Source organism: Vanellus vanellus (assembly GCF_965231255.1).
Source record: "Vanellus vanellus genome assembly, contig: HAP1_SCAFFOLD_224, whole genome shotgun sequence".
Lineage (NCBI taxonomy): Eukaryota > Metazoa > Chordata > Aves > Charadriiformes > Charadriidae > Vanellus > Vanellus vanellus.
In genome coordinates, this window is record NW_028127493.1 from 187805 (window position 1) to 258885 (window position 71081).

A 71081-nucleotide genomic window follows, 5' to 3' on the forward strand; every position below is an offset into this window, starting at 1 on the left:
GACTAGCTAGAGATTAAAGGTCTGCAGTAAGAGGAAGTGTTGAACTTGAGAGGAGGCTGAGGACACAATTGACACCGTATCTTCAAGGCAGTTGTTGTGATTTTCACTTTTACTTCTCTCTACTTCCCCATTAGCCAGTTGAAGACAGCAGGTCTTCATCTGAAAGTCATGAACATCTCGTGTCTGTCTCCATCGTCATCGGTGTACGTGCTTGACAAAGTAGTTGGTGGTGGAGGTGCATATTTAAATGTTCTCTGGATACGATTTCTTTTGCCATTGATGTTTTCAGCACAAGCCGGAATGGCAAACAGAGCATCAAAGCTGCTCCAGACAGCTTCTTACCACTGAGGCCGCCCACTAAGGAGCGCGCTGCGCCAGAATCCGCCACTTCAGATGAAAATCCATACCATGAAAATGATACAGAAAACATTTTCTCATGTAATTTTGGGTGCACTGAGTTTAAGTGCACCGCATTTGAGAGCGGGTCAAGACTCTGCTTTCGGCATCTAATCTCCCAGTCGTTGCTTATTGTGGTTTGGCTCATATTTTGGAGCAGATCTGGAGCATGAGAAAGAGATTCCTTTCAGAGGAAGCTAAACTAGAGAAGGTTCCTGGGGAACGGGTCTAATGCACTCCAACTGCTACAGAGCATATAGTCCCTGAGGTCAGAGCAGGGCGGGTCTGAAGTAAAATGTCCCAGCAGTATGGATGTTGTGGACATTGCCATTCTCACTGTCAGCATGATCTTTAACAAATAGATTGAGCAGAGTTGGTCAAGGCTGGTTGAAATGAACTCTGTCTTGTCCCACAGAGTAAAGTGGCCTCCTCAGGTTGATGCAGATATTTGTCAGATGTGCAAAGAATATTTTTTTCTTTCTAAAGAAAAACCCAAAAAGCCACTGTGAATTGGTACGCACTGATAACAAATGCCCCACATATAAAAATTGTGATTCTCCTCTGTTGTTTTTTTCCCGCCCCAAAGCGTTCAAGCCTCCTCCAAGGAACCAGTGATGACTGTGAGTCACGTAGAAGAACCAAAACACAGAGGAGATGTCTGTCCACGTCCAACACTAAGGACCGGTGAGTATCCCCATGGTTCCAATCCGTTCCACTTTGTAGGTAGACTTCAAATCGGAACAGGGCATTTCCTATACACTGGCAGATGATGTTCAAAGTGCTTGCCAGAATTCAAACCTCCTGACCATACAGTCATCATTAAAAGTTTTGGGGTTTTTTATTTATCACCCAGAAATTGAGAGCTGTGTCTATCTGATGGTGATTGAAAGTCGTCTTCTTGTTTTCTTACTACTGCTTTTCTGTGCAGGTGTTGAATGTATAGATGTTTGCTGCCCGCAGTGGTCGCAGAGAGGTGATACGATCAGGTAGAGTCTCTTTTAATGATGGTTCTTGTTTCTTTTGGCTCTGCGTGAGTGTGTCTCTCAGCCGCTGGTAGAGTCCCGAAGATGACAAATGGTATTTGATCGTCTCAGTGCTGTGAAAGAGGAGTAGCTAGCTTGCGGCTCCGGAATTGCTCGCAAGCCAGGTGCATCTCCAACACAGCTCCCATGCGAGAGCCGTGCTGCGTGACAAAGAGGGTTGTGCTGGTGTGGTGTTTGCTGTGGGAAGAAAGCCAGTAAGGGTGCGAGTGGTGGCCGTACCAAGTTGTCCTTGGATTTGCAGAATCCGTTTTGGTTTGTGAGTCGTTCTGCCGAGCCATCAACGAGCTGACATTTCATTTCTTTCACTTGGAAACTCGCATCCTGAGCATAAGGATGGGAGAGCTTGTAAAGCCTGGTGGGACTTGAGGCAGTTTTTGGGACTTAGAGGATGCGTGGGGTTTGACTGGGAGGGGGAAAAAGGCAGCATGCAGTTGGGTTTGAGAGGCCAGTGGCCTCATTGGTGTTGGCTGTCTGAGCTGGCAGGACTGTGAGTTCTGAGGGCTTTGTGGTGTTGAGGGAAACGGGTTTTGGGGGCAGTAGGTGCAGCTAGAGGGAGAGATTTTGTACGGCAGTAAGATGCACGCATCTTTCTGCAGTGACCTGCCCTTACATGAGAGAGGAGAAAGCGTAGATGGGAGCAGAGAGAGGTTCAGTTGCGGCAGTCCTGTTTTGTAGCTAATTCTGTCCCTGTTCTTCTCCCCGCTTTAAACACTAGCGCTATATTTAGCTGTGCGGCACTGTTGTGTGCTTAAAGTGTCAGTGGTTCCCCTAAGCTGGAGGGGAGAGATGGAGAAAAAATAACTCATGCGTTCAAGTAAAAGGGACATTTTCTTGCCTTTTTTTTTTTCGGATTTAGCTACTAACTGAAATGATTTGACAAAGCTTGTGATATCTCCTCTTACCATGCTGGACTGAAAGCCGTTAAAGCACAATGAGTGTAGAATACCATGAGAGTCTGGTGTAGGTCTCCCTCCTGAAAAAAAGGGGTCTTTTGGTGACAATGCGAATTTGTGTTTTTGAAGCAGGGACATATATCTGGACAACTTCAATGTCTGTGTATTTGTTTGCTCTTCAGAGTCTGCGTGGTTTGAATGACAATCCTCTCCAAATGGGGATAATCACTCTCTTGACTGGCCTGTAGAAGGCAAGTAAACATCCTGTCGCTGTCCCATTTGGAATTCAGTGTGCTGGTCTTAGTTTCCCGAAGCTCACTCTGCTTGGATGCAAGTCTAGTTGCAGATGTTCCTGTTGCACCTTGCAGTAGAACACCCAGCGTGCAGTGTTTATCAGCAGTAGATCACAAAGCACTCGATAGAGGAAGTGCTGGTTGCTTCCCTGTTTTCCAAATAATGCAACTGATAAAGAGAAAGAAAAGGAGTCTTGTACAAGTAGATGAAAAAAAAAATAATTCCAGAGCTCCCAGCTCTTCATTCTATCCCAGTCTTGCTGCTAAGAAAGAACAGTGCTGGAAGTTGAGGCGATATTGTCACATGTTGATGTGCGCAACCGGGGCTGTAGTCAGAATAAGCCTTGAAAAAGCCTTTCTTGTCCAGAAGGTGAATTCCTGAGAATTCCATGGGACAGGATGGATACACAGCTCACTTCTCTCTCTCCCTCTCCTGGCAGGTACTGCACACCAGAAGAAAACTCTCAGGAAGAGGAAGGAGCAGTGAAACAAACCATCGCAGGAGTAAGCTTGTGTTACTCACAAGGAAAATAGAGCTATTTGTGATCAGAAACTTCAGCACTCTCCACTTCACATGACTTACTCAACAATATCTGTATTTGCCCAGGTTGTTTTTCCCCAGGAAAGCGGGAGCATTATTTGATGAGTCGCAAAGTGTTTACGCTGCCGTTAATTTTGTTTCTGGACTATTAGGAGCACGCTACACTATACCGTTTTGATTCTTCCCCTTTAATGTGTTGGGTAGAGCCTCAAAATCTTTAGCGCACAGCCTTAGTTGACCTGCAAAGCTGGACTGGGGTGTCTTTAGTCTTATCTTGTTTGCTGGGATGGGAAGTACATCTCTTTGACTTTCACCTCTGGTCAGGATTGAGGTCAAAAATAAAATTTTAATAATGGAAATCAGAAATAGTAATCTCGCTCTCAACTTGATACCTACACGTGGAGGCTTTGCTGGGGTTCTTAACGCTAGCCCAAGCCAAACGAGCTTTCTGCCTCTCTTGCCTCTGAGTGCAGCACTCCATGGGTGCACAGTTGGAATGCAGTCGTCAATAAAAAGTAACTCTGGGGTTTGCTGGTTGGATGTGTATACAAAAACCCTTCCAGTTCCCTATATAAGCAAGATTTTCTGTCCTATCCCCAAGCAAACAAATCTGTGCTTGATTGCTAGCTTAACGTCCGTTTGTCTAACAGAGGCAGCGTGGCACTGAAATCTCAGAACATGCGTTATTCCGAGGACACCCAACACGTGTGCAGTCCAAAAAGTCAGCCAGCCTCAATGTGGAAGGAAAGAAAGTGCCAAGCTTGAGAAAAACAGCGGAACGCTTTCCTCCGCTCACGGAGGTACCATAGCCAACAGTTTGTTACACAAAACAGAAGGTTTTGACAGAGCCGCAGGGAACTCCTCTTATTCTAGGTGGTTCTTGAGGCTTTTTGAAATCTGAAGAACTTGCATTGAACCTGTTAGCGAGTGTCTGCGGCTGTGACTTCACAGTGCGAGGGTCAGCACTAAAGCTGGTTTGAAGGATTTCGTGTGCTCCAGCGCTCCTTCAGTTGTGCTGACCTGAGGGTTTGTGGGCCTTCTGTTACCAGGACAAAAAATGAGTCCAGGTTGAACACCAGTCTCCAGAGCAGTGCTTACTCGACTCATCCAGTTATATTGGATGTGCCTCTTGTCCTACCATGGTGATAGAACCTGAAAGATCAGCTTGCTGATCCATGGTGCCGACCACCAGGGAGTGGGAGTTCAGTTTCCCCTGCTTGTATGAATTTCGGCTGCTTTTATTCTTCAGAGTTGCAGTCTAATTGAGCTCCCCCCGCCTTTTCCTGCCTGTTGAGGATGGACTTGGAAAGGGCGAGCAAATGCAGAGTTTACAAAGTCTGCGGAGTTGATGCTGGGTACAAGGGAAACCGGGTGTTTTTCTTATTTTGCTCACCCAGATTCAAGCAAGAAGATGCTATTGCAGATCAGAGTATTTTATACTACCAGACATACTGATTTATTTGCATTCCTTAAGCAGACTTAGATGGGAACGTGCAAATTGCGACCAGTTGCGTGTACAACCTGGACTCCCCATTGCCTGACTCCAGTGTAGCTGCCTCAGTTTCCCCCTTTGCCGTTCCCTTTGAAGTCCCCCACCTTCACATTCTTTCAGGCTCCTGACTTAGCTGCCTCAGTACAGAGGATGCCCGCTGGGGTTGGCTTAAACCTGGGTATTGCGAGGGCCGCGGGAGCACGTGGGAAAGGGGTTTGCCAGACTTGTGTTCCATTTTCAGCTGCTTTAGCGTGTTTGCTGAGTTTATGGGTTTTATCCCAACGTCCTTGGTGAAAAGAAATGGCAGCAAGCCTGGGCTCTAAAGTTCAAAGTTGGGATGCTGAAACCAAGCAAGCAAGGCAAAAGCGCTATCGCTCACTGAGCCAAGAAACCGTCGAAGGCAGTTGCTCTGTCACCTGAGCTGAATTTACAGGCTGTGTTTCAGTGGAAAGCTGCCCCCAGGTCAGCGTGCTCCGTGCTCTGTTTCACAAGTCCTTCCCCATTGAATTGTTCCTTTCAGGCCATGGAGAGAGAGGTCAGTGCCGCATTTGGCAGAGGTGAGCCAGATGAGATCATGAGCAGTGCCTTCAAACTAAAGGTCACTCGTGAGGACATCCGCACGCTCAGGAACCTTTGCTGGCTAAATGATGAGGTAAAACCAGCTGCAGCACAGGGACAGTCTCATTCAGCCTTTATTGAAAAATACCCCTCCGCCGTGTACAGAAGTCTCATCAACGTTCTTTGACGACCTCCGCTGCAGAGCCTAGAAATCTCTGTACAGTTCTTACTTGAGGTATTGAAGGGTCGAGTGTTTCTGGAAGTTCCTTTACTTCTTGTATGACGCAGCTTCCAGGAGTTAGTTCGTGTTATTGGCGTGGGGGGCAGGTGTTTTGATCAAACTGCCGATGTAACCCCGTGTGAAATTCTGGGAACAAAAGCTGACAGCTGAGGCTGGAGTTCTCTCCGCTGCGTGCTTAAGGGTGGCCAGAAAAGACGTGGTGCTGTATTTTTCGTTGGGAAAGCCAGCGTCTTATTTTTACACCTCATGGTTACTCTTTATGGTACAGGTCGTTAATTTCTACATGGGTCTGCTGATGGAAAGAGGCAAGAAGGAAGGGTATCCAGCGGTCCACGCTTTCAGTACCTTTTTATCCCAAACTAATATCGGGGGGCTATGAAGCAGTCAGGAGGTGGACCAGGAGTGTGGATGTCTTCAAGCAGGACATCATCTTCATGCCTGTGAACTTGTGAGCGCACTGGACACTAGCTGTGAGTTCCACGGGCTTTTTCTCTGGAGTTGGATGGGGAGAAATAACTGGCAAGAGAAGTCATTTAGGTGTTGGTGGGTGTGCGGCACAAGGTTGTGCTTTGTCTCACAGTCACCTTTTAATAACAGGTCATAGATGTCAGAAAGAAGACCATCACATACTTGAACTCACTGGCACAGAAAGGGGATGAAATTTGTCAGACTTTGCTGTAAGTAACCGCTCCGTCACTGCTTTTATGGTGTGAATGAGGAGAGGGTTTTTAGATTTAGTCCCTGTAAGGCGACTGCAAGTTTTCACATGGCTTGTAGATAACCAACCAGGAATCCTGGAGTTGCTTGCTGCGAGTTGTCTGGCATTGACTGCTGATCTGGTGTCACAGCGTCCCCTCCACCCAGGGTCTGGGGTGCCTGGATTCTGCCACCTTCCCGTGATAGGCACAGCCAAATACGCCATAGCCCCGTGGCACACGTGTGCCGACTTTGTTAGTCGGATCCCAGGGTGTGGGATCAAGGCACCGGTGGAATTATGGCATTACGGTTCCTTGCTTGGTTTGTCTCTTGGTCCTCTGGTAACATGTGATTTGGGGTTTTTTGACCTCTCCGAAGCAATGAACTTAGGTTTGTGTGGAAGTCTCTGTTGGAATTGTTGGCCTCGTTCTTGACTATTAGCTCACAGCCTCTCCCCGTGTTTGTAAGTTTCAGATTGGGATTCTTCCTCCAAAATCAGCCTTAAATCAGCTGCTGTGAGGATCCTCTGACATTTTCCCGTCCTGCCGTCCGTCTTCCTGTGATCCTTCAGCCGCTGTATTTTGTTGTTGGCCTAAATTACAGAGATGAAAAGGGATTTCTGTTTTTCCCTTTTGTTTTAACCAGCCAATACCTGCAAAAAGCCGGGAAAAAAGAAACCTGGAGCTGAATGTTTCGGAGTGGACTCCTCACAGCATGGAGCCACGTGTACGTGAGCACCACTTGGGTTTGAAATGGGAACTGTCAGTGCTTCTTTGGGGCCCAGATCCTGGCACGTGACAAAGCAAAGGGTTGAGCTGATGTTTCTCGAGGAGTTAATAGTAAAAAGCGGTCCCTACAGACTGGATTTAAGAAAGGTCACTTGAGAAAGACGCCGTGCGAACCTCGAGAGGCCTCGCAGGGAGGAGGGCTGCTGCCCCTTCTGGGCCTGCCAAGAATTTGGGTTGTAGTGTCCGAGTCTGGGAGGCAGAGGGGAGGGATGGTGCGCAGTGAACTGGGTCTGTTCCTCGTGGGCGGGAGTGGGTATTCGGGATTACGCAAGTAGGGTCAGGAGTGTGCGGTGAGCGCAGCGTCGGTGTGGGTAATGTGCGCTACTTCCGAGTTGCTTTTCTTTTGATACAGAGGGAAATCCTCCATCTTCTTTGCATTCCTTAGGAGATCCCTCAGCAGCTGAACGGAAGCGACTGCGGCGTCTTTATGTGCAAATACGCAGATTACATCTCCAGAGAGAAACCGTTCAACTTTACCCAGGTGAGTGAAGGTCATAAACCCCTCCAGCCCCTTTCGCGCAGGGACAGGAGCCAGGGAGGTTACGCAGCAGCTCTTAATTGTGTCTGGGGCAGGGACTGAGGTTTTGTGCCCCGTTTCGGTGCGTAGTTGCTGGGGTCAGAACTTCCAAGTGGCCTGGGCAGGGCAGAGCTGTGGTTCTCCATCCCCGCCTTTGGGAGCTGCTGCCGGTGAGATTCCTCTTGGGCAAGATACTGCCGCTGCTTATTTTTATTTTATACCGGTCTTTTGTTAGCGTGCTTATAAGCTGTCGCGCAGTCAAGTCAATCTGGTTTTGTTGGGTTGTCGTGTCACCCTCTTAGGAGCCGCGTGGGGTGTTGTACCCAAATGGCTGACAGTTCTTAAAGGGAACATCCTATTAAGGACTCCGCTGGGCGTTTATGCGTGTTTTCCGCCTCTTTCTGCCGTGATGTCGTTATTTAATGGATTTCTCTTCTCTTTTCAGACTCACATGCCATACTTCCGCAAGAAGATGGTGTGGGAGATAATCCATCAACAGCTGCTGTGACACGTGGACAATTAGAGTTCTTATTTTAGTCACTTTTCTTAGACCTTTAGTTACATTTCTTAGACCTTTAGTTACATTTCTTAGACAAATTTTCCTCTTTAGGTTATGAAGTAGAAGTTAAGATGGTTTATTCCCCTCCCACCCTCCTTATTTTGGAGACAGTAACTCTGGGTTGTTTATTTTTTTTTTTGCTGTCTCCAGGGAGTTATTTAATGTGAAAAGAGAAATATTTATTTCTTTATATAATTTAAATATTTATTTTAATAAAAAGAGCCTGACTGGAATGAAACTCTACCTGATAATGACAGAGGGTGATTTATTCTTTTTTTTTTATTTAACTGAAGAAAAAGTTGGATGTAGCGATGTGGTCTTTTGCTCCCTCACAATCCCCCAGGAAGAGGATTGGAGCCAGGATGAGTATCGGAGCACAAAAGCCACGAAGCGATGGTCACAACGTGCTGAAGGGGCAATCGGGGAGTTGTTCAGCGGTGAGATGAGCAAGCAGCATCCCGAAAATCCGCCCCTGGAGAGGGGTTAGTGGTGTACGGACGCTCTCTGTGCTCTGTAAACCCCCCGTGGGGATCCCCTGCTGCCCCCTCGGCAGCGCCTGGGTGGCTGTGACTGCTGAAAGCCTCCGTGTGTGAGGCGGTGGGGACATTGTCCAGGTACCACTGTCCCCTCTGCCTACAGCGTCACAGGGTGGGCTCTGGCCCTTCGGCATGCCCATATGTGCCCACCAGCTCCCCTGAGACCACCCCAGGGGGCAGAATCAGCCCGCTTTGGGCCAGCCGTGTTGTGCAGGAGCTGGGCCTCGCTTCTCGTTAGGAAGTGGCCTTTGGGAGGTGACGAGCTTGCGCTTTCCCGTGCTGCCAGGAGAGCGTGGGTAGAGCCACAGTGCGAGTGACACTGTTGCTGCCCTCAGCGCGGCTGGAGGAGATGTTCCTCCTCCAGCTTTGCACACTTGGCACGCTGCCATGTGCCCCGTGACATGGACCTTGCGCACAGGGTGGCCGTGGTGGGGGCTCAGCCCCATCCTTACAGTGCTGGGGAGCACGGGGCTACCAGGCACAGAGTCCCTCCCCCAGTGCGGTGCTTTGGTGCGTTGAGGTGTTAGATGGGGTGGCACAGCCCCTGCCCACCCCAGGAGGGGGGACACCACCTCTCCGGTGGCACTGGATGGGTGGGAGGGAGGGAGGGAGCAGAGCTCTGGGAGCCATGGAGAAAGGTGTGGGGGTGTCCCTCATCGTGGCAGCCCCCAGCAGCCCTACCCCGCCACCCGGCCACCCCAAGGGACACCCAAGCCCCATCTTGGTCCTCTCCCCGTTGGGTGATGCCCTTACACCCACCTCAGAGGTGTGCTCCTCTCCTGCGGGGGGGGACGTTCAGCACTCGCCTGGCTAGAGAAGCACCGGGGGGGGTGGTTAGGGGGCATCTGAGCTTCCCAGTTACATGGGCGTAATTAGTGTGCTGTTAATAACCATTAATAACCACTTTGGCTTTGCTAACCAACTGCCCCCACCCCGCTTTAGCGCGGGCTTCGTGATGCCAACACCTCCCTGTATGGGAGCAGCCAGCCAAGCCGGTTTCAGAGCACAAGAGGTGAGAGGCAGGGAGCTGCCATCCCACTCAGCTCCATCTCCGCCGTGCCTTGGCTGTGCAGAGAGAACTTGGGGGCAGCTGCAAAACAGCTCAGCCCGGGCTTATCTCAAGATGGCACAGAACAACCAAAACCAAATGGCCCTTAACAAACAAAATGCCCCGAGTCCCATCCCACCACTCTTCCCGTGACGTTGAGCGCCGGACATCACAAATTGGCGACAGAGACTTCGCTATGGCACCACCAGAGGGAAATATCCCAGACAGCGTAATCCACTCGGGCATAATCCTGCACCCTCACTGAGTCAGGAAATATAAACCACAGGGTGTGGGGAGACAAATGGGGAATCCTCCAAGGATACAGCTGGCCCCTAGGAGATCCGTCCCCCCCCATCCAGGACGCTGTACAGGGTAACTTCCCCGGGATGGAGCGACCTCACCTGAGAGAGAGAGGGTAAGTGACTAAGAAACATCCGTACGGTATAGGGCATGCGACTGAGTTTGTGACTGGTGCACTCTTCTAAGGCATTAATACCTAGCGCCCTTGTGGTTTGTGTTGCTACTTGTCGGGGGCATTTGTAGCTCGCAATAGTGGATCCCGCTAATTGCTTCTAAACTGCAATAGTGTAATCGCCATCGCACACACAGAACTTGCAATAGTGACGTATTGGACCTGTGAGTGAAGTCCAAAGAAATTGTTAATTTGAACTTCTCAGTGAAGCCCTTTTTTCCCGTTTCGTCACAGAGTCGCCTCCAGAGGGTGAGGCATTGTGGTGGTCCTCCAAGAGCCCTGTCAATACCCGAATCTTTAGCCAATGGTCCCAACCGCTTGGCTTCTCTACCATCTCACTCCAAACTCTCGGCTCCAGTATCCCAGCATCAGAGTAGCCAAGGAATCACTTGCTCGCCTTCCTGACAGCCGTAATCTTTACATATGTCTCGCAGCTCACTTGGGGCTAATGATGGAGTAGTTTCCTCTGTTCCTTCGTTGTATGATGTCCCTGGTTGCCCATTGCTGTCTGGCCCTACTGCACGTTTCCTCTTATGCACAGAGGTGACTGATACCGGCACCGACTGACTGTGTCTGTAGCTCAGCTGCATCAGCCATCACCACGGTCAGAGTAGGTCTGGTCCTTGTTGCAGCTGCGGGTGCTGTCGTGGGAGGCGGTGGGGTCTGGATGGGGTCAGTGTCTGTCACAGGGCCAACAGGGGCTGCGCAGGGATGATGTATGTCGCGGGGGCTGTGCAGGCGGGATGCCCATCGGGGGGGCTGGTGGGGGCTGTGCAGGCGGGATGCCCGTCGGGGGGGCTGGCGGGGGCTGTGCCGGTACGGTGTACAGCAGGGGGGCGGCGGGGGCTGTCGTAGGAGCCGGCAGGATCTCAGCCGGCGGAGTCTGGATGGGATCACTGCCCGCCATAGAGGCCGGTGGCGGCTGTGGCCAGTAGGAGCCGGCGGGGTCTCTGCCGGACGTTTCCCTCTACCGCAGATCCAGACAATGACAAAGGTCAAACCCGCAAAACTTAACAACGCAAGCACAACCATCCAAAGATTCCCAGGGTATTCTAATGGCAACCCCTATTAATGAGCGCAACGGAAAGCTGGCCAGATGAGAAGGCCCTGTTAAATCTCAGCCCCGAGGGAAAAGAAATGTGCCCGAGGAGGTGCTAAAAGGCGCTCTGGCACACACAACCCACCCCCAAAACTGCAGTGCCGCCGCCGGGTGCCCAGCTGACAAGTTTTCTTCCTTTGCGGCCTCAGTGAGGCTGTGGATTATTTCTTTCTTTTTGTTGGTTTTCCAGATGGGAAATGCGGGGTTTCTCCCAGCTTCCCTGCTGCAAAAAGCAGTTTGGAACCCTCCTGAAAGGAGTTTTGAACACTACTTAAAGCAGTTTGTTAACCCTTCCAAAGCAGTTTTTCAGCCCCCCTAAAGCAGTTTTGAACCCTTCTTAAGTACAATTTTTTTTCTGGTAAGTGAATATCCATAAAGATACTGTTCATAGTGTTTTAAATCAGTGCCAAGTCCCTGCAGCGCTGCCTCCGTCTGCTTTTTTCTGGCTTCGCACACGGGATCAGACAAATAGAAGGAGCAGTGCCCGTCTCACTGGCAAACCCGCTCCTCCCTTCCTGCTTTCATTGCCCATTTCTTTAGGATTTTCAGCCACAATTCAGAGATATTGATTTGATGAAGGCGCGCAGAAGCTAAAGCATTTTTGGGGAGAAAGCCGTTAATTGTTGGAGGATGCAAATCCCATCGGCGACAGTCTCTGTCTCTGCTTTTGGCAATATCATTTTTGGCATCCCGTGCATGTGTTCTTTGTCCGGGTGATGCAGTCACAGCATATTAAAAGGAATTGAGAGTATTTTATTGGTTTATCGATCTCTACAATAACTTGGGGAACTGTAATTAACCCCCCCCGCCCCGAGTCCTTCAGAGCTGCCCGTGGGTCTCTGCCAGCCCGATTTGGGTTTTTTCTCTCCCCACCAGCTCTGTATCGATGCCCGTACCCAGCATCCGCCCCAAATGTTCCTGGAGTACCTTTGGATGGATTCCGTCTCTAAAATGGTGCTGACACCCCATTTTTTGTGGCGGCAGGGCCCGATCCCGTGCCAGGAGGCGAAGGGGTGGGCTCCTTCTCCCCCAGTGCTGGGGGGGGGGTCGCCCCGCAGGAACCGCCTGTTCAGGGGGTCCAAAGACCCCATGAACTCCCCCATTTTGGGCCGTTTTGGTGCCCCTGGCCGCCCCCGCGGTGACGCATCCCAGCCGGGAGGAGGGTGCCAGGGACACCCTCATTTTGGGGAGGGCTGGGCTGGTTTCGGGGGGGTCCCGGCTCATTTTGGGGAGGGCTGGGCTGGTTTGGGGGATCCCGGCTCATTTTGGGGAGGGCTGAGCTGGTTTGGGGGATCCCGGCTCGTTTTGGGGAGGGCTGGGCTGGTTTCGGGGCGGTCCCGGCTCATTTTGGGGAGGGCTGGGCTGGTTTCTTCGGCCTCGCAGTGCCCGGGGCGGAGGGAAGCGGTGGCGCGGGGCTGAGGGGGCCTCGTTCTCGGCGCGGCCCCCTCCTCCGCTGGGGGGCGTGGCCCGGGTCTGCCCCTCGGCGCATGCGCGGGTGGGCGGACGCGAAGGAGAACGTTTCCGGTGTGCGGCGGCGGTCGGGAGCTGCGGCGGTCGGTACCGGGGGAGACGGGGGGGACCGGGGGGGTGTGGCGGCAGGAGGGGTGCGGAGGTGTCCAGGGCCAGTTCGGGGGGTTTGTGGGGTGGCGGGACCGGGCTGGGGGGCTCGGGGGGCGGTCTGGGCCTGTTTGGGGGGGCAGAGCCGAGTGGGGGGTCCCCGGGGGAAACAGGGCCGATTCAGCCCCCCCCCCCCCGTCCCCCGCTGCCGCCCCCTCACCCCCCGCTCGCTCCCCGCAGGTGGCGGCAGCCCCGGCCGCAGCGCAGGGTGCCCGGGGCCGGCCTGGCGGGGCGCTTGGCTCCGCTCTGGGCTCCGCTCTCAGCACCCCCCCGCCCCCGGCAGGTCAGCCCGGCCGTGCCCCCTTCGCCCGCCTCCAGCCCACGGCCGAGTCCCCCCAGGTACCCCCGAGATGGGTCGGGGTTTGTCAGCGCTGGGCCCCCTGAAGCGGGGGTGGGTGGTGGGCACGGGCATTGCTGGGAGCCCGTGGGCAGCCCTGGGACCCCCTTAAAGCCCACGGAGACCCGCGGGGCCCCCTTGTCTCCCCCGGAGCCGACGGGGAGCCGTAGCTGTGGAGTCAGCTTAAGGAGTCTGCCCTAAGGACTGCTGCTTTTTGGAGCGTTGGGGGAGGGGGAGGGTTGGCGGTGTGTGGGAGGAATCCCGTGTCTTGAGGGAGGTTTGGGGATGTTGAGCAGATTTGGGGGAGCGGAGGAGATTCCCTCACTTGGAACTCCCTGGTTGGTTTCTTCTCAACTGTGGGAGGCAGCGGGCGTAGGGGGAAGGCAGTAGAGTGGGTTGCTGTATTTCAGTCCTTGGTTGAGAGTCAGCGACTGTGCTCCCTTGCTGCTCAGCAGACTATTGGCTCCGTGGGGCTCTTTCTCCAGGCAGGCTACGACTACAGAAACGGCCCGACTTCCTCGGAAGAGTTGATAGCAGTGACATCTCCTGGGAATGTACTGCCTGACGTTGGATAGACCTGACACCACGCAGCAGCTCAGAGCCCCACAGCATATGCTTCCACATTCAGTTCCGTCCCCTGCCTGGGAACCCACTCTTTCTTGGTCCCGGCTGGCAGATCCTGTGGAGGCTCCTGGCTCAGGACCGGTCCCGGTTTCCCCACTGCCCCACCAGCAGCCATGGGAGAGCGGGGGTGTCCCGAATGTGTGAGCACCACTGGCTCTGTTGCTGCACTGGGCCAGGGCTCCAGGAAGTGGCAGAGGGAGCTCTGGGAAGAGGAGCTGCTCCTCAACAGGCTGCTGCAGTCCTCCGAGTTGGCCAGCGAGCACAGGCTGCAGGGGCTCTTGCGGTGGCCCTTGGGGGGCCCAGGAGCCTGGGGGGTTCCCTGGACCAGAAGGAGCTGTCCCCACTGATAGGACCTATAGGCGGGAGAGGAGGGCAGGGGGACCTGGGGGCTTTGGGGGGACAGGGGGTAGAGAGAGGCATCACTGCTCAGATGGTATATGGTTGGCAGGGAGCCCAGTGGGTCCTGTGGGGCCCGGTGGTCCCTCCTCGCTGCCTCCTCGGTTGCCCTGCAGAGGAGGAGAGAGAAGAGAGCCCGCTGCACCCCGTCTCCTCTGCTGGAGCCCGCGGGCAGCACCCCCTCCTCAGCAGGCGGGCAGGGCTGCCCAGCGCAGGCAGGGCAGGGCACAGGCTGAGGGTCTGGGGCAGGATCTGGGGGTCTCCCACACACTCCCTGCTTCTCCTGCATCGATTTGAGCTCCGTTCCTTCATCCGCTAGCCGAGAAGCTGCTGAGGGAGGGGACGGAGTGAGCGGCCGGCAGCCCCCGGCACAGCCCCGGCTCAGGGCTGCTGTGGGGTGTGGGCTGTTTGCATGGTGCTCGGTGCCAGGGCCACTCACCGCTCTGCTCCTCTGGGCGGGCTCTCGTGTCCGTCGTCCCTTGCTTTGGCTTCTTCCAGTCCCTCTGCAGGACCCCGGGAGCTGGGTGAGATGGGAGCAGCTCCCAGCCCTGCGCCGCAGCCCCCCACCCCACCCCTCGCTGCGGCACAGTGCGGTGCAGCAGTCGCCTACCTGGAGCCGCTTGGTCCGTAGCACAGAAGAGACCGCGCTGAGCCCCATCAGAAGCATCACGAGCGGAGCCAGGTGAGCTGTGGGGGGGACGTTGGAGTCCCTCCTGGCACCAGCTGCGGTGCAGCCACGCAACCCTGGGGTGCCCCCCATGGGAAATGTTAAAGAAATAAAATGTTGGTCTCTATCCCTGGTGCTGTGGTTCCTCCTCCCATCCCGCGGCTGGGGCTGTGCCCCCCTCAGTGCCCGACCCAGTGGGACAGGCTGGCACTGCTGGCACCCACCAACCTGGGTGGTGGGGGTGTCGGGGGAGTTGGGTGGGCTGGAGAAAGGGAGGAAGCACCTCTTGAAACCATCTCGGCCCTCCCCAGCCACAAAACCCTCCCCAGAGGCACCAGAGGGGACCCCCAGATCCTTGAAGGGCTGCCCCAGACTCCCTCTGGCCTGCAAGAGTCCCCCCCAGGACCCCATAAGGGCAGCCCAGGACCCCTTACGGACACCCTAGTGGCGTCCCAAATCTGGGTTCTTTACCTGCTGGGCAAGCCAGTAACACACTGTATGGGAGCAGCCAGCCAAGCCGGTTTCAGAGCACAAGAAGTGAGAGGCAGGGAGCTGCCGTCCCACTCAGCTCCATCTCCGCCGTGCCTTGGCTGTGCAGAGAGAACTTGGGGGCAGCTGCAAAACAGCTCAGCCCGGGCTTATCTCAAGATGGCACAGAACAACCAAAACCAAATGGCCCTTAACAAACAAAATGCCCCGAGTCCCATCCCACCACTATTCCTGTGACTTTGAGTGCCGGACATCACAAATTGGCAACAGAGACTTCGCTATGGCACCACCAGAGGGAAATATCCCAGACAGTGTAATCCACTCCGGCATAATCCTGCACCCTCACCGAGTCAGGAAATATAAACCGCAGGGTGTGGGGAGACAAATGGGGAATCCTCCAAGGATACAGCTGGCCCCTTGGAGATCCGCCCACCCCCATCCAGGACGCTGTACAGGGTAACTTCCCAGGGATTGAGCGACCTCACCTGAGAGAGAGAGGGTAAGTGACTAAGAAACATCCGTACGGTATAGGGCATGCGATTGAGTTTGTGACTGGTGCACTCTTCTAAGGTATTAATATTTAGCGCCCTTGTGGTTTGTGTTGCTACTTGTCGGGGGCATTTGTAGCTCGCAATAGTGGATCACGCTAATTGCTTCTAAATTGCAATAGTGTAATCGCCATCGCACACACAGAACTTGCAATAGTGACGTATTGGGCCTGTGAGCGAAGTCCAAAGAAACTGTTAATTTGAACCTCTCAGTGAAGCCCTTTTTCCCGTTTCGTCACACTCCCCGAGCCACTGGGTAAAGCGACACCTGGCAAAAAAACCACCACCACCACCCCAAAAAAAACCCCACACCACATCCTCCACTCCTCACCCACCCCTTCTCCCCCCATCACAGCCATGGGGCAAACTCCCACCACCACCCCCCCAATCTCAGCTCAGCCGTGACCCCCCCGAGACACTGGAACGAAAGCAGCGGAGAGCGAGCTCAGGCTCTTGTGAGCTGGAGAGATTTCTCTTTGTTTTTTGATGTTGTCGTTGGGTGGGTTTTGGTTGGTTTTTTTCACAGAACACTTTGCAGTGTGGTGTCGCAGCCCCCGGGGCCGGCGCTGGCACCACCACCTCACCCCCGGCTCTCGTCCCTCTTGCCCGATAGCTTTCACCACTTTCCTTGCTTGGTTTGGTTGTTTTTTTTTTTTTTCATTTTTACCTTTCTTTTTTTATATTTGGGGTTTTTGTTTCCTTTTCCTTTTTTTTTCTCTTCCCTCCCCTTTTTTCATTTTCCCTTTTTTCTTTTTTCCCCTTTTTTCTTCCCCCCCTTTTATCTCCTTTTTCTGTTTGTTCTTCTTTCCCCTCTTTTTTTTTCTCCCCCCATTTTTTTCTTTTGGTTTTTTTCTTTTTCTCTTTTCAAACATTTCTCAAGCTTTCTCCGAAGGAATAGCCCCTGGCTCTCAGCCAGCGGAAGGAGACTATGGAAGAGCTCTGGCACCCGTGGGATTGCTTTCCTTCTCCCGCCTCGCACTCAGTAAGAGTGTGTTTTCCAGCTCTTTTTTTTTTTTATTAAGAAAATAAACAAAAATAATGCTCCAGCTATCAGTTTTACAAGGCATAGAAAATCTCTAAAAGGGAAACAGAAGCACAATGTGCTGAGGTATGAAAACCTGAGGTAGTTTTTGTGTGTGGATGTGTGTGTGTCATTTGGGGTTGGGGGTTGTGTGTGTTTTATTTTTGAAATTAAAAAAAAAATAATAATTTTGCTAGTGTTTTGTTTTTTTTTTCCCCCAGCCCTGGGCTGACAACCTCTTAGAAATCTGTTTTCCCCCCCTGCCCCTCTTTTCCCACCTTCTCTCCTTGCAACCGGGATCTTTCCCCAAAGCGTTTACAGCCGAGCACGGCCTTTCTTTAACCTCTAGAAAAGCCGGCTTGTGCTAAAAAACAAACATCCCCCTCCCGCCCCCACCCCCTCTGAAATGAAATAAATAAATAAATAAATAAAATCCTTACAAAACTTAAAAATCGCCGTTAGTTTTGTTATCGTTACATTAATTCTAAAAACTGATGAGCCGCTGCGCTGTGTGCCGCAGCCCAACCTCCCCCCCTCAACGCTGGGCGAGCTCCTCTGGCCATGCCTGGGATGAAAAACCGGTGGCTTTTAGGAAATAAAAAATTAAAAAAAAAAAGAATAATAAAACCTCTCTTTCTCTGTGCCTCTGTTAGTCCAACTAAAGGGAGAGCGTCGGGAGGCGAGGGAGGAGGAAGGGGGAGGCTGTGGGACGGAGAGAGCCCTCCCCGTACCCCTCGGCTGTGCATCCTCGCAGCGCTGTGGGGAATGGGGGTGGGGGGGTCTTTGGTTTGCACAGGGTGGCCGAGGTGGGGGCTCAGCCCCATCCTTACAGTGCTGGGGAGCACGGGGCTACCAGGCGCAGAGTCCCTCCCCCAGTGCGGTGCTTTGGTGCGTTGAGGTGTTAGATGGGGTGGCACAGCCCCTGCCCGCCCCGGGAGGGGGGACACCACCTCTCCGCTGGCACTGGGTGGGAGGGAGGGAGGGAGGGAGGGAGCAGAGCTCTGGGAGCCATGGAGAAAGGTGTGGGGGTGTCCCTCATCGTGGCAGCCCCCAGCAGCCCTACCCCGCCACCCGGCCACCCCAAGGGACACCCAAGCCCCATCTTGGTCCTCTCCCCGTTGGGTGATGCCCTTCCACCCACCCCGGAGGTGCGCTCCTCTCCTGCGGGGGGGACACCCAGCGCTCGCCTGGCTAGAGAAGCACCGGGGGGTTCTTAGGGGGCATCTGAGCTTCCCAGTTACAAGGGCGTAATTAGTGCACCATTAATAACCATTAATAACGACTTTGGCTCTGCTAACCAACTGCGGCGAGGCCCCCACCCCGCTTTAGCACAGGCTTCCTGATGCCAACGCCTCCCCGAGCCACTGGGTAAAGCGACACCTGGCAAAAAAACACCACCACCCCAAAAAAAAACCCCACACCACATCCCCCACTCCTCACCCACCCCTTCTCCCCCCATCACAGCCATGGGGCAAACTCCCCCCACCCCCACCCCCAATCTCAGCTCGGCCGTGACCCCCCCGAGACACTGGAACAAAAGCAGCGGAGAGGGAGCTCAGGCTCGTGTGAGCTGGAGAGATTTCTCTTTGTTTTTTGATGTTGCCGTTGGGTGGGATTTGGTTGGTTGTTTTTCACAGAACACTTTGCAGTAGAGGACAAAAACGTGGTGTCGCAGCCCCCGGGGCCGGCGCTGGCACCGCCACCTCCCCCCACCTCCCCCCTCCCCCGGCTCCTGTCCCTCCTCCTGCCCGGGGGATGTTCCCACTTTCCTTCCTTGGTTTGTGTGTTTGTTTTTTTCCTTTCTACCTTTCTTTTTTAATATGTGGGGTTTTTTTTTCTTTTGCCCTTTTTCTTCTTTCTCCCTTTTGTTTTTCGCTTCCCCCTCCTTTTTTCTCTTTTCCCCCTTTTTTTTCCGATTTTTTTTGCCTTTTCCCCCATTTTTCTCTGTTTCCCCTTTCCCCCCATTTTTATTTTTCTCTTTTTTCACTTCTTCCCCCTTTTTTCTCTTTTTCCCCTTTTTTCTTTTTCCCTTTTTGTTTTTTGCCTATTCCCCCTTTTTTCTGTTTCCCGCCCCCCCGTTTTACTTTTTCTCTTTTTTTACTTTTTTCCTCTTTGTCCCCTTTGTTCTTTTTCCCTTTTTTTTCTTTTCCCCCCTTTTTTCTCCGTTTCTCCCTTTCCCCCCGTTTTAATTTTTCTCTTTTTTTACTTTTTCCCCCTTTTTTTATCTTTTTCCTCTTTTTTCTTTTCCCACTTCCCCTCCCCCCTCCCCCCCCCCCCCCTTTTTTTTTTTTCCTCTTTTTAAACAAGCTCTCTCCCGAAGGAGCGGCCCCTGGCTCTCCGCTGGCAGAAGGAGCCTACGGAAGAGCTCTGGCACTGACACGGGCGGGAACACCCACTCACACATCGCAGCACAGCAGTTAGTTTGGCAACACCCCCACCCCCTGTCACAAGTGAGACCCGCACAGACAAAAGGCTCCTGAGTGAGGGCACTGGGGCAGCCCCACCTTAGAAGCAGCAGAGGAGCAGAGCCGTCCGGAGCCATCAAGAGCACAGGAAGGGCTATTCAGGGCCTCATTGTCTGCGCCGAGTGACCGTCTGCTGAGAACCGCTCTGGCGGCTCAGAGCTCAGCCCCAGCAGCAGTCTGGAGCCAACGGGGAAAAGTACACTGGGAGGAAGACTGGCAGCCTTCCTCCACAACGCCCCGGAGAGAATGACCAGAGTGCTGCCTATCCCCATCGCTTTTCCAACTCGGTTCTTTTTTTATTAGAAAATTAATTAAAAAAGGATCTCCAACTCTCAGGTTTCCAAGGCACACAAAATCTCTAAAAGGGAGACACAGCGTGAGGTGCTGAGGTACCCAAACCTGCCCACGTTAGTCCAACTAAAGGGAGAGCGTCGGGAGGCGAGGGAGGAGGAAGGGGGAGGCTGTGGGATGGAGAGAGCGCTCCCCGTACCCCTCGGCTGTGCATCCTCGCAGCGCCGCGGGGAATGGGGGGCTGTGTGTTTGGGGGGGTCTTTGGTTTGCTCCCCTGACCTGCTGGGGGTGGGGGAGGAGGATTTGGGAGGGGGGGATGTCCGGCGGCGGGGTTACATTCATCGGGCGATGCTGGGCAGCACGGCGGGAGCCTCCCTTGCTGTGCTGCGAGGCCGGGGCTCCCGGAGCGTGTTTCTGCTCCTGCTGCTTCACCTGCTGGAGCATTTCCCTCATCTTGCGCTGTGCAGTCTTGGGGAGGAGAGGGGAAAAGCAAGAGGTGGGGGTCAGGGCACCGCTTCTCCCCCCACCAACCACTCCCGAGCCCCCATCGAGCATCTCGCTGCTCCCAACTTGTCACTCTGGACAAGCTGTAATTAATTTCAGGTTGGTTGTTTTTTGTTTTGTTTTTTTTAAAATTGTGCTTCACTCCTCGAGAGAGCTTGAATTTTTTTGGGGGTCGCCATGCCACCTAAGTGTACAGGAGACAAGGTTATGGAAGATGCACCCAGGTGGGATGCGCATGGATTTGCCCGCACCGGGGAGTCCATTCACACCCTGGGTGCTGCTCTGCACAGCATCCAAAACACCCATTTTTAGATCAATCAAGCCAATCTTCAATTTCAGCGCTCGCACAGCCGGGGGGAGCTACCGAAACACCTTCAGTGCCTCTTGGGGACACAGGGACCTCCCAAAAGAAGAGCAGCAGGTTGCTCGGGTGGTGCGGGCTCAGCAAGCCCCACACCTTTCCTCGGTGGATGAAAGCGGCCGGGGAAGATCAGGTAAAGCCACAGCCAAACCGTACCTGACTGGCAAAGAAATGCCCAATGATTTTAACGATGACCTCCTCGTTCTCGTCCAGGGTTTGGCCTCATGGCACAAGGACTTCCGCACTGGTTAAGTTTTGCAGTTCGTTCACCTGGAGCGAACCACAAGAGGCTTCTGTTGTGGAAGAGCCAAAATCCTCCACTGCCGGTGTCACCACGGCACCAGGCACCCTGTGTGTCTCCCCCTTCCTTGGGACCAACGAGAACCACCACCAGGACATGGGGGCTGAGGGTCAAGACGTCGCTGAAACCACTGTGCACCCGGGATTTGTCCCCCTGGGGTGGGCAGGGGTGATGGGTGATTCCCAACTCTGCATCCCCGGGGCCCCCCGGTGGTGCATCACCACCACCTACTGTTTTGCCACCTTTGCCTGTCATGTGGCCGGCTGCGAAGGAAGGCACCTTGATGTGGGCTTCAAGCTTCACTTCTTCTTTCGCATTAAAGAAGTTTGCCTCTTTCAGCTTCCCAAATATTCACCCATGGGCCTGGGGAGGAGACGGACGGGAAGGAAAACCATCAGGCAGTGCCCGCTGTGCCTCTCCATCCCCAAAGCTGATAATGTCCCCACGTCCAGCAGCATCAAAACCAGGGTACCCAGCAAAGAGCTCCCCCGGCGCTGAGGGAGGCCAAGCCAGGCTGCCAGCACAGTGGTGATCACAGGGACGCCTGCGACTTGTCCCTTACTGCCCCCCACCCCATAGCCCCCACCCAGCGCACCCTGAACTGAGCCTCGGGCGGCCCTGTGATGATGACCATCCGCTCGCTGCCCTCGGGACCTTCTGCCGGGGCGATCTGGGGAGGGATGGGGGAGAGGGAGCATGAGCGCAGCCCCCACTTTGGCGAGACCTTCCCTCTGTGGCATTTCCCCCCCAGTGCAGGGCAACCCCCCCATGCAGGAGCATCCCCTCCCACCCGAGCCGGGGTGATAACCGGGTGCTGCAGGCCTGGCCTTCTACTAACGACAGGCCGGAGAGGTGGGCACATGCCAACCTCATGAAGTTCAATGAGGCCCAGTGCAAGGTCCTGCACCTGGGTCGGGGCAATCCCAAGCCCAAATCCAGGCTGGGCGGAGAATGGATGGAGCGCAGCCCTGGGGAGAAGGACCTGGGGGTGCTGATTGATGAGAAGCTCAACATGAGCCGGCAACACGTGATCACAGCCCAGAAAGCCATCCATATCCCAGGCTGCATCAGAAGAAGTGGGCCAGCAGGGCGAGGGATGTGGTTCTGCCCCTCTGCTGCGTTCTGGTGAGACCCCACCTGGAGTACTGCGTCCAGCTCTGGAGGCCCCAACATAGGAAAGACATGGACCTGCTGGAGCGGGGCCAGAGGAGGCCACAGAGATGCTGAGAGGGCTGGAGCCCCTCTGCTGGGAGGACAGGCTGAGCGTTGGGGTTGTTCAGCCTGGAGCAGGCGCCGGCCGGGGGGGCTCCGTACAGACCCGAGAGGTACACCCAGGAGCTCCATGGTGGGAGAGAAAACGAGGGTCAGTGACGGCCCCAGTGTGCCAGACCCTTCCCCGCCACCCCCAGCCCGACGCAGAGCAGCGTGACACCACAGTGAGCCCGGCAGGGACACAGGGACAACCCTTCAGGCCCTGAAACCCCCCCTCACAGAGCACGGGGGCACCCGAGGGTGCATTGGGGTGAGCTGCAGCCCCGACCCAGCACCCAGGTACCCCCAGTTCCTCCCCGCTGCCATCTTTCTGCCTGTGTCCTGCCTTTGTAGGGGAAAACCGGCCCCAATGGCCTTTCAGAACAGCCGCAACCCCGCAAAGCTGAAACCGTGCTGTGACCACCATCGGTCCCCTGCGCAGAAAGTAGGGGTTGGCGAGAAGCGAGCACCATGTCTGGTTTGGCTCTGATTTCCATCATCGTTTCACTTTTCCAGGTCCAAGAGAAGAGAAAGCCAAGGCTGAGGAAGATGTTCCCCCAAGACCTGGGCTGGGGACAGGGGGGAAAGCAGCAAGGGGTGCATGCCAGCACCCCAACCCAAGTCAACCCAGCCCAAAGCCTCGTCAACTCTTCCATGTCTCAAATCCATCAGAAATCTCCCCTGGCAGTAGACACAACTCTCCTGCTCTGCATTCCAGCAAGTGCAACCAGGTGCTACCTGCAAACCACCATTTCTCACATGGAGGACGAGCAGACCCAGCTCCCCTGCCCAGGCTGGACGCCGCTCTCGCTCCCAGCCCTCTAGTTAAACCCGCTGCGCCGAGGTTGTGCTCCCTGTCACATTGAGCCCATGCTCCCTGTGTCCACCCTCTGCTTCTGGCCATGGGCTGCTCCATGGCTCCTGCACCAACATGTCCTCTCCTGCCCAGCCAGTCCTCAAGGCCAGCGTGGACACCGCACCTCCTCACTTCCCTCCCTTCACCAGGAGGCTCATTCCTTCTCCTCCATCCTTCCCAGGTCTCTACAGCTCCACAGTTGAAGCTACTGCCACTGGCCCCAGGTCCTGCTGAGGATGCAGTCAGAAATGACCACTCCACGGTGTGAAACGTAAAGTACTTGGGTGGAAGGAGCAGAGGCCTCACCAGGGTGGCTTCAATAAGGTCCCACAAAGTTTTGGGCTGAAGGGGGTCCCACCAAACGCTGCCCTTTGGGACACCTGCCCAGCTCTTCTCCAATACGCCAACAAATGCTCAACCAGACGCTTCCCCAAGGCCGCGCTTGCTCGGGCGGTCGCCGCGGGCAGAGCATCCTCCCGCACAGCCAGACCAACCGACCCTTCTCAGTGCCTTCCGGGGCCACCGCGCACATCACACTCACATGCCCCTCCGCACCACCAGCCTGGCACTCACCCTTCTCCTCCGACGGCTCTGCTGCTGGCGTTGCCAGGAGAAGAAAACAGCACAAGTAAACTTCAGACAACAGCACAAGTGAACTTCAGAACTCAGCTTGGCCACTGCAGTTAAAGACAGTAAGAAGAGATTCTCTGAGTATATCAATAGAAAAAGGAAGATTAGGGAAAATGTAGGCCCACTGGCGAATGAGACAGGTGCCCTAGTGGTGGAAGACACAGAGAAGGCAGAGTTCCTGAATGCCGCCTTTTCTTCGGTCTTCACTGCTAAAGCTGTCCCTCACGAATCCCATACTCTAAAGGCAAAGGAGAAGGTCTGGAGAGAGGAAGATTTTCCCTCAGTTGAGGAGGACCGGGTCAGAGACCACTTGGCCAAGCTGGACATTCATAAGTCCATGGACCCTGACGAGATGCACCCGCGAGTGCTGAGAGAGCTGGCGGATGTTATTGCTGGACCACTCTCCATCATCTTTGAAAGGTCATGGAGAACAGGAGAGGTGCCTGAGGACTGGAGGAAGGCTGACATCACTCCGATCTTCAAAAAAGGCAAGAAGGAGGACCCAGGGAACTACAGACCAGTTAGTCTCACCTCTGTCCCTGGGAAAGTAATGGAGCGACTCATTCTGGATATCATCTCCAAATACGTTGAGGAACAGGAAGTTATTGGAAGTGGTCAACATGGATTTACCAAGGGTAAATCATGCTTGGCCAATCTGATAGCTTTCTATGATGTTATAACTGGTTGGCTGGATGAGGGGAGAGTCGTAGATGTCACCTACCTTGACTTTAGCAAGGCTTTTGACACTGTCTCCCATAACATCCTCATTAGGAAGCTGAGGAAGTATGGGCTAGATGAGGTGACAGCGAGGTGGATCGAGAGTTGGCTGCGGGACAGAACTCAGAGGGCTGTGATCAGCGGCACAGAGTCTAGTTGGAGGCCTGTAACCAGTGGTGTCCCCCAGGGGTCAATAGTGGGTCCAATTTTGTTTAATATATTCATTAATGACCTGGATGAGGGGGCAGAGTGTATCCTCAGCAAGTTTGCTGATGATACCAAACTGGGTGGGGTGGCTGACACCCCAGAGGGCCGTGCTGCCATCCAGCGTGACCTGGACAGGCTGGAGAGCTGGGCAGAGAAGAACCTAATGAGGTTCAACAAAAGCAAGTGCAAGGTCCTGCACCTGGGGAGGAAGAATGTAAAGCACCAGTATCGGTTAGGGGCGGACCTGCTGGGAAGTAGCTCTGAGGAGAAGGATCTGGGGCTCATGGTAGACAGTAAATTATCCATGGCCCAGCAATGTGCCCTTGTTGCCAAAAAGGCCAATGGCATCCTGGGCTGCATAGGGAAGAGTGTGGCCAGTAGGTCGAGGGAGGTCATTCTCCCCCTCTACTCTGCACTGGTGAGGCCACAACTGGAATACTGTGTCCAGTTTTGGGCTCCCCAGTTCAAGAGGGACAGGGAACTGCTGGAGCGAGTCCAGCGAAGGGCAACTAAGATGATGAAGGGATTGGAGCATCTGCCTTATGGGGAAAGGCTGAGAGAGCTGGGACTCTTTAGCCTGGAGAAGAGAAGGCTGAGGGGAGACCTTATTATGGCGTACAAGTATCTAAAGGGTGGGTTGAAGGAGGATGGAGCCAGGCTCTTTTCAATGGTTCCCAGTGACAGGACGAGGGGCAATGGGCACAAGTTAGAACACAGGAAGTTCCGTTCAAATACACGGAAACACTTCTTTACGGTGAGGGTGACAGAGCACTGGCCCAGGCTGCCCAGGGAGGTTGTGGAGTCCCCTTCCCTGGAGATTTTCAAGACCCACCTGGATGCAGTCCTGAGTCCTGTGCTCTGGGCAATCCTGCTTTAGCAGGGGAGTTGGTCTGGATGATCTCTAGAGGTCCCTTCCAACTCTGAAAACTCCGTGATTCTGTGATTCCATAGCGGAAATTGCTAAAATAGTATTAACTGCACGAGAGTCCAGGAGATTGGGCATCTCAGACTGAGTTTGTGCTTAAGGAAAGTTCAGAGTTACGAGATTGCCCTGATCCAACAAAATCTAATGCAGATGCTTCAAAACTTAAGCGACAGCCTCACTCTGATTTGCCAGGATGTTATGAATCACCTATGAAGAAGTCTAATACTGCAAGTTTCACAGGGGAAGGTACTATTTTAGCAGACTTTAATGAAGATGTCCCTTTTTGATATGATCCAGTTGAAAAATGGAGGCAAATAAAGCAAAAGGCACTGGACAGTGGAGATACAGCATGTGGAAATGCAATAGCGTGTCCCGTCTTACGACGAACGGATCAGCCTAATGAGCACTCGCCTTTTCCTTATGGAGTAATTAAAGACTTGAGACAAACTCTTATGCAAAATGGGTTAAGTGCACCACATACTCAAAGTTTGCTACAAGGAATATTTGGGGGGAATGAGTTAACACCCTATGATATTTGGCAAACTACACGTTTAATACTTACTCCTACGCAAATGGTATTATTTGAGTCAATGTGGAAATCTGCTTGCCAAGCGGCAGCCCTTGCAAGCAGTGAATGCTGCTGCGAAAGAGTCTTTGTTAACGCAGCTTGTTGTGGGAAATGCTAATTATGAATGTCAGTGTATTTTGCGTTCATTACAAAATCCAACGATAGTGCAAATGATTGAGGCACGTCAAAGAATCGGTTCTAACTCTCATAACATGGAGATGTTGGCGACAACTTTTGCTGCAGCGGTGAAAGTACGAGGAAGTTGGTTTTTGTGTGGGCCGGCTATAGCCCAGCGGTTACTTTGGTCTTTCACAAGTGTGTCGCGTGAATCAGTCAGATCATTCAGAATCTGTGCATAAAAACATTCAAATGTTAAAGGAGGGGGTCAGAAAGTTGCAAGTAGACAATGAATGGAATTGGTTGAACGATTTGTTATCTGGTTGGGGAATTACAGGATGGATAGCTGCAATTATTAAGACAGGATTAATGATATTGATCATAATTTTTTTTATAGCATTAATTGTTCCATGTTTATACTCTTGTCTGCAAAGGGCCCTGCAGAAGATGATAAACTCGGCGTTTCTAATTGAAAAACAAAAAAGGGGGAGATGTGGGGACTGAGGCAAAAGAAGGGTTAAGTGGGGTAGAGCTAATAGGGAGGAATAAGCAGCTGCAGCACTGTTCTGGCAGACCACGAAGTTGTGTGAAGCTCCTCCCGAGATAAGGAGGTGCTGCTCACAGGGAAGAGAGATTCCCTTTTCGGTGGGAACGTGATCTTTTGGAGTACGCGATGGTGTAAACAAGCCAAGTAGGCAATTACTGCCGTGGTAGAAAAGTATGTAAAGAGCACGCTTGCTTAATACAGCGGATGTCGGTTTCCATCCTGCATATCGCAGTCCGCGCGTTCCCACCGCCACACGCCCCCTCCCCCGCGGGCCGCCCCCCGGCCCCGGCAGCGCCCCGCTCCGCCCGCCCGCCCCCGCCCTGGGCAGGAGCTCCCCGAGCCCGCGCCGCCCCGCCGGAGCGCAGCGGGACGAGCAGCTGCAGCGCCCGGTGCCGCGGGGCCGGTTCCTGCGCGCCGTCACCCGCGGCGGGAGGAGCCGCACCGCGCCCGCGGGCACCGGCGGGGCTCGGCTCCGCTCGGATGGGGTCGGCGGGGGTCGGCGGGGGTCGGATCTGTTCGGCCCATCCATCCCCCAGTGGTAGGAGGGGAGAAGGAAACCCCCTCTCTTTGCCAGCGCCGCCTCCTCCCCACAGTGTCCCCCAGAGAAGGCTCTGAACTCGGGACGATGCCAACGCGGGGGGGGAGTGCAGTCTCTGCCCTCCGGCACCCACTCCGAGGGGATCTTCCGCTCTCGGACCATCTCCTGCTCCCGCTGCGGGGAGTTCCTGCTCTGGATGGATCCAGCCGGTTATGGAGGTATCGAGGGAAGTTGGACTCTCGCGTCCGCTACGGGGAGGTCAGAGCTGGGAAGCGCTCCGTACCCCGGCAGCAGCGGGGGGGGTCGAGCTGAGCAGGGAGGTGTTGGCCGGGCAGGAGGAACTGCTGCGCTGTCCCTGTCTCCCTCCAGAAGGACAGCGGCAAGAGAGGCGTGTGGGAGGAGGAGGTGGCGGGGGCAGAAGAGGAGGGGGAAGGGGAGCCGAACGCGGAGGAGCTGCGGGAGAAGAGCTGGACCATGGGGCTGTCCTGCCCCCCGCTGCCGGGCACGGGGGTCTGGGGGCACCGAGGGCTGGAGCTGTGCTCCGCAGGGCTGTGCTGGCCCCCAGGTGCGGTTCTAATGTTGAATTTCTGTAAAGAACTGGCTTGTAGAAGGCATGTGTAGATTTGGGGAGGGGGGAAGCAGGAGCTGTGGCCGTGGGGGGGTGCATGCAGCTGAGGGGGTGGAGCTGTGACCTTGCTGGGCAGGAAGGACCACGGACCTGTCCGTGTCTGATCCCTGCAGCCCCCCCGGCTGTCCCCCTGCAGCTCTAGGGGAAGGGGCTGCCAGCGTCGGACAGGCGGCTCCTGCTCCTGCCCCCCTCCGGGGGAAAAGGGTCCCCGGGGCTGCGGGCAGAGCCCCTCCTGTGCTCCCCGGGGGCTCTCGGGAGGTGCCCGACAAAGTGCCGTCAGGGGCGACCTCCTCTTGCAGTAGCAGCGGGGGGGGCAATGCCGCCCGAACCAAGGTGCCTGCCTGTGTCAGGTTCTGCAGGCAGCCTGTGGGCAGGGACGGTGCCCGGAGGGGGCTGGGGGGACCCCGCGCTCTTCCCACATGCCTGCAGCAGGGCAAGCAGCCCCAGGACCCTCCAGCTCCCCACGAGCGCTGGGGGATGTGCCTGTCCCCACCATGGCCCCGCTACGGGGAAACAACATCCAGAGAGACATTGCAACATAGCAAAATGCATAGCGAGAGTCGTAGCTAAGAGGTTCCTGAATGGTGACCCTGGGGCAGCTCTACTTTGGAAGTGGCAGAGGAGCAGAGCCATCTGGAGCCATAGAGCATCGGCTTTGGCAACCAGATAAGGACAGTTGACCAAAACAATACAGTGATTAAAAAGGAGTCAACGACTCCCAGAGGATTCTGAAGGACTATCCGAGAGACTATAATGCGCATACCGGGGTGGGTAGTAGCCTATGGTAATGAGTTCCCGGAAAAGTAAGGAACATGTTAAGCATTTCCCCAAAACCTTGTGAATGTGTATATATGGCATGTCTATAAGCTGTATAACTAACCCTTTACGGTGTGCAAGTTTGGAGGAGCGATCCCCCTTGCACCCAGCACTGCAATAGACATAGCTGCTTTATAACGCTGCGTGAGTTGTGGAGTTTGTTTCCGCATGTCAGCACTGCAGGGCTCAAGGATGGGGACACCCCCCCCCCCCTCCCCCGTCCCCTCCCTTCTGCCCGCAGGGAGCAGCCCCAGGCAGGGATGCTGAGCACGGGGGTTTCTTGACAGGCCTGGGGCTGGCAGCGGTGACACTTGGCTGTAGGACATGTCCCACCCAGGCAGGGGTGCAACTCCTTCTGGGGGCAGCATGTCACTGAGAGCTGGGGGGGACTTGGATGGTCTCGGGCAGAGCGAGTGTTACCCCAGCCTGCCACCATGGCCCTTTGCAGCTCCGGCGGTACCCGGGCAGGGACGGGATGGGCTGGCCTGAGGCTGGAGCACCCCAGGGTGATGCCCCCCCCACCACAGAGCATCCTCAGACCAATGGGTGCTGTGGAGATGGTGGGACAGGGCTGGATGAAGGATGCGGGGCAGCGGGGCCAGGGCAGGGCCAGGGCCATCACCTGTAGCTGTAGCCAAGGGGAAGCCGAAGTCCTTTTGGGGTGGAGGTGGTGGAAGGAGTAGCGAGGGCGGCACTCGCTGTCGGACAGGTCCAGGTTGCAGTTCCAGCCGATGGTCACACTGATCATCCAGTCCTGCAGCAGGGACCAGCAGACCTCGCACAGTGCCAGCACGCTGCGGGCACAGCATCCCAACGGGCACGGCACCACCATGGTCACAGCATCTCCAGGGGCACGGCATCCCCATGGGTACAGCACCTACGTCCCTGCAGGCGTAGAATCTCCACAGACGTGGCAATCCCCCAGGCACAGCACCCCAGTGGGCATGGCATCCCTGCGGGCACAGCATGTCCACGGCTATGGCATCCCTGGGGGCATGCAGCATCCCCCCAACCCACACTGCTCCCGCCCGGCCACGAGCACAGCCCCATCCTCGCCCTCCCCAGCAGGACGGGGCTGGGTTGCCACAGGCGTTGGGCCACAGGCCCTTGCCAGGGACGCCGTTGGCACTGCCTGCTGGCCCAAGAGTGCCCGGGAAGGGGCTTCCCAGAGGAGCTGGCCGGGCAGCAAGGAGCAGGTCCCAAAGGACGGGAAGACGCTGGGGACGGGCAGGGGGGCAGAGAGCGGGGGAAGGATGGAACAGCGTCGAGTGCCTCTCCTGGGGGGGACTTGCCTGCTCCCGCAGGTGCAGAGGGCAGGGAGGGCCCTGCGGGGACGCTGCGCTGCTCGGCCACCCGCCCCCCATCCCCGGCAGAGGCGGGAGGGAGTCCCGGGGAGGCGGCACTGCCTCGCTCCGGCCGCGCCTGCCGCCTGCTCCCCCCGCCCGGCTCGGCCCGGCTCTGCCCGCACGGCTGGCTGGATCGGCTCGGCTGGGCTGGGCTCGGCTCGGCTCGAGTGGGCTGCGACCCTGCGGGCCCGGGCCGGGCCGTGCGGCGGGAGCCCCGGCGGAGCGGCGGGGCAGGTGTGGGCGCGGAGGGGGCCGGGGGTCCCGGTGGGTGCGTGCGGGGGCTGCGGGCAGGGGGCGTGTGGGCCTCGCTCCGCGGAGGCTGCGGAGGCCGCGGCGGGGCCCGAGGGCAGAAGCGCGGGGCCGGCGGGCCCGTGAGCGGGTCCCCGCGGGAGCGGGCAGCGGCGCAGCCGTCGGGCGTCCCCCGGGCGCGGCCCCGCCCCTGCCCGCTGCTGCCGGGGGTCTGGCGGGGCGGCCGTCGGCGGGCAGCGGGGGTGCGGAGAGGGGCCGGGCTGCGGCCGCTGGCTGCGCTCCCCCCGGTGCCGGCGGGGACGGGGACGGGGACGGGGACGGGGACGGGCCCGGGGAGAGGCGGGCTGGCGGCGGGGCAGAGGGGGCACAGGGGCTCCCCCGGGGCACAGGGTCGGGCCTGGGCCGGTGGAGACGCTCTCGGGCTGCGGCCGGGACAGACGAGGCACAGCCGGCGGCTCTGGCAGAGGAGACGGAGGCTCCGCTTCGATTGCCCGCTCCGTCCTGAGGCAGCATGGCGCCTGCAGCCTGTGCAAGCAGGCCGTGCCCGGCCCAGGGCAGAAGACCCCCGGGGGGCTCGTGCAGGGAGGTCCCGGAGGTGCCCCTGCCAAGCTGGCACAGGGAGGAGAGGCGGAGGGATGGAGGGCACTGCTGGACTCCCGCTCCTGCCAGGACAGGGAACCGCTGGCCACAACTGGCCCCGAGGAGCCCTGGCAAGGGGCCGTGCTCGGGGCTGCAGAGGAAGGCGAAAGACCCCCGGGGGCCCGTGCCAGTGTGCCCCGGGGAAAAATTCCTTCCTGACCCCAAAAGTGGCGATGGGCTGTTCCCCGAGGACTCGAGCAAGACCTTTTGCCAGGCCTCCTGGGCAGCCGTGGCTGCAGGGGACACCAGCACTGCCCAACCCCTCCTCTGCTTCCACTGGGGGAACCTCAGGGCCGTCCCAGCATGGAAAACTGACATGGTTTTCTCTAGCAAAACACTCTTTTTCTATGAAAATGTATCCTCCAGGGTCCACACAAGACTCCTCCGAGGCAACTCCTGCAGGCTCTTGATCACAGCTTTAGGGACCTGAGATCCCAGGAAGCAACCCCAGACTCGTCCAGGGAAGATACCCGAGATGATTTTTCTCCTTGGACAATGCTCCATCCTCTGGGATGCACCCGAGACTTATCCCAGCTATGTCCCAGGTATGGCCCTGAGTCTTTTTTTCCAGTGTTTTGGTGACCTGTGATCCCGGGTAGCAACCCCAGACTCCTCCAGGGAAGATACCAAAGATGATTTTTCTCCTTGGGAATGAGCTATGCTGCAGGAATCACTCAGAACTCCTCCCAGGCGTGTCCCACAGTCTTTATTCCGGTGGTTGAGGGTCTGGTCATCCCGGGTAGCAACCCCAGGCTCCTCCAGGGAAGACAGCCAAGATGATTTTTCTCATTGCACAATGCTCCATCTCTGGGATGCATCCGAGACTCCTTGCAGGTATGTTTCTGAGTCTTTTTTCCGGTGGTTTGGGGCCCTGTGACCCCAGGTAGGAACCCCAGACTCCTCCAGGGAAGATACAAAAGATGATTTTTATCCTTGGACAAAGCTCCATCCTCTGGGATGTATCCGAGATTCCTCCCAGGCGTCTCCCGCAGACATTTTTCCTGTTGTTTGGGGCCCTGTGATCCTGGGTATCAACCCCAGACTCCTCCAGGGAAGATACCCGAGATGATTTTTCTCTTTAGAAAATGCTCCATCCTCTGGGATGTACCCCTGACTCCTCCCAGGTGTCTCCCGCAGACTTTTCTCTAGTGGTTTAGGTATCTGAAATCCCAGGAGCAACCCCAGACTCCTCCAGGGAAGATACCCAAGATGATTTTTCACCTTGGGCAATGCTGCATCCTCTGGGATGCACCTGAGATTCCACCCAGGCGTCTCCTGCAGACATTTTTCCTGTGTTTTGGGGCCCTGTAATCCCGGGTAGCAAACCCAGACTCCGTCAGGGAAGATACCTGAGATGATTTTCCTCCTTGGGCAATGCTCCATCCTCTGGGATGCATCCGAGACTTATCGCGGCTATGTCCCTGAGACATTTATCCGGTGGTTTAGGGTCCTGTCATCGCGGGTAGCAACCCCAGACTCCTCCAGGGAAGATACCCGAGATGATTTTCCGCCTTGGACTATTGTCCATACTGCGGTATGCACCGGAGACTCCTCGCAGCTCTGTTTCTGAGTGTTTTCTTCCGGTGGTTTAGTGTCCTGTCATCCCGGGTAGCAACCCCAGACTCCTCCAGGGAAGATACCCGAGGTGATTTTTCTCCTTGGACAATGCTGCATTGTCTGGGATTCACCGGAGACTGCTCGCAGGTATGTCCCTGAGTCTTTTTTCCGGTGGTTTAGGGTCCTGTCATCCCGGGTAGCAACCCCAGACTCCTCCAGGGAAGATACCCAAGATGATATTTCTCTCTTGACAGTGGCCCATCCTGCGGCATCTACCCAGAACTCTTCCCAGGCGTCTCCCGCAGAGGTTTCTCCAATGCTTTAGGGCCCTGTGATCCCGGGTAGCAACCCCAGACTCCTCCAGGGAAGATACCCGAGATGAATTTTCTCCTTAGAAAATGTTCCATCCCCTGGGATGCATCTGAGATTCTTCCCAGGCATCTCCCGCAGACTTTTCTCCAGTGGTTTGGGGCCCTGTTATCCCAGGTAGCAACCCCAGACTCCCCCAGGGAAGATACCCGAGATGATTTTTCTCTTTAGAATCTGCTCCATCCTCTGGGATTTACCCCTGACTCCTCCCAGGTGTCTCCCGCAGACTTTTCTCTAGTGGTTTAGGTATCTGAAATCCCAGATAGCAACCCCAGACTCCTCCAGGGAAGATACCCGAGATGATTTTTCTCCTTGGACAATGCTCCATCCTGCGGGATGCACCCGAGACTGCTCGCAGGTATGTCACCGAGTCTTATTTCCGGTGGTTTAGGGCCCTGTGATCCCGGGTAGCAACCCCAGACTCCTCCAGGGAAGATACCCGAGATGATTTTTCTCTTTAGAAAATGCTCCATCCTCTGGGATGCATCCGAGACTTATCCCAGATATGTCCCTGAGTCTTTATTCTGGTGATGTAGGGTCCTGTCAACTCGGGTAGCAACCCCAGACTCCTCCAGGGAAGATACCTGAGATGATTTTCCTCCTTGGGCAATGCTCCATCCTCTGGGATGCATCCGAGGCTCGTCGCAGGTATGTCCCTGAGTCTTTTTTCTGGTGGTTTAGGGTCCTGTGTTCCCGGGTAGCAACCCCAGACTCCTCCAGGGAAGGTACCCAAGATGATTTTTCTCCTTGGATAATTCTCCATCCTCTGGGATGCATCCGAGACTTATCGCAGCTATGTCCCTGAGACATTTTTCCGGTGGTTTAGATACCTGTCATCCCGGGTAGCAACCCCACACTCCTCCAGGGAAGATACCCGAGATGATTTTTCTCTTTAGAAAATGCTCCATCCTCTGGGATGCATCTGAGACTTATCACAGCTATGTCCCTGAGTCTTTATTCCGGTGGTTTAGGGTCCTGTCATCCCAGGTAGCAACCCCAGACTCCTCCAGGGAAGATACCCAAGATGGTTTTTATCCTTGGGCAATTCTCCAACCTCTGGGATACATCCGAGATTCTTCCCAGTCGTCTCCCGCAGACATTTTTCCTGTGGTTTGGGGTACTATAATCCTGGATAGCAAGCCCAGACTCCTCCAGCGAAGATAGCCAAGATGATTTTTCTCCTTGGACAATTCTCCATCCTGCGAGATGCACCCGAGACTCCTCCCACGTCTGTTTCTGAGTGTTTTCTTCCTGGGTTTTAGGGCCCTGTGATCCCGGGTAGCAACCCCAGACTCCTCCAGGGAAGATACCCGAGATGATTTTTCTCTTTAGAATCTGCTCCATCCTCTGGGATGTACCCCTGACTCCTCCCAGGTGTCTCCCGCAGACTTTTCTTTAGTGGTTTAGGTATCTGAAATCCCAGGTAGCAACCCCAGACTGCTCCAGGGAAGATACCCGAGATGATTTTTCTCCTTGGGCAATGCTCCATCCTCTGGGATGCACCTGAGATTCCTCCCAGGCATCTCCCGCAGATATTTTTCCTGTGGTTTGGGGCCCTGTAATCCCGGGTAGGAACCCCAGACTCCTCCAGGGAAGGTACCCAAGAGGATTTTTCTCCTTGGACAATGCTCCATCCTCTGGGATTCACCGGAGACTCCTCGCAGGAATGTCCCGGAGTCTTTTTTCCGGTGGTTTGAGGCCCTGTGATCCCGGGTAGCAACCCCAGACTCCTCCAGGGAAGATACCCGAGATGATTTTTCTCCTTGGGCAATGCTCCATCCTCTGGAATTCACCGGAGGTTCCTCACAGGTATGTCCCTCAGTCTTTTTTCCGGTGGTTTAGGGTCCTGTCATCCCAGGTAGCAACCCCAGACTGCTCCAGGGAAGATACTTGAGATGATTTTCCTCCTTTGGCAGTGCTCCATCCTCTGGGATGCACCTGAGATTCCTCCCAGTCATCTCCTGCAGACATTTTTCCTGTGGTTTGGGGCCCTATAATCCTGGATAGCAAGACCAGACTTCTCCAGGGAAGATATCCGAGATGATTTTTCTCCTTGGACAATTCTCCATCCTCCGGGATGCACCTGAGACTCCTCCCAGCTCTGTTTCTGAGTGTTTTCTTCCTGGGGTTTAGGGCCCTGTGATCCCAGGTAGCAACCCTGGACTCCTCCAGGGAAGATAACCAAGATGATTTTTCTCCTTTGACAATGCTCCATCCTGCAGGATGCACCCGAGACTCCTCGCAGGTATGTCACCGAGTCTTATTTCCGGTGGTTTAGGGTCCTGTGATCCCGTGTAGCAACACCAGACTCCTCCACGGAAGGTACCCAAGATGATTTTTCTCCTTGGATAATGCTCCATCGTCTGGGATGCATCCGAGACTTATCGCAGCTATGTCCCTGAGACATTTTTCCGGTGGTTTAGATACCTGTCATCCCAGGTAGCAACCCCAGACTCCTCCAGGGAAGATACCCGAGATGATATTTCTCTCTTGACTGTGGTCCATCCTGCGGGATCTACCCAGAAGTCCTCCCAGGCATCTCCCGCAGACTTTTCTCCAGTGGTTTGGAGCCCTGTTGTCCCAGGTAGCAACCCCAGACTCCTCCAGGGAAGATACCCGAGATGATTTTTCTCTTTAGAAAATGCTCCATCCTCTGGGATGCATCCGAGACGTATCCCAGCTATGTCCCTGAGTCTTTATTCCGGTGATTTAGGGTCCTGTCATGTCGGGTAGCAACCCCAGACTCCTCCAGGGAAGATACCTGAGATGATTTTCCTCCTTGGGCAATGCTCCATCCTCTGGGATGCATCTGAGACATATCGCAGCTATGTCCCTGAGACATTTTTCCGGTGGTTTAGGGTCCTGTCATCCCAGGTAGCAACCCCAGACTCCTCCAGGGAAGACACCCGAGATGATTTTTCTCTCTTGACAGTGGTCCATCCTGTGGGATCTACCCAGAACTCCTCCCAGGCATCTCCCGCAGAGTTTTCTCCAATGCTTTAGGGCCCTGTGATCCCAGGTGGCAACCCCAGACTCCTCCAGGGAAGATACCCGAGATGATTTTTCTCCTTGGGCAATGCTCCATCCTCTGGGATGCACCCGAGACTCCTCCCAGCTCTGTTTCTGAGTGTTTTCTTCCTGGGGTTTAGGGCCCTTTGATCCCAGGTAGCAACCCCGGACTCCTCCAGGGAAGATAACCAAGATGATTTTTCTCCTTGGACAATGCTCCATCCTCTGGGATGCATCCGAGACTTATCCCAGCTATGTCCCCGAGTCTTTATTCCAGTGATTTAGGGTCATGTCATCTCGGGTAGCAACCCCAGACTCCTCCAGGGAAGATACCCGAGATGATTTTTCTCTTTAGAATCTGCTCCATCCTCTGGGATGTACCCCTGACTCCTCCCAGGTGTCTCCCGCAGACTTTTCTCTAATGGTTTAGGTATCTGAAATCCCAGGTAGCAACCCCAGACTCCTCCAGGGAAGATACCCGAGATGATTTTTCTCCTTGGGCAATGCTCCATCCTCTGGGATGCACCTGAGATTTCTCCCAGGCATCTCCCGCAGATATTTTTCCTGTGGTTTGGCGCACTGTAATCCTGGGTAGCAACCCCAGACTCCTCCAGGGAAGATACCTGAGATGATTTTTCTCCTTGGGCAATGCTCCATCCTCTGGAATTCACCGGAGGTTCCTCACAGGTATGTCCCTCAGTCTTTTTTCCGGTGGTTTAGGGTCCTGTCATCCCAGGTAGCAACCCCAGACTGCTCCAGGGAAGATACTTGAGATGATTTTCCTCCTTTGGCAGTGCTCCATCCTCTGGGATGCACCTGAGATTCCTCCCAGTCGTCTCCTGCAGACATTTTTCCTGTGGTTTGGGGCCCTATAATCCTGGATAGCAAGACCAGACTTCTCCAGGGAAGATATCCGAGATGATTATTCTCCTTGGACAATTCTCCATCCTCCGGGATGCACCTGAGACTCCTCCCAGCTCTGTTTCTGAGTGTTTTCTTCCTGGGGTTTAGGGCCCTGTGATCCCAGGTAGCAACCCTGGACTCCTCCAGGGAAGATACCCGAGATGATTTTTCTCCTTGGGCAATGCTCCATCCTCTGGCATTCACCGGAGATTCCTCACAGCTATGTCCCTCAGTCTTTTTTCCGGTGGTTTAGGGTCCTGTGTTCCCGGGTAGCAACCCCAGACTCCTCCAGGGAAGATACCCGAGATGGTTTTTAACCTTGGACTATTGTCCATCCTTCGGGATGCACCCCAGACTCCTCCCAGCTCTGTTTCTGAGTGTTTTCTTCCTGGCGTTTAGGGCCCTGTGATCCCAGGTGGCAACCCCAGACTCCTCCAGGGAAGATACTTGAGATGATTTTTCTCCTTGGTCAACGCTCCATCCTCTGGGATGCACCAGAGATTCTTCCCAGTCGTCTCCCGCAGATATTTTTCCTGTGGTTTGGGGCCCTGTAATCCCGGGTAGCAACCCCAGACTCCTCCAGGGAAGATACCCGAGGTGATTTTTCTCCTTGGGCAATGCTCCATCCTCTGGGATTCACCGGAGACTCCTCGCAGGTATGTCCCTGAGTCTTTTTTCCAGTGGTTTAGGGTCCTGTGTTCCCGGGTAGCAACCCCAGACTCCTCCAGGGAAGATACCCAAGATGATATTTCTCTCTTGACAGTGGTCCATCCTGCGGGATCTACCCAGAACTCTTCCCCGGCCTCTCCCGCAGAGGTTTCTCCAATGCTTTAGGGCCCTGTGATCCCGGGTAGCAACCCCAGACTCCTCCATGGAAGATACCCGGGAAGAATTTTCTCCTTAGAAAATGTTCCATCCTCTGGGATGCATCTGAGATTCTTCCCAGGCATCTCCCGCAGACTTTTCTCCAGTGGTTTGGAGCCCTGTTATCCCAGGTAGCAACCCCAGACTCCTCCAGGGAAGATACCCGAGATGATTTTTCTCTTTAGAATATGCTCCATCCTCTGGAATGTACCCCTGACTCCTCCCAGTTGTCTCCCGCAGACTTTTCTCTAGTGGTTTAGGTATCTGAAATCCCAGGAGCAACCCCAGACTCCTCCAGGGAAGATACCCGAGATGATTTTTCTCCTTGGGCAATGCTCCATCCTCTGGGATTCACCGGAGACTCCTCGCAGGTATGTCCCTGAGTCTTTTTTCCGGTGATTTAGGGTCCTGTCATCCCGGGTAGCAACCCCAGACTCCTCCAGGGAAGATACCCAAGATGATATTTCTCTCTTGACAGTGTTCCATCCTGCGGGATCTACCCAGAACTCTTCCCAGGCCTCTCCCGCAGAGGTTTCTCCAATGCTTTAGGGCCCTGTGATCCCGGGTAGCAATCCCAGACTCCTCCAGGGAAGATACCCGAGGTAATTTTTCTCCTTGGGCAATGCTGCATCGTCTGGGATTCACCGGAGACTCCTCGCAGGTATGTCCCTGAGTCTTTTTTCCGGTGGTTTAGGGTCCTGTGTTCCCGGGTAGCAACCCCAGACTCCTCCAGGGAAGGTACCTGAGATGATTTTTCTCCTTGGATAATTCTCCATCCTCTGTGATGCATCCGAGACTTATCACAGCTATGTCCCTGAGACATTTTTCCGGTGGTTTAGGGTCCTGTCATCCCGGGTAGCAACCCCACACTCCTGCAGGGAAGATACCCGAGATGATTTTTCTCTTTAGAAAATGCTCCATCCTCTGGGATGCATCTGAGACTTATCACAGCTATGTCCCTGAGTCTTTATTCCGGTGGTTTAGGGTCCTGTCATCCCAGGTAGCAACCCCAGACTCCTCCAGGGAAGATACCCAAGATGATTTTTATCCTTGGGCAATTCTCCAACCTCTGGGATACATCCGAGATTCTTCCCATTCGTCTCCCGCAGACATTTTTCCTGTGGTTTGGGGTACTATAATCCTGGATAGCATGCCCAGACTCCTCCAGCGAAGATAGCCAAGATGATTTTTCTCCTTGGACAATGCTCCATCCTGCGAGATGCACCCGAGACTCCTCCCACGTCTGTTTCTGAGTGTTCTCTTCCTGGGTTTTAGGGCCCTGTGATCCTGGGTAGCAACCCCAGACTCCTCCAGGGAAGATACCCGAGATGATTTTTCTCTTTAGAATCTGCTCCATCCTCTGGGATGTACCCCTGACTCCTCCCAGGTGTCTCCCGCAGACTTTTCTCTAATGGTTTAGGTATCTGAAATCCCAGGTAGCAACCCCAGACTCCTCCAGGGAAGATACCCGAGATGATTTTTCTCCTTGGGCAATGCTCCATCCTCTGGGATGCACCTGAGATTTCTCCCAGGCATCTCCCGCAGATATTTTTCCTGTGGTTTGGCGCACTGTAATCCTGGGTAGCAACCCCAGACTCCTCCAGGGAAGATACCTGAGATGATTTTTCTCCTTGGGCAATGCTCCATCCTCTGGAATTCACCGGAGGTTCCTCACAGGTATGTCCCTCAGTCTTTCTTCCGGTGGTTTAGGGTCCTGTCATCCCAGGTAGCAACCCCAGACTGCTCCAGGGAAGATACTTGAGATGATTTTCCTCCTTTGGCAGTGCTCCATCCTCTGGGATGCACCTGAGATTCCTCCCAGTCGTCTCCTGCAGACATTTTTCCTGTGGTTTGGGGCCCTATAATCCTGGATAGCAAGACCAGACTTCTCCAGGGAAGATATCCGAGATGATTATTCTCCTTGGACAATTCTCCATCCTCCGGGATGCACCTGAGACTCCTCCCAGCTCTGTTTCTGAGTGTTTTCTTCCTGGGGTTTAGGGCCCTGTGATCCCAGGTAGCAACCCTGGACTCCTCCAGGGAAGATAACCAAGATGATTTTTCTCCTTTGACAATGCTCCATCCTGCGGGATGCACCCGAGACTGCTCGCAGGTATGTCACCGAGTCTTATTTCCGGTGGTTTAGGGCGCTGTGATCCCGGGTAGCAACCCCAGACTCCTCCAGGGAAGATACCCGAGATGATTTTTCTCTTTAGAAAATGCTCCATCCTCTGGGATGCATCCGAGACGTATCCCAGCTATGTCCCTGAGTCTTTATTCCGGTGATTTAGGGTCCTGTCATCTCGGGTAGCAACCCCAGACTCCTCCAGGGAAGATACCTGAGATGATTTTCCTCCTTGGGCAATGCTCCATCCTCTGGGATGCATCTGAGACATATCGCAGCTATGTCCCTGAGACATTTTTCCGGTGGTTTAGGGTCCTGTCATCCCAGGTAGCAACCCCAGACTCCTCCAGGGAAGACACCCGAGATGATTTTTCTCTCTTGACAGTGGTCCATCCTGTGGGATCTACCCAGAACTCCTCCCAGGCATCTCCCGCAGAGTTTTCTCCAATGCTTTAGGGCCCTGTGATCCCAGGTGGCAACCCCAGACTCCTCCAGGGAAGATACCCGAGATGATTTTTATCCTTGGACAATGCTCCATCCTCTGGGATGCACCCGAGACTCCTCCCAGCTCTGTTTCTGAGTGTTTTCTTCCTGGGGTTTAGGGCCCTGTGATCGCAGGTAGCAACACCGGACTCCTCCAGGGAAGATAACCAAGATGATTTTTCTCCTTGGACAATGCTCCATCCTGCGGGATGCACCCAAGACTCTTCGCAGGTATGTCACCGAGTCTTATTTCCGGTGGTTTAGGGTCCTGTGATCCCGGGTAGCAACCCCAGACTCCTCCAGGGAAGGTACCCAAGATGATTTTTCTCCTTGGATAATTCTCCATCGTCTGGGATGCATCCGAGACTTATCGCAGCTATGTCCCTGAGACATTTTCCCGGTGGTTTAGATACCTGTCATCCCAGGTAGCAACCCCAGACTCCTCCAGGGAAGATACCCGAGATGATATTTCTCTCTTGACTGTGGTCCATCCTGCGCGATCTACCCAGAAGTCCTCCCAGGCATCTCCCGCAGAGTTTTCTCCAATGCTTTAGGGCCCTGTGATCCCGTGTAGCAACCCCAGACTCCTCCAGGGAAGATACCCGAGATGATTTTTCTCCTTGGGCAATGCTCCATCCTCTGGGATTCACCGGAGATTCCTCACAGCTATGTCCCTCAGTCTTTTTTCCGGTGGTTTAGGGTCCTGTGTTCCCGGGTAGCAACCCCAGACTCCTCCAGGGAAGATACCCGAGATGGTTTTTAACCTTGGACTATTGTCCATCCTTCGGGATGCACCCCAGACTCCTCCCAGCTCTGTTTCTGAGTGTTTTCTTCCTGGCGTTTAGGGCCCTGTGATCCCAGGTAGCAACCCCAGACTCCTCCAGGGAAGATACCCGAGATGATTTTTCTCCTTGGGCAATGCTCCATCCTCTGGGATTCACCGGAGATTCCTCACAGCTATGTCCCTGAGTCTTTTTTCCGGTGGTTTAGGGTCCTGTGTTCCCGGGTAGCAACCCCAGACTCCTCCAGGGAAGATACCCGAGATGGTTTTTAACCTTGGACTATTGTCCATCCTTCGGGATGCACCCCAGACTCCTCCCAGCTCTGTTTCTGAGTGTTTTCTTCCTGGCGTTTAGGGCCCTGTGATCCCAGGTAGCAACCCCAGACTCCTCCAGGGAAGATACCCGAGGTGATTTTTCTCCTTGGGCAATGCTCCATCCTCTGGGATTCACCGGAGATTCCTCACAGGTATGTCCCTGAGTCTTTTTTCCGGTGGTTTAGGGTCCTGTGTTCCCGGGTAGCAACCCCAGACTCCTCCAGGGAAGATACCCAAGATGATATTTCTCTCTTGACAGTGGTCCATCCTGCGGGATCTACCCAGAACTCTTCCCAGGCGTCTCCCGCAGAGGTTTCTCCAATGCTTTAGGGCCCTGTGATCCCGGGTAGCAACCCCAGACTCCTCCAGGGAAGATACCCGAGATGAATTTTCTCCTTGGGCAATGCTGCGTCGTCTGGGATTCACCGGAGACTCCTCGCAGGTATGTCCCTGAGTCTTTTTTCCGGTGGTTTAGGGTCCTGTGTTCCCGGGTAGCAACCCCAGACTCCTCCAGGGAAGATACCCGAGATGGTTTTTAACCTTGGACTATTGTCCATCCTTCGGGATGCACCCCAGACTCCTCCCAGCTCTGTTTCTGAGTGTTTTCTTCCTGGCGTTTAGGGCCCTGTGATCCCAGGTGGCAACCCCAGACTCCTCCAGGGAAGATACCCGAGATGATTTTTCTCCTTGGGCAATGCTCCATCCTCTGGGATGCACCAGAGATTCTTCCCAGTCGTCTCCCGCAGATATTTTTCCTGTGGTTTGGGGCCCTGTAATCCCGGGTAGCAACCCCAGACTCCTCCAGGGAAGATACCCGAGGTGATTTTTCTCCTTGGGCAATGCTCCATCCTCTGGGATTCACCGGAGACTCCTCGCAGGTATGTCCCTGAGTCTTTTTTCCAGTGGTTTAGGGTCCTGTGTTCCCGGGTAGCAACCCCAGACTCCTCCAGGGAAGATACCCAAGATGATATTTCTCTCTTGACAGTGGTCCATCCTGCGGGATCTACCCAGAACTCTTCCCAGGCCTCTCCCGCAGAGGTTTCTCCAATGCTTTAGGGCCCTGTGATCCCGGGTAGCAACCCCAGACTCCTCCATGGAAGATACCCGGGAAGAATTTTCTCCTTAGAAAATGTTCCATCCTCTGGGATGCATCTGAGATTCTTCCCAGGCATCTCCCGCAGACTTTTCTCCAGTGGTTTGGAGCCCTGTTATCCCAGGTAGCAACCCCAGACTCCTCCAGGGAAGATACCCGAGATGATTTTTCTCTTTAGAATATGCTCCATCCTCTGGAATGTACCCCTGACTCCTCCCAGTTGTCTCCCGCAGACTTTTCTCTAGTGGTTTAGGTATCTGAAATCCCAGGAGCAACCCCAGACTCCTCCAGGGAAGATACCCGAGATGATTTTTCTCCTTGGGCAATGCTCCATCCTCTGGGATTCACCGGAGACTCCTCGCAGGTATGTCCCTGAGTCTTTTTTCCGGTGATTTAGGGTCCTGTCTTCCCGGGTAGCAACCCCAGACTCCTCCAGGGAAGATACCCAAGATGATATTTCTCTCTTGACAGTGTTCCATCCTGCGGGATCTACCCAGAACTCTTCCCAGGCCTCTCCCGCAGAGGTTTCTCCAATGCTTTAGGGCCCTGTGATCCCAGGTAGCAATCCCAGACTCCTCCAGGGAAGATACCCGAGGTGATTTTTCTCCTTGGGCAATGCTGCATCGTCTGGGATTCACCGGAGACTCCTCGCAGGTATGTCCCTGAGTCTTTTTTCCGGTGGTTTAGGGTCCTGTGTTCCCGGATAGCAACCCCAGACTCCTCCAGGGAAGGTACCCGAGATGATTTTTCTCCTTGGATAATTCTCCATCCTCTGTGATGCATCCGAGACTTATCGCAGCTATGTCCCTGAGACATTTTTCCGGTGGTTTAGGGTCCTGTCATCCCGGGTAGCAACCCCACACTCCTGCAGGGAAGATACCCGAGATGATTTTTCTCTTTAGAAAATGCTCCATCCTCTGGGATGCATCTGAGACTTATCACAGCTATGTCCCTGAGTCTTTATTCCGGTGGTTTAGGGTCCTGTCATCCCAGGTAGCAACCCCAGACTCCTCCAGGGAAGATACCCAAGATGATTTTTATCCTTGGGCAATTCTCCAACCTCTGGGATACATCCGAGATTCTTCCCATTCGTCTCCCGCAGACATTTTTCCTGTGGTTTGGGGTACTATAATCCTGGATAGCATGCCCAGACTCCTCCAGCGAAGATAGCCAAGATGATTTTTCTCCTTGGACAATGCTCCATCCTGCGAGATGCACCCGAGACTCCTCCCACGTCTGTTTCTGAGTGTTCTCTTCCTGGGTTTTAGGGCCCTGTGATCCCGGGTAGCAACCCCAGACTCCTCCAGGGAAGATACCCGAGATGATTTTTCTCTTTAGAATCTGCTCCATCCTCTGGGATGTACCCCTGACTCCTCCCAGGTGTCTCCCGCAGACTTTTCTCTAATGGTTTAGGTATCTGAAATCCCAGGTAGCAACCCCAGACTCCTCCAGGGAAGATACCCGAGATGATTTTTCTCCTTGGGCAATGCTCCATCCTCTGGGATGCACCTGAGATTTCTCCCAGGCATCTCCCGCAGATATTTTTCCTGTGGTTTGGCGCACTGTAATCCTGGGTAGCAACCCCAGACTCCTCCAGGGAAGATACCTGAGATGATTTTTCTCCTTGGGCAATGCTCCATCCTCTGGAATTCTCCGGAGGTTCCTCACAGGTATGTCCCTCAGTCTTTTTTCCGGTGGTTTAGGGTCCTGTCATCCCAGGTAGCAACCCCAGACTGCTCCAGGGAAGATACTTGAGATGATTTTCCTCCTTTGGCAGTGCTCCATCCTCTGGGATGCACCTGAGATTCCTCCCAGTCGTCTCCTGCAGACATTTTTCCTGTGGTTTGGGGCCCTATAATCCTGGATAGCAAGACCAGACTTCTCCAGGGAAGATATCCGAAATGATTTTTCTCCTTTGACAATGCTCCATCCTGCGGGATGCACCCGAGACTGCTCGCAGGTATGTCACCGAGTCTTATTTCCGGTGGTTTAGGGTGCTGTGATCCCGGGTAGCAACCCCAGACTCCTCCAGGGAAGATACCCGAGATGATTTTTCTCTTTAGAAAATGCTCCATCCTCTGGGATGCATCCGAGACGTATCCCAGCTATGTCCCTGAGTCTTTATTCCGGTGATTTAGGGTCCTGTCATGTCGGGTAGCAACCCCAGACTCCTCCAGGGAAGATACCTGAGATGATTTTCCTCCTTGGGCAATGCTCCATCCTCTGGGATGCATGTGAGACATATCGCAGCTATGTCCCTGAGACATTTTTCCGGTGGTTTAGGGTCCTGTCATCCCAGGTAGCAACCCCAGACTCCTCCAGGGAAGACACCCGAGATGATTTTTCTCTCTTGACAGTGGTCCATCCTGTGGGATCTACCCAGAACTCCTCCCAGGCATCTCCCGCAGAGTTTTCTCCAATGCTTTAGGGCCCTGTGATCCCAGGTGGCAACCCCGGACTTCTCCAGGGAAGATATCCAAGATGATTTTTCTCCTTGGACAATGCTCCATCCTGCGAGATGCAACCGAGACTCCTCCCACGTCTGTTTCTGAGTGTTTTCTTCCTGGGTTTTAGGGCCCTGTGATCCCGGGTAGCAACCCCAGACTCCTCCAGGGAAGATACCTGAGATGATTTTCCTCTTTGGGCAATGCTCCATCCTCTGGGATGCATCTGAGACATATCGCAGCTATGTCCCTGAGACATTTTTCCCGTGGTTTAGGGTCCTGTCATCCCAGGTAGCAACCCCAGACTCCTCCAGGGAAGACACCCGAGATGATTTTTCTCTCTTGACAGTGGTCCATCCTGTGGGATCTACCCAGAAGTCCTCCCAGGCATCTCCCGCAGAGTTTTCTCCAATGCTTTAGGGCCCTGTGATCCCAGGTGGCAACCCCAGACTCCTCCAGGGAAGATACCCGAGATGATTTTTCTCCTTGGGCAATGCTCCATCCTCTGGGATGCACCCGAGACTCCTCCCAGCTCTGTTTCTGAGTGTTTTCTTCCTGGGGTTTAGGGCCCTTTGATCCCAGGTAGCAACCCCGGACTCCTCCAGGGAAGATAACCAAGATGATTTTCCTCCTTGGACAATGCTCCATCCTGCGAGATGCAACCGAGACTCCTCCCACGTCTGTTTCTGAGTGTTTTCTTCCTGGGTTTTAGGGCCCTGTGATCCCGGGTAGCAACCCCAGACTCCTCCAGGGAAGATACCCGAGATGATTTTTCTCTCTTGACAGTGGTCCATCCTGTGGGATCTACCCAGAACTCCTCCCAGGCATCTCCCGCAGAGTTTTCTCCAATGCTTTAGGGCCCTGTGATCCCAGGTGGCAACCCCAGACTCCTCCAGGGAAGATACCCGAGATGATTTTCCTCCTTTGGCAGTGCTCCATCCTCTGGGATGCACCTGAGATTCCTCCCAGTCGTCTCCTGCAGACATTTTTCCTGTGGTTTGGGGCCCTATAATCCTGGATAGCAAGACCAGACTTCTCCAGGGAAGATATCCGAGATGATTATTCTCCTTGGACAATTCTCCATCCTCCGGGATGCACCTGAGACTCCTCCCAGCTCTGTTTCTGAGTGTTTTCTTCCTGGGGTTTAGGGCCCTGTGATCCCAGGTAGCAACCCTGGACTCCTCCAGGGAAGATAACCAAGATGATTTTTCTCCTTTGACAATGCTCCATCCTGCGGGATGCACACGAGACTGCTCGCAGGTATGTCACCGAGTCTTATTTCCGGTGGTTTAGGGCGCTGTGATCCCGGGTAGCAACCCCAGACTCCTCCAGGGAAGATACCCGAGATGATTTTTCTCTTTAGAAAATGCTCCATCCTCTGGGATGCATCCGAGACGTATCCCAGCTATGTCCCTGAGTCTTTATTCCGGTGATTTAGGGTCCTGTCATCTCGGGTAGCAACCCCAGACTCCTCCAGGGAAGATACCTGAGATGATTTTCCTCCTTGGGCAATGCTCCATCCTCTGGGATGCATCTGAGACATATCGCAGCTATGTCCCTGAGACATTTTTCCGGTGGTTTAGGGTCCTGTCATCCCAGGTAGCAACCCCAGACTCCTCCAGGGAAGACACCCGAGATGATTTTTCTCTCTTGACAGAGGTCCATCCTGTGGGATCTACCCAGAACTCCTCCCAGGCATCTCCCGCAGAGTTTTCTCCAATGCTTTAGGGCCCTGTGATCCCAGGTGGCAACCCCAGACTCCTCCAGGGAAGATACCCGAGATGATTTTTCTCCTTGGACAATGCTCCATCCTCTGGGATGCACCCGAGACTCCTCCCAGCTCTGTTTCTGAGTGTTTTCTTCCTGGGGTTTAGGGCCCTGTGATCCCAGGTAGAAACCCCAGACTCCTCCAGGGAAGATACCCGAGATGATTTTTCTCTTTAGAATATGCTCCATCCTCTGGGATGTACCCCTGACTCCTCCCAGTTGTCTCCCGCAGACTTTTCTCTAGTGGTTTAGGTATCTGAAATCCCAGGAGCAACCCCAGACTCCTCCAGGGAAGATACCCGAGATGATTTTTCTCCTTGGGCAATGCTCCATCCTCTGGGATTCACCGGAGACTCCTCGCAGGTATGTCCCTGAGTCTTTTTTCCGGTGGTTTAGGGTCCTGTCATCCCGGGTAGCAACCCCAGACTCCTCCAGGTAAGATACCCAAGATGATATTTCTCTCTTGACAGTGTTCCATCCTGCGGGATCTACCCAGAACTCTTCCCAGGCCTCTCCCGCAGAGGTTTCTCCAATGCTTTAGGGCCCTGTGATCCCGGGTAGCAATCCCAGACTCCTCCAGGGAAGATACCCGAGGTGATTTTTCTCCTTGGGCAATGCTGCATCGTCTGGGATTCACCGGAGACTCCTCGCAGGTATGTCCCTGAGTCTTTTTTCCGGTGATTTAGGGTCCTGTGTTCCCGGGTAGCAACCCCAGACTCCTCCAGGGAAGGTACCCGAGATGATTTTTCTCCTTGGATAATTCTCCATCCTCTGTGATGCATCCGAGACTTATCGCAGCTATGTCCCTGAGACATTTTTCCGGTGGTTTAGGGTCCTGTCATCCCGGGTAGCAACCCCACACTCCTGCAGGGAAGATACCCGAGATGATTTTTCTCTTTAGAAAATGCTCCATCCTCTGGGATGCATCTGAGACTTATCACAGCTATGTCCCTGAGTCTTTATTCCGGTGGTTTAGGGTCCTGTCATCCCAGGTAGCAACCCCAGACTCCTCCAGGGAAGATACCCAAGATGATTTTTATCCTTGGGCAATTCTCCAACCTCTGGGATACATCCGAGATTCTTCCCATTCGTCTCCCGCAGACATTTTTCCTGTGGTTTGGGGTACTATAATCCTGGATAGCATGCCCAGACTCCTCCAGCGAAGATAGCCAAGATGATTTTTCTCCTTGGACAATGCTCCATCCTGCGAGATGCACCCGAGACTCCTCCCACGTCTGTTTCTGAGTGTTCTCTTCCTGGGTTTTAGGGCCCTGTGATCCCGGGTAGCAACCCCAGACTCCTCCAGGGAAGATACCCGAGATGATTTTTCTCTTTAGAATCTGCTCCATCCTCTGGGATGTACCCCTGACTCCTCCCAGGTGTCTCCCGCAGACTTTTCTCTAATGGTTTAGGTATCTGAAATCCCAGGTAGCAACCCCAGACTCCTCCAGGGAAGATACCCGAGATGATTTTTCTCCTTGGGCAATGCTCCATCCTCTGGGATGCACCTGAGATTTCTCCCAGGCATCTCCCGCAGATATTTTTCCTGTGGTTTGGCGCACTGTAATCCTGGGTAGCAACCCCAGACTCCTCCAGGGAAGATACCTGAGATGATTTTTCTCCTTGGGCAATGCTCCATCCTCTGGAATTCTCCGGAGGTTCCTCACAGGTATGTCCCTCAGTCTTTTTTCCGGTGGTTTAGGGTCCTGTCATCCCAGGTAGCAACCCCAGACTGCTCCAGGGAAGATACTTGAGATGATTTTCCTCCTTTGGCAGTGCTCCATCCTCTGGGATGCACCTGAGATTCCTCCCAGTCGTCTCCTGCAGACATTTTTCCTGTGGTTTGGGGCCCTATAATCCTGGATAGCAAGACCAGACTTCTCCAGGGAAGATATCCGAAATGATTTTTCTCCTTTGACAATGCTCCATCCTGCGGGATGCACCCGAGACTGCTCGCAGGTATGTCACCGAGTCTTATTTCCGGTGGTTTAGGGTGCTGTGATCCCGGGTAGCAACCCCAGACTCCTCCAGGGAAGATACCCGAGATGATTTTTCTCTTTAGAAAATGCTCCATCCTCTGGGATGCATCCGAGACGTATCCCAGCTATGTCCCTGAGTCTTTATTCCGGTGATTTAGGGTCCTGTCATGTCGGGTAGCAACCCCAGACTCCTCCAGGGAAGATACCTGAGATGATTTTCCTCCTTGGGCAATGCTCCATCCTCTGGGATGCATGTGAGACATATCGCAGCTATGTCCCTGAGACATTTTTCCGGTGGTTTAGGGTCCTGTCATCCCAGGTAGCAACCCCAGACTCCTCCAGGGAAGACACCCGAGATGATTTTTCTCTCTTGACAGTGGTCCATCCTGTGGGATCTACCCAGAACTCCTCCCAGGCATCTCCCGCAGAGTTTTCTCCAATGCTTTAGGGCCCTGTGATCCCAGGTGGCAACCCCGGACTTCTCCAGGGAAGATATCCAAGATGATTTTTCTCCTTGGACAATGCTCCATCCTGCGAGATGCAACCGAGACTCCTCCCACGTCTGTTTCTGAGTGTTTTCTTCCTGGGTTTTAGGGCCCTGTGATCCCGGGTAGCAACCCCAGACTCCTCCAGGGAAGATACCTGAGATGATTTTCCTCTTTGGGCAATGCTCCATCCTCTGGGATGCATCTGAGACATATCGCAGCTATGTCCCTGAGACATTTTTCCCGTGGTTTAGGGTCCTGTCATCCCAGGTAGCAACCCCAGACTCCTCCAGGGAAGACACCCGAGATGATTTTTCTCTCTTGACAGTGGTCCATCCTGTGGGATCTACCCAGAAGTCCTCCCAGGCATCTCCCGCAGAGTTTTCTCCAATGCTTTAGGGCCCTGTGATCCCAGGTGGCAACCCCAGACTCCTCCAGGGAAGATACCCGAGATGATTTTTCTCCTTGGGCAATGCTCCATCCTCTGGGATGCACCCGAGACTCCTCCCAGCTCTGTTTCTGAGTGTTTTCTTCCTGGGGTTTAGGGCCCTTTGATCCCAGGTAGCAACCCCGGACTCCTCCAGGGAAGATAACCAAGATGATTTTTCTCCTTGGACAATGCTCCATCCTGCGAGATGCAACCGAGACTCCTCCCACGTCTGTTTCTGAGTGTTTTCTTCCTGGGTTTTAGGGCCCTGTGATCCCGGGTAGCAACCCCAGACTCCTCCAGGGAAGATACCCGAGATGATTTTTCTCTTTAGAATCTGCTCCATCCTCTGGGATGTACCCCTGACTCCTCCCAGGTGTCTCCCGCAGACTTTTCTCTAATGGTTTAGGTATCTGAAATCCCAGGTAGCAACCCCAGACTCCTCCAGGGAAGATACCCGAGATGATTTTTCTCCTTGGGCAATGCTCCATCCTCTGGGATGCACCTGAGATTTCTCCCAGGCATCTCCCGCAGATATTTTTCCTGTGGTTTGGCGCACTGTAATCCTGGGTAGCAACCCCAGACTCCTCCAGGGAAGACACCCGAGATGATTTTTCTCTCTTGACAGTGGTCCATCCTGTGGGATCTACCCAGAACTCCTCCCAGGCATCTCCCGCAGAGTTTTCTCCAATGCTTTAGGGCCCTGTGATCCCAGGTGGCAACCCCAGACTCCTCCAGGGAAGATACCCGAGATGATTTTCCTCCTTTGGCAGTGCTCCATCCTCTGGGATGCACCTGAGATTCCTCCCAGTCGTCTCCTGCAGACATTTTTCCTGTGGTTTGGGGCCCTATAATCCTGGATAGCAAGACCAGACTTCTCCAGGGAAGATATCCGAGATGATTATTCTCCTTGGACAATTCTCCATCCTCCGGGATGCACCTGAGACTCCTCCCAGCTCTGTTTCTGAGTGTTTTCTTCCTGGGGTTTAGGGCCCTGTGATCCCAGGTAGCAACCCTGGACTCCTCCAGGGAAGATAACCAAGATGATTTTTCTCCTTTGACAATGCTCCATCCTGCGGGATGCACACGAGACTGCTCGCAGGTATGTCACCGAGTCTTATTTCCGGTGGTTTAGGGCGCTGTGATCCCGGGTAGCAACCCCAGACTCCTCCAGGGAAGATACCCGAGATGATTTTTCTCTTTAGAAAATGCTCCATCCTCTGGGATGCATCCGAGACGTATCCCAGCTATGTCCCTGAGTCTTTATTCCGGTGATTTAGGGTCCTGTCATCTCGGGTAGCAACCCCAGACTCCTCCAGGGAAGATACCTGAGATGATTTTCCTCCTTGGGCAATGCTCCATCCTCTGGGATGCATCTGAGACATATCGCAGCTATGTCCCTGAGACATTTTTCCGGTGGTTTAGGGTCCTGTCATCCCAGGTAGCAACCCCAGACTCCTCCAGGGAAGACACCCGAGATGATTTTTCTCTCTTGACAGAGGTCCATCCTGTGGGATCTACCCAGAACTCCTCCCAGGCATCTCCCGCAGAGTTTTCTCCAATGCTTTAGGGCCCTGTGATCCCAGGTGGCAACCCCAGACTCCTCCAGGGAAGATACCCGAGATGATTTTTATCCTTGGACAATGCTCCATCCTCTGGGATGCACCCGAGACTCCTCCCAGCTCTGTTTCTGAGTGTTTTCTTCCTGGGGTTTAGGGCCCTGTGATCCCAGGTAGAAACCCCAGACTCCTCCAGGGAAGATACCCGAGATGATTTTTCTCTTTAGAATATGCTCCATCCTCTGGGATGTACCCCTGACTCCTCCCAGTTGTCTCCCGCAGACTTTTCTCTAGTGGTTTAGGTATCTGAAATCCCAGGAGCAACCCCAGACTCCTCCAGGGAAGATACCCGAGATGATTTTTCTCCTTGGGCAATGCTCCATCCTCTGGGATTCACCGGAGACTCCTCGCAGGTATGTCCCTGAGTCTTTTTTCCGGTGGTTTAGGGTCCTGTCATCCCGGGTAGCAACCCCAGACTCCTCCAGGGAAGATACCCAAGATGATATTTCTCTCTTGACAGTGTTCCATCCTGCGGGATCTACCCAGAACTCTTCCCAGGCCTCTCCCGCAGAGGTTTCTCCAATGCTTTAGGGCCCTGTGATCCCGGGTAGCAATCCCAGACTCCTCCAGGGAAGATACCCGAGGTGATTTTTCTCCTTGGGCAATGCTGCATCGTCTGGGATTCACCGGAGACTCCTCGCAGGTATGTCCCTGAGTCTTTTTTCTGGTGGTTTAGGGTCCTGTGTTCCCGGGTAGCAACCCCAGACTCCTCCAGGGAAGGTACCCGAGATGATTTTTCTCCTTGGATAATTCTCCATCCTCTGTGATGCATCCGAGACTTATCGCAGCTATGTCCCTGAGACATTTTTCCGGTGGTTTAGGGTCCTGTCATCCCGGGTAGCAACCCCACACTCCTGCAGGGAAGATACCCGAGATGATTTTTCTCTTTAGAAAATGCTCCATCCTCTGGGATGCATCTGAGACTTATCACAGCTATGTCCCTGAGTCTTTATTCCGGTGGTTTAGGGTCCTGTCATCCCAGGTAGCAACCCCAGACTCCTCCAGGGAAGATACCCAAGATGATTTTTATCCTTGGGCAATTCTCCAACCTCTGGGATACATCCGAGATTCTTCCCATTCGTCTCCCGCAGACATTTTTCCTGTGGTTTGGGGTACTATAATCCTGCATAGCATGCCCAGACTCCTCCAGCGAAGATAGCCAAGATGATTTTTCTCCTTGGACAATGCTCCATCCTGCGAGATGCACCCGAGACTCCTCCCACGTCTGTTTCTGAGTGTTCTCTTCCTGGGTTTTAGGGCCCTGTGATCCCGGGTAGCAACCCCAGACTCCTCAAGGGAAGATACCCGAGATGATTTTTCTCTTTAGAATCTGCTCCATCCTCTGGGATGTACCCCTGACTCCTCCCAGGTGTCTCCCGCAGACTTTTCTCTAATGGTTTAGGTATCTGAAATCCCAGGTAGCAACCCCAGACTCCTCCAGGGAAGATACCCGAGATGATTTTTCTCCTTGGGCAATGCTCCATCCTCTGGGATGCACCTGAGATTTCTCCCAGGCATCTCCCGCAGATATTTTTCCTGTGGTTTGGCGCACTGTAATCCTGGGTAGCAACCCCAGACTCCTCCAGGGAAGATACCTGAGATGATTTTTCTCCTTGGGCAATGCTCCATCCTCTGGAATTCTCCGGAGGTTCCTCACAGGTATGTCCCTCAGTCTTTTTTCCGGTGGTTTAGGGTCCTGTCATCCCAGGTAGCAACCCCAGACTGCTCCAGGGAAGATACTTGAGATGATTTTCCTCCTTTGGCAGTGCTCCATCCTCTGGGATGCACCTGAGATTCCTCCCAGTCGTCTCCTGCAGACATTTTTCCTGTGGTTTGGGGCCCTATAATCCTGGATAGCAAGACCAGACTTCTCCAGGGAAGATATCCGAAATGATTTTTCTCCTTGGACAATTCTCCATCCTCCGGGATGCACCTGAGACTCCTCCCAGCTCTGTTTCTGAGTGTTTTCTTCCTGGGGTTTAGGGCCCTGTGATCCCAGGTAGCAACTCCAGACTCCTCCAGGAAAGATACCGAAGATGATTTTTCTCCTTTGACAATGCTCCATCCTGCGGGATGCACCCGAGACTGCTCGCAGGTATGTCACCGAGTCTTATATCCGGTGGTTTAGGGCGCTGTGATCCCGGGTAGCAACCCCAGACTCCTCCAGGGAAGATACCCGAGATGATTTTTCTCTTTAGAAAATGCTCCATCCTCTGGGATGCATCCGAGACGTATCCCAGCTATGTCCCTGAGTCTTTATTCCGGTGATTTAGGGTCCTGTCATGTCGGGTAGCAACCCCAGACTCCTCCAGGGAAGATACCTGAGATGATTTTCCTCCTTGGGCAATGCTCCATCCTCTGGGATGCATGTGAGACATATCGCAGCTATGTCCCTGAGACATTTTTCCGGTGGTTTAGGGTCCTGTCATCCCAGGTAGCAACCCCAGACTCCTCCAGGGAAGACACCCGAGATGATTTTTCTCTCTTGACAGTGGTCCATCCTGTGGGATCTACCCAGAACTCCTCCCAGGCATCTCCCGCAGAGTTTTCTCCAATGCTTTAGGGCCCTGTGATCCCAGGTGGCAACCCCGGACTTCTCCAGGGAAGATATCCAAGATGATTTTTCTCCTTGGACAATGCTCCATCCTGCGAGATGCAACCGAGACTCCTCCCACGTCTGTTTCTGAGTGTTTTCTTCCTGGGTTTTAGGGCCCTGTGATCCCGGGTAGCAACCCCAGACTCCTCCAGGGAAGATACCTGAGATGATTTTCCTCCTTGGGCAATGCTCCATCCTCTGGGATGCATCTGAGACATATCGCAGCTATGTCCCTGAGACAATTTTCCGGTGGTTTAGGGTCCTGTCATCCCAGGTAGCAACCCCAGACTCCTCCAGGGAAGACACCCGAGATGATTTTTCTCTCTTGACAGTGGTCCATCCTGTGGGATCTACCCAGAACTCCTCCCAGGCATCTCCCGCAGAGTTTTCTCCAATGCTTTAGGGCCCTGTGATCCCAGGTGGCAACCCCGGACTCCTCCAGCGAAGATACCCGAGATGATTTTTCTCCTTGGGCAATGCTCCATCCTCTGGAATTCACCAGAGACTCCTCCCAGCTCTGTTTCTGAGTGTTTTCTTCCTGGGGTTTAGGGCCCTGTGATCGCAGGTAGCACCCCGGACTCCTCCAGGGAAGATAACCAAGATGATTTTTCTCCTTGGACAATGCTCCATCCTGCGGGATGCACCCAAGACTCTTCGCAGGTATGTCACCGAGTCTTATTTCCGGTGGTTTAGGGTCCTGTGATCCCGGGTAGCAACCCCAGACTCCTCCAGGGAAGGTACCCAAGATGATTTTTCTCCTTGGATAATTCTCCATCGTCTGGGATGCATCCGAGACTTATCGCAGCTATGTCCCTGAGACATTTTCCCGGTGGTTTAGATACCTGTCATCCCAGGTAGCAACCCCAGACTCCTCCAGGGAAGACACCCGAGATGATATTTCTCTCTTGACTGTGGTCCATCCTGCGCGATCTACCCAGAAGTCCTCCCAGGCATCTCCCGCAGAGTTTTCTCCAATGCTTTAGGGCCCTGTGATCCCGTGTAGCAACCCCAGACTCCTCCAGGGAAGATACCCGAGATGATTTTTATCCTTGGACAATTCTCCATCCTTCGGGATGCACCCGAGACTCCTCCCAGCTCTGTTTCTGAGTGTTTTCTTCCTGGCGTTTAGGGCCCTGTGATCCCAGGTAGCAACCCCAGACTCCTCCAGGGAAGATACCCGAGATGATTTTTCTCCTTGGGCAATGCTCCATCCTCTGGGATTCACCGGAGATTCCTCACAGCTATGTCCCTGAGTCTTTTTTCCGGTGGTTTAGGGTCCTGTGTTCCCGGGTAGCAACCCCAGACTCCTCCAGGGAAGATACCCGAGATGGTTTTTAACCTTGGACTATTGTCCATCCTTCGGGATGCACCCCAGACTCCTCCCAGCTCTGTTTCTGAGTGTTTTCTTCCTGGCGTTTAGGGCCCTGTGATCCCAGGTAGCAACCCCAGACTCCTCCAGGGAAGATACCCGAGATGATTTTTCTCCTTGGGCAATGCTCCATCCTCTGGGATTCACCGGAGATTCCTCACAGGTATGTCCCTGAGTCTTTTTTCCGGTGGTTTAGGGTCCTGTGTTCCCGGGTAGCAACCCCAGACTCCTCCAGGGAAGATACCCAAGATGATATTTCTCTCTTGACAGTGGTCCATCCTGCGGGATCTACCCAGAACTCTTCCCAGGCGTCTCCCGCAGAGGTTTCTCCAATGCTTTAGGGCCCTGTGATCCCGGGTAGCAACCCCAGACTCCTCCAGGGAAGATACCCGAGATGAATTTTCTCCTTGGGCAATGCTGCGTCGTCTGGGATTCACCGGAGACTCCTCGCAGGTATGTCCCTGAGTCTTTTTTCCGGTGGTTTAGGGTCCTGTGTTCCCGGGTAGCAACCCCAGACTCCTCCAGGGAAGATAGCCGAGATGGTTTTTAACCTTGGGCTATTGTCCATCCTTCGGGATGCACCCCAGACTCCTCCCAGCTCTGTTTCTGAGTGTTTTCTTCCTGGCGTTTAGGGCCCTGTGATCCCAGGTGGCAACCCCAGACTCCTCCAGGGAAGATACCCGAGATGATTTTTCTCCTTGGGCAATGCTCCATCCTCTGGGATGCACCAGAGATTCTTCCCAGTCGTCTCCCGCAGATATTTTTCCTGTGGTTTAGGGCGCTGTGATCCCGGGTAGCAACCCCAGACTCCTCCAGGGAAGATACCCGAGATGATTTTTCTCTTTAGAAAATGCTCCATCCTCTGGGATGCATCCGAGACGTATCCCAGCTATGTCCCTGAGTCTTTATTCCGGTGATTTAGGGTCCTGTCATGTCGGGTAGCAACCCCAGACTCCTCCAGGGAAGATACCTGAGATGATTTTCCTCCTTGGGCAATGCTCCATCCTCTGGGATGCATGTGAGACATATCGCAGCTATGTCCCTGAGACATTTTTCCGGTGGTTTAGGGTCCTGTCATCCCAGGTAGCAACCCCAGACTCCTCCAGGGAAGACACCCGAGATGATTTTTCTCTCTTGACAGTGGTCCATCCTGTGGGATCTACCCAGAACTCCTCCCAGGCATCTCCCGCAGAGTTTTCTCCAATGCTTTAGGGCCCTGTGATCCCAGGTGGCAACCCCGGACTTCTCCAGGGAAGATATCCAAGATGATTTTTCTCCTTGGACAATGCTCCATCCTGCGAGATGCAACCGAGACTCCTCCCACGTCTGTTTCTGAGTGTTTTCTTCCTGGGTTTTAGGGCCCTGTGATCCCGGGTAGCAACCCCAGACTCCTCCAGGGAAGATACCTGAGATGATTTTCCTCCTTGGGCAATGCTCCATCCTCTGGGATGCATCTGAGACATATCGCAGCTATGTCCCTGAGACAATTTTCCGGTGGTTTAGGGTCCTGTCATCCCAGGTAGCAACCCCAGACTCCTCCAGGGAAGACACCCGAGATGATTTTTCTCTCTTGACAGTGGTCCATCCTGTGGGATCTACCCAGAACTCCTCCCAGGCATCTCCCGCAGAGTTTTCTCCAATGCTTTAGGGCCCTGTGATCCCAGGTGGCAACCCCGGACTCCTCCAGCGAAGATACCCGAGATGATTTTTCTCCTTGGGCAATGCTCCATCCTCTGGAATTCACCAGAGACTCCTCCCAGCTCTGTTTCTGAGTGTTTTCTTCCTGGGGTTTAGGGCCCTGTGATCGCAGGTAGCACCCCGGACTCCTCCAGGGAAGATAACCAAGATGATTTTTCTCCTTGGACAATGCTCCATCCTGCGGGATGCACCCAAGACTCTTCGCAGGTATGTCACCGAGTCTTATTTCCGGTGGTTTAGGGTCCTGTGATCCCGGGTAGCAACCCCAGACTCCTCCAGGGAAGGTACCCAAGATGATTTTTCTCCTTGGATAATTCTCCATCGTCTGGGATGCATCCGAGACTTATCGCAGCTATGTCCCTGAGACATTTTCCCGGTGGTTTAGATACCTGTCATCCCAGGTAGCAACCCCAGACTCCTCCAGGGAAGACACCCGAGATGATATTTCTCTCTTGACTGTGGTCCATCCTGCGCGATCTACCCAGAAGTCCTCCCAGGCATCTCCCGCAGAGTTTTCTCCAATGCTTTAGGGCCCTGTGATCCCGTGTAGCAACCCCAGACTCCTCCAGGGAAGATACCCGAGATGATTTTTATCCTTGGACAATTCTCCATCCTTCGGGATGCACCCGAGACTCCTCCCAGCTCTGTTTCTGAGTGTTTTCTTCCTGGCGTTTAGGGCCCTGTGATCCCAGGTAGCAACCCCAGACTCCTCCAGGGAAGATACCCGAGATGATTTTTCTCCTTGGGCAATGCTCCATCCTCTGGGATTCACCGGAGATTCCTCACAGCTATGTCCCTGAGTCTTTTTTCCGGTGGTTTAGGGTCCTGTGTTCCCGGGTAGCAACCCCAGACTCCTCCAGGGAAGATACCCGAGATGGTTTTTAACCTTGGACTATTGTCCATCCTTCGGGATGCACCCCAGACTCCTCCCAGCTCTGTTTCTGAGTGTTTTCTTCCTGGCGTTTAGGGCCCTGTGATCCCAGGTAGCAACCCCAGACTCCTCCAGGGAAGATACCCGAGATGATTTTTCTCCTTGGGCAATGCTCCATCCTCTGGGATTCACCGGAGATTCCTCACAGGTATGTCCCTGAGTCTTTTTTCCGGTGGTTTAGGGTCCTGTGTTCCCGGGTAGCAACCCCAGACTCCTCCAGGGAAGATACCCAAGATGATATTTCTCTCTTGACAGTGGTCCATCCTGCGGGATCTACCCAGAACTCTTCCCAGGCGTCTCCCGCAGAGGTTTCTCCAATGCTTTAGGGCCCTGTGATCCCGGGTAGCAACCCCAGACTCCTCCAGGGAAGATACCCGAGATGAATTTTCTCCTTGGGCAATGCTGCGTCGTCTGGGATTCACCGGAGACTCCTCGCAGGTATGTCCCTGAGTCTTTTTTCCGGTGGTTTAGGGTCCTGTGTTCCCGGGTAGCAACCCCAGACTCCTCCAGGGAAGATAGCCGAGATGGTTTTTAACCTTGGGCTATTGTCCATCCTTCGGGATGCACCCCAGACTCCTCCCAGCTCTGTTTCTGAGTGTTTTCTTCCTGGCGTTTAGGGCCCTGTGATCCCAGGTGGCAACCCCAGACTCCTCCAGGGAAGATACCCGAGATGATTTTTCTCCTTGGGCAATGCTCCATCCTCTGGGATGCACCAGAGATTCTTCCCAGTCGTCTCCCGCAGATATTTTTCCTGTGGTTTGGGGCCCTGTAATCCCGGGTAGCAACCCCAGACTCCTCCAGGGAAGATACCCGAGGTGATTTTTCTCCTTGGGCAATGCTCCATCCTCTGGGATTCACCGGAGACTCCTCGCAGGTATGTCCCTGAGTCTTTTTTCCAGTGGTTTAGGGTCCTGTGTTCCCGGGTAGCAACCCCAGACTCCTCCAGGGAAGATACGCAAGATGATATTTCTCTCTTGACAGTGGTCCATCCTGCGGGATCTACCCAGAACTCTTCCCAGGCCTCTCCCGCAGAGGTTTCTCCAATGCTTTAGGGTCCTGTGATCCCGGGTAGCAATCCCAGACTCCTCCATGGAAGATACCCGGGAAGAATTTTCTCCTTAGAAAATGTTCCATCCTCTGGGATGCATCTGAGATTCTTCCCAGGCATCTCCCGCAGACTTTTCTCCAGTGGTTTGGAGCCCTGTTATCCCAGGTAGCAACCCCAGACTCCTCCAGGGAAGATACCCGAGATGATTTTTCTCTTTAGAATATGCTCCATCCTCTGGAATGTACCCCTGACTCCTCCCAGTTGTCTCCCGCAGACTTTTCTCTAGTGGTTTAGGTATCTGAAATCCCAGGAGCAACCCCAGACTCCTCCAGGGAAGATACCCGAGATGATTTTTCTCCTTGGGCAATGCTCCATCCTCTGGGATTCACCGGAGACTCCTCGCAGGTATGTCCCTGAGTCTTTTTTCCGGTGATTTAGGGTCCTGTCATCCCGGGTAGCAACCCCAGACTCCTCCAGGGAAGATACCCAAGATGATATTTCTCTCTTGACAGTGTTCCATCCTGCGGGATCTACCCAGAACTCTTCCCAGGCCTCTCCCGCAGAGGTTTCTCCAATGCTTTAGGGCCCTGTGATCCCGGGTAGCAATCCCAGACTCCTCCAGGGAAGATACCCGAGGTGATTTTTCTCCTTGGGCAATGCTGCATCGTCTGGGATTCACCGGAGACTCCTCGCAGGTATGTCCCTGAGTCTTTTTTCCGGTGGTTTAGGGTCCTGTGTTCCCGGGTAGCAACCCCAGACTCCTCCAGGGAAGGTACCCGAGATGATTTTTCTCCTTGGATAATTCTCCATCCTCTGTGATGCATCCGAGACTTATCGCAGCTATGTCCCTGAGACATTTTTCCGGTGGTTTAGGGTCCTGTCATCCCGGGTAGCAACCCCACACTCCTGCAGGGAAGATACCTGAGATGATTTTTCTCCTTGGGCAATGCTCCATCCTCTGGAATTCTCCGGAGGTTCCTCACAGGTATGTCCCTCAGTCTTTTTTCCGGTGGTTTAGGGTCCTGTCATCCCAGGTAGCAACCCCAGACTGCTCCAGGGAAGATACTTGAGATGATTTTCCTCCTTTGGCAGTGCTCCATCCTCTGGGATGCACCTGAGATTCCTCCCAGTCGTCTCCTGCAGACATTTTTCCTGTGGTTTGGGGCCCTATAATCCTGGATAGCAAGACCAGACTTCTCCAGGGAAGATATCCGAAATGATTTTTCTCCTTGGACAATTCTCCATCCTCCGGGATGCACCTGAGACTCCTCCCAGCTCTGTTTCTGAGTGTTTTCTTCCTGGGGTTTAGGGCCCTGTGATCCCAGGTAGCAACTCAAAACTCCTCCAGGAAAGATACCGAAGATGATTTTTCTCCTTTGACAATGCTCCATCCTGCGGGATGCACCCGAGACTGCTCGCAGGTATGTCACCGAGTCTTATTTCCGGTGGTTTAGGGCGCTGTGATCCCGGGTAGCAACCCCAGACTCCTCCAGGGAAGATACCCGAGATGATTTTTCTCTTTAGAAAATGCTCCATCCTCTGGGATGCATCCGAGACGTATCCCAGCTATGTCCCTGAGTCTTTATTCCGGTGATTTAGGGTCCTGTCATGTCGGGTAGCAACCCCAGACTCCTCCAGGGAAGATACCTGAGATGATTTTCCTCCTTGGGCAATGCTCCATCCTCTGGGATGCATGTGAGACATATCGCAGCTATGTCCCTGAGACATTTTTCCGGTGGTTTAGGGTCCTGTCATCCCAGGTAGCAACCCCAGACTCCTCCAGGGAAGACACCCGAGATGATTTTTCTCTCTTGACAGTGGTCCATCCTGTGGGATCTACCCAGAACTCCTCCCAGGCATCTCCCGCAGAGTTTTCTCCAATGCTTTAGGGCCCTGTGATCCCAGGTGGCAACCCCGGACTTCTCCAGGGAAGATATCCAAGATGATTTTTCTCCTTGGACAATGCTCCATCCTGCGAGATGCAACCGAGACTCCTCCCACGTCTGTTTCTGAGTGTTTTCTTCCTGGGTTTTAGGGCCCTGTGATCCTGGGTAGCAACCCCAGACTCCTCCAGGGAAGATACCTGAGATGATTTTCCTCCTTGGGCAATGCTCCATCCTCTGGGATGCATCTGAGACATATCGCAGCTATGTCCCTGAGACATTTTTCCAGGGGTTTAGGGTCCTGTCATCCCAGGTAGCAACCCCAGACTCCTCCAGGGAAGACACCCGAGATGATATTTCTCTCTTGACTGTGGTCCATCCTGCGCGATCTACCCAGAAGTCCTCCCAGGCATCTCCCGCAGAGTTTTCTCCAATGCTTTAGGGCCCTGTGATCCCGTGTAGCAACCCCAGACTCCTCCAGGGAAGATACCCGAGATGATTTTTATCCTTGGACAATTCTCCATCCTTCGGGATGCACCCGAGACTCCTCCCAGCTCTGTTTCTGAGTGTTTTCTTCCTGGCGTTTAGGGCCCTGTGATCCCAGGTAGCAACCCCAGACTCCTCCAGGGAAGATACCCGAGATGATTTTTCTCCTTGGGCAATGCTCCATCCTCTGGGATTCACCGGAGATTCCTCACAGCTATGTCCCTCAGTCTTTTTTCCGGTGGTTTAGGGTCCTGTCATCCCAGGTAGCAACCCCAGACTGCTCCAGGGAAGATACCCGAGATGATTTTCCTCCTTTGGCAGTGCTCCATCCTCTGGGATGCACCTGAGATTCCTCCCAGTCGTCTCCTGCAGACATTTTTCCTGTGGTTTGGGGCCCTATAATCCTGGATAGCAAGACCAGACTTCTCCAGGGAAGATATCCGAAATGATTTTTCTCCTTGGACAATTCTCCATCCTCCGGGATGCACCTGAGACTCCTCCCAGGTCTGTTTCTGAGTGTTTTCTTCCTGGGGTTTAGGGCCCTGTGATCCCAGGTAGCAACTCAAAACTCCTCCAGGAAAGATACCGAAGATGATTTTTCTCCTTTGACAATGCTCCATCCTGCGGGATGCACCCAAGACTGCTCGCAGGTATGTCACCGAGTCTTATTTCCGGTGGTTTAGGGCGCTGTGATCCCGGGTAGCAACCCCAGACTCCTCCAGGGAAGATACCCGAGATGATTTTTCTCTCTTGACAGTGGTCCATCCTGTGGGATCTACCCAGAACTCCTCCCAGGCATCTCCCGCAGAGTTTTCTCCAATGCTTTAGGGCCCTGTGATCCCAGGTGGCAACCCCAGACTCCTCCAGGGAAGATACCCGAGATGATTTTTCTCCTTGGGCAATGCTCCATCCTCTGGGATGCACCCGAGACTCCTCCCAGCTCTGTTTCTGAGTGTTTTCTTCCTGGGGTTTAGGGCCCTTTGATCCCAGGTAGCAACCCCGGACTCCTCCAGGGAAGATAACCAAGATGATTTTTCTCCTTGGACAATGCTCCATCCTGCGAGATGCAACCGAGACTCCTCCCACGTCTGTTTCTGAGTGTTTTCTTCCTGGGTTTTAGGGCCCTGTGATCCCGGGTAGCAACCCCAGACTCCTCCAGGGAAGATACCCGAGATGATTTTTCTCTTTAGAATCTGCTCCATCCTCTGGGATGTACCCCTGACTCCTCCCAGGTGTCTCCCGCAGACTTTTCTCTAATGGTTTAGGTATCTGAAATCCCAGGTAGCAACCCCAGACTCCTCCAGGGAAGATACCCGAGATGATTTTTCTCCTTGGGCAATGCTCCATCCTCTGGGATGCACCTGAGATTTCTCCCAGGCATCTCCCGCAGATATTTTTCCTGTGGTTTGGCGCACTGTAATCCTGGGTAGCAACCCCAGACTCCTCCAGGGAAGATACCTGAGATGATTTTTCTCCTTGGGCAATGCTCCATCCTCTGGAATTCACCGGAGGTTCCTCACAGGTATGTCCCTCAGTCTTTTTTCCGGTGGTTTAGGGTCCTGTCATCCCAGGTAGCAACCCCAGACTGCTCCAGGGAAGATACTTGAGATGATTTTCCTCCTTTGGCAGTGCTCCATCCTCTGGGATGCACCTGAGATTCCTCCCAGTCGTCTCCTGCAGACATTTTTCCTGTGGTTTGGGGCCCTATAATCCTGGATAGCAAGACCAGACTTCTCCAGGGAAGATACCCGAGATGATTTTTCTCCTTGGGCAATGCTCCATCCTCTGGGATGCACCAGAGATTCTTCCCAGTCGTCTCCCGCAGATATTTTTCCTGTGGTTTGGGGCCCTGTAATCCCGGGTAGCAACCCCAGACTCCTCCAGGGAAGATACCCGAGGTGATTTTTCTCCTTGGGCAATGCTCCATCCTCTGGGATTCACCGGAGACTCCTCGCAGGTATGTCCCTGAGTCTTTTTTCCAGTGGTTTAGGGTCCTGTGTTCCCGGGTAGCAACCCCAGACTCCTCCAGGGAAGATACCCAAGATGATATTTCTCTCTTGACAGTGGTCCATCCTGCGGGATCTACCCAGAACTCTTCCCAGGCCTCTCCCGCAGAGGTTTCTCCAATGCTTTAGGGCCCTGTGATCCCGGGTAGCAATCCCAGACTCCTCCATGGAAGATACCCGGGAAGAATTTTCTCCTTAGAAAATGTTCCATCCTCTGGGATGCATCTGAGATTCTTCCCAGGCATCTCCCGCAGACTTTTCTCCAGTGGTTTGGAGCCCTGTTATCCCAGGTAGCAACCCCAGACTCCTCCAGGGAAGATACCCGAGATGATTTTTCTCTTTAGAATATGCTCCATCCTCTGGAATGTACCCCTGACTCCTCCCAGTTGTCTCCCGCAGACTTTTCTCTAGTGGTTTAGGTATCTGAAATCCCAGGAGCAACCCCAGACTCCTCCAGGGAAGATACCCGAGATGATTTTTCTCCTTGGGCAATGCTCCATCCTCTGGGATTCACCGGAGACTCCTCGCAGGTATGTCCCTGAGTCTTTTTTCCGGTGATTTAGGGTCCTGTGATCCCGGGTAGCAACCCCAGACTCCTCCAGGGAAGATACCCAAGATGATATTTCTCTCTTGACAGTGTTCCATCCTGCGGGATCTACCCAGAACTCTTCCCAGGCCTCTCCCGCAGAGGTTTCTCCAATGCTTTAGGGCCCTGTGATCCCGGGTAGCAATCCCAGACTCCTCCAGGGAAGATACCCGAGGTGATTTTTCCCCTTGGGCAATGCTGCATCGTCTGGGATTCACCGGAGACTCCTCGCAGGTATGTCCCTGAGTCTTTTTTCCGGTGGTTTAGGGTCCTGTGTTCCCGGGTAGCAACCCCAGACTCCTCCAGGGAAGGTACCCGAGATGATTTTTCTCCTTGGATAATTCTCCATCCTCTGTGATGCATCCGAGACTTATCGCAGCTATGTCCCTGAGACATTTTTCCGGTGGTTTAGGGTCCTGTCATCCCGGGTAGCAACCCCACACTCCTGCAGGGAAGATACCCGAGATGATTTTTCTCTTTAGAAAATGCTCCATCCTCTGGGATGCATATGAGACTTATCACAGCTATGTCCCTGAGTCTTTATTCCGGTGGTTTAGGGTCCTGTCATCCCGGGTAGCAACCCCAGACTCCTCCAGGGAAGATACCCAAGATGATTTTTATCCTTGGGCAATTCTCCAACCTCTGGGATACATCCGAGATTCTTCCCATTCGTCTCCCGCAGACATTTTTCCTGTGGTTTGGGGTACTATAATCCTGGATAGCATGCCCAGACTCCTCCAGCGAAGATAGCCAAGATGATTTTTCTCCTTGGACAATGCTCCATCCTGCGAGATGCACCCGAGACTCCTCCCACGTCTGTTTCTGAGTGTTCTCTTCCTGGGTTTTAGGGCCCTGTGATCCCGGGTAGCAACCCCAGACTCCTCCAGGGAAGATACCCGAGATGATTTTTCTCTTTAGAATCTGCTCCATCCTCTGGGATGTACCCCTGACTCCTCCCAGGTGTCTCCCGCAGACTTTTCTCTAATGGTTTAGGTATCTGAAATCCCAGGTAGCAACCCCAGACTCCTCCAGGGAAGATACCCGAGATGATTTTTCTCCTTGGGCAATGCTCCATCCTCTGGGATGCACCTGAGATTTCTCCCAGGCATCTCCCGCAGATATTTTTCCTGTGGTTTGGCGCACTGTAATCCTGGGTAGCAACCCCAGACTCCTCCAGGGAAGATACCTGAGATGATTTTTCTCCTTGGGCAATGCTCCATCCTCTGGAATTCTCCGGAGGTTCCTCACAGGTATGTCCCTCAGTCTTTTTTCCGGTGGTTTAGGGTCCTGTCATCCCAGGTAGCAACCCCAGACTGCTCCAGGGAAGATACTTGAGATGATTTTCCTCCTTTGGCAGTGCTCCATCCTCTGGGATGCACCTGAGATTCCTCCCAGTCGTCTCCTGCAGACATTTTTCCTGTGGTTTGGGGCCCTATAATCCGGGATAGCAAGACCAGACTTCTCCAGGGAAGATATCCGAAATGATTTTTCTCCTTGGACAATTCTCCATCCTCCGGGATGCACCTGAGACTCCTCCCAGCTCTGTTTCTGAGTGTTTTCTTCCTGGGGTTTAGGGCCCTGTGATCCCAGGTAGCAACTCCAGACTCCTCCAGGAAAGATACCGAAGATGATTTTTCTCCTTTGACAATGCTCCATCCTGCGGGATGCACCCGAGACTGCTCGCAGGTATGTCACCGAGTCTTATTTCCGGTGGTTTAGGGCGCTGTGATCCCGGGTAGCAACCCCAGACTCCTCCAGGGAAGATACCCGAGATGATTTTTCTCTTTAGAAAATGCTCCATCCTCTGGGATGCATCCGAGACGTATCCCAGCTATGTCCCTGAGTCTTTATTCCGGTGATTTAGGGTCCTGTCATCTCGGGTAGCAACCCCAGACTCCTCCAGGGAAGATACCTGAGATGATTTTCCTCCTTGGGCAATGCTCCATCCTCTGGGATGCATATGAGACATATCGCAGCTATGTCCCTGAGACATTTTTCCGGTGGTTTAGGGTCCTGTCATCCCAGCTAGCAACCCCAGACTCCTCCAGGGAAGATACCCGAGATGATTTTTCTCCTTGGGCAATGCTCCATCCTCTGGGATGCACCCGAGACTCCTCCCAGCTCTGTTTCTGAGTGTTTTCTTCCTGGGGTTTAGGGCCCTTTGATCCCAGGTAGCAACCCCGGACTCCTCCAGGGGAGATACCCGAGATGATTTTTCTCCTTGGGCAATGCTCCATCCTCTGGGATGCACCTGAGATTTCTCCCAGGCATCTCCCGCAGATATTTTTCCTGTGGTTTGGCGCACTGTAATCCTGGGTAGCAACCCCAGACTCCTCCAGGGAAGATACCCGAGATGATTTTTCTCCTTGGGCAATTCTCCATCCTCTGGAATTCTCCGGAGGTTCCTCACAGGTATGTCCCTCAGTCTTTTTTCCGGTGGTTTAGGGTCCTGTCATCCCAGGTAGCAACCCCAGACTGCTCCAGGGAAGATACTTGAGATGATTTTCCTCCTTTGGCAGTGCTCCATCCTCTGGGATGCACCTGAGATTCCTCCCAGTCGTCTCCTGCAGACATTTTTCCTGTGGTTTGGGGCCCTATAATCCTGGATAGCAAGACCAGACTTCTCCAGGGAAGATATCCGAGATGATTTTTCTCCTTGGACAATTCTCCATCCTCCGGGATGCACCTGAGACTCCTCCCAGCTCTGTTTCTGAGTGTTTTCTTCCTGGGGTTTAGGGCCCTGTGATCCCAGGTAGCAACTCCAGACTCCTCCAGGAAAGATACCGAAGATGATTTTTCTCCTTTGACAATGCTCCATCCTGCGGGATGCACCCGAGACTGCTCGCAGGTATGTCACCGAGTCTTATTTCCGGTGGTTTAGGGCGCTGTGATCCCGGGTAGCAACCCCAGACTCCTCCAGGGAAGATACCCGAGATGATTTTTCTCTTTAGAAAATGCTCCATCCTCTGGGATGCATCCGAGACGTATCCCAGCTATGTCCCTGAGTCTTTATTCCGGTGATTTAGGGTCCTGTCATGTCGGGTAGCAACCCCAGACTCCTCCAGGGAAGATACCTGAGATGATTTTCCTCCTTGGGCAATGCTCCATCCTCTGGGATGCATGTGAGACATATCGCAGCTATGTCCCTGAGACATTTTTCCGGTGGTTTAGGGTCCTGTCATCCCAGGTAGCAACCCCAGACTCCTCCAGGGAAGACACCCGAGATGATTTTTCTCTCTTGACAGTGGTCCATCCTGTGGGATCTACCCAGAACTCCTCCCAGGCATCTCCCGCAGAGTTTTCTCCAATGCTTTAGGGCCCTGTGATCCCAGGTGGCAACCCCGGACTTCTCCAGGGAAGATATCCAAGATGATTTTTCTCCTTGGACAATGCTCCATCCTGCGAGATGCAACCGAGACTCCTCCCACGTCTGTTTCTGAGTGTTTTCTTCCTGGGTTTTAGGGCCCTGTGATCCCGGGTAGCAACCCCAGACTCCTCCAGGGAAGATACCTGAGATGATTTTCCTCCTTGGGCAATGCTCCATCCTCTGGGATGCATCTGAGACATATCGCAGCTATGTCCCTGAGACATTTTTCCAGGGGTTTAGGGTCCTGTCATCCCAGGTAGCAACCCCAGACTCCTCCAGGGAAGACACCCGAGATGATTTTTCTCTCTTGACAGTGGTCCATCCTGTGGGATCTACCCAGAACTCCTCCCAGGCATCTCCCGCAGAGTTTTCTCCAATGCTTTAGGGCCCTGTGATCCCAGGTGGCAACCCCAGACTCCTCCAGGGAAGATACCCGAGATGATTTTTCTCCTTGGGCAATGCTCCATCCTCTGGGATGCACCCGAGACTCCTCCCAGCTCTGTTTCTGAGTGTTTTCTTCCTGGGGTTTAGGGCCCTTTGATCCCAGGTAGCAACCCCGGACTCCTCCAGGGAAGATAACCAAGATGATTTTTCTCCTTGGACAATGCTCCATCCTGCGAGATGCAACCGAGACTCCTCCCACGTCTGTTTCTGAGTGTTTTCTTCCTGGGTTTTAGGGCCCTGTGATCCCGGGTAGCAACCCCAGACTCCTCCAGGGAAGATACCCGAGATGATTTTTCTCTTTAGAATATGCTCCATCCTCTGGGATGTACCCCTGACTCCTCCCAGTTGTCTCCCGCAGACTTTTCTCTAGTGGTTTAGGTATCTGAAATCCCAGGAGCAACCCCAGACTCCTCCAGGGAAGATACCCGAGATGGTTTTTAACCTTGGACTATTGTCCATCCTTCGGGATGCACCCCAGACTCCTCCCAGCTCTGTTTCTGAGTGTTTTCTTCCTGGCGTTTAGGGCCCTGTGATCCCAGGTGGCAACCCCAGACTCCTCCAGGGAAGATACCCGAGATGATTTTTCTCCTTGGGCAATGCTCCATCCTCTGGGATGCACCAGAGATTCTTCCCAGTCGTCTCCCGCAGATATTTTTCCTGTGGTTTGGGGCCCTGTAATCCCGGGTAGCAACCCCAGACTCCTCCAGGGAAGATACCCGAGGTGATTTTTCTCCTTGGGCAATGCTCCATCCTCTGGGATTCACCGGAGACTCCTCGCAGGTATGTCCCTGAGTCTTTTTTCCAGTGGTTTAGGGTCCTGTGTTCCCGGGTAGCAACCCCAGACTCCTCCAGGGAAGATACCCAAGATGATATTTCTCTCTTGACAGTGGTCCATCCTGCGGGATCTACCCAGAACTCTTCCCAGGCCTCTCCCGCAGAGGTTTCTCCAATGCTTTAGGGCCCTGTGATCCCGGGTAGCAACCCCAGACTCCTCCATGGAAGATACCCGGGAAGAATTTTCTCCTTAGAAAATGTTCCATCCTCTGGGATGCATCTGAGATTCTTCCCAGGCATCTCCCGCAGACTTTTCTCCAGTGGTTTGGAGCCCTGTTATCCCAGGTAGCAACCCCAGACTCCTCCAGGGAAGATACCCGAGATGATTTTTCTCTTTAGAATATGCTCCATCCTCTGGAATGTACCCCTGACTCCTCCCAGTTGTCTCCCGCAGACTTTTCTCTAGTGGTTTAGGTATCTGAAATCCCAGGAGCAACCCCAGACTCCTCCAGGGAAGATACCCGAGATGATTTTTCTCCTTGGGCAATGCTCCATCCTCTGGGATTCACCGGAGACTCCTCGCAGGTATGTCCCTGAGTCTTTTTTCCGGTGATTTAGGGTCCTGTCATCCCGGGTAGCAACCCCAGACTCCTCCAGGGAAGATACCCAAGATGATATTTCTCTCTTGACAGTGTTCCATCCTGCGGGATCTACCCAGAACTCTTCCCAGGCCTCTCCCGCAGAGGTTTCTCCAATGCTTTAGGGCCCTGTGATCCCGGGTAGCAATCCCAGACTCCTCCAGGGAAGATACCCGAGGTGATTTTTCTCCTTGGGCAATGCTGCATCGTCTGGGATTCACCGGAGACTCCTCGCAGGTATGTCCCTGAGTCTTTTTTCCGGTGGTTTAGGGTCCTGTGTTCCCGGGTAGCAACCCCAGACTCCTCCAGGGAAGGTACCCGAGATGATTTTTCTCCTTGGATAATTCTCCATCCTCTGTGATGCATCCGAGACTTATCGCAGCTATGTCCCTGAGACATTTTTCCGGTGGTTTAGGGTCCTGTCATCCCGGGTAGCAACCCCACACTTCTGCAGGGAAGATACCCGAGATGATTTTTCTCTTTAGAAAATGCTCCATCCTCTGGGATGCATCTGAGACTTATCACAGCTATGTCCCTGAGTCTTTATTCCGGTGGTTTAGGGTCCTGTCATCCCAGGTAGCAACCCCAGACTCCTCCAGGGAAGATACCCAAGATGATTTTCCTCCTTTGGCAGTGCTCCATCCTCTGGGATGCACCTGAGATTCCTCCCAGTCGTCTCCTGCAGACATTTTTCCTGTGGTTTGGGGCCCTATAATCCTGGATAGCAAGACCAGACTTCTCCAGGGAAGATATCCGAGATGATTTTTCTCCTTGGACAATTCTCCATCCTCCGGGATGCACCTGAGACTCCTCCCAGCTCTGTTTCTGAGTGTTTTCTTCCTGGGGTTTAGGGCCCTGTGATCCCAGGTAGCAACTCCAGACTCCTCCAGGAAAGATACCGAAGATGATTTTTCTCCTTTGACAATGCTCCATCCTGCGGGATGCACCCGAGACTGCTCGCAGGTATGTCACCGAGTCTTATTTCCGGTGGTTTAGGGCGCTGTGATCCCGGGTAGCAACCCCAGACTCCTCCAGGGAAGATACCCGAGATGATTTTTCTCTTTAGAAAATGCTCCATCCTCTGGGATGCATCCGAGACGTATCCCAGCTATGTCCCTGAGTCTTTATTCCGGTGATTTAGGGTCCTGTCATCTCGGGTAGCAACCCCAGACTCCTCCAGGGAAGATACCTGAGATGATTTTCCTCCTTGGGCAATGCTCCATCCTCTGGGATGCATATGAGACATATCGCAGCTATGTCCCTGAGACATTTTTCCGGTGGTTTAGGGTCCTGTCATCCCAGCTAGCAACCCCAGACTCCTCCAGGGAAGATACCCGAGATGATTTTTCTCCTTGGGCAATGCTCCATCCTCTGGGATGCACCCGAGACTCCTCCCAGCTCTGTTTCTGAGTGTTTTCTTCCTGGGGTTTAGGGCCCTTTGATCCCAGGTAGCAACCCCGGACTCCTCCAGGGAAGATATCCAAGATGATTTTTCTCCTTGGACAATGCTCCATCCTGCGAGATGCAACCGAGACTCCTCCCACGTCTGTTTCTGAGTGTTTTCTTCCTGGGTTTTAGGGCCCTGTGATCCCGGGTAGCAACCCCAGACTCCTCCAGGGAAGATACCCGAGATGATTTTTCTCTTTAGAATCTGCTCCATCCTCTGGGATGTACCCCTGACTCCTCCCAGGTGTCTCCCGCAGACTTTTCTCTAATGGTTTAGGTATCTGAAATCCCAGGTAGCAACCCCAGACTCCTCCAGGGGAGATACCCGAGATGATTTTTCTCCTTGGGCAATGCTCCATCCTCTGGGATGCACCTGAGATTTCTCCCAGGCATCTCCCGCAGATATTTTTCCTGTGGTTTGGCGCACTGTAATCCTGGGTAGCAACCCCAGACTCCTCCAGGGAAGATACCCGAGATGATTTTTCTCCTTGGGCAATTCTCCATCCTCTGGAATTCTCCGGAGGTTCCTCACAGGTATGTCCCTCAGTCTTTTTTCCGGTGGTTTAGGGTCCTGTCATCCCAGGTAGCAACCCCAGACTGCTCCAGGGAAGATACTTGAGATGATTTTCCTCCTTTGGCAGTGCTCCATCCTCTGGGATGCACCTGAGATTCCTCCCAGTCGTCTCCTGCAGACATTTTTCCTGTGGTTTGGGGCCCTATAATCCTGGATAGCAAGACCAGACTTCTCCAGGGAAGATATCC